Raw genomic sequence first — 72089 nt, 5'->3', positions numbered from 1 at the left:
ACCATACTCTAGCTAGGAACTCCTCACAAAGCAGAAGGGATCCATCTTGTTCTTTTTGCAACACGCACAGTCTCACCTCCATGTAGGGGATAGCGCTAAAACATATCACTGCGCAAACATTGAGTTTTACAATTGAATAAAATATTTCTTTATTCTACTCACAAAATTTCAATTAAAAAAGGCCTTTAAGATAAAACCAAGAAAACGCACATACGGTATCCTGCCCGACTCTGTGTTTCGCCTTCATGGCTTCTTCCGGGGCATACGGATGTGGGTACTTAACTCTGGATATACCTTTGCTCATGAATACTAATTGTCTTCCAAAGTTTACACCCCTTTCCCCGTCCATTTAACATGAGAAATTCATCTTCCTTTACACAGTTTTTTACATACCGTATTTTTCGGACTATAAGGCGCACAAAAAATCCTTCGACTTTCTCAGAAATCAAAGGTGCGCCTTATAGTCCAGTGCGCCTTATATATGAACCATACTTATAGACAACAGCTGCCTTGAACTGTGCACAGGTCTGCCACCTGCTGGTCATTCATCCTTATAATCAGGTGCGCCGTATAATCCGTTGCACCTTATATATGAACCTAGACATTTTAGCAGGCATTTATTGATGGTGAGCCCTATATGAGCTCACCTGAGCAATTTCTGGCTCCGGGGGCTCATAATTTATTTACGCTCTCTCTGCCCCCTTGCTCAGATTGTGTTGTAGACTTACAGACTGCCAGGCGACATCACCGGCAGTCTGAAGGATACCAGGACACGGCTACATAGGTGGCGTGAATAAGTTATAAGCCCTTGGATCCAGGGGGCGCACAGGTGATGTAAGCACCTCCGGCTCATTAGGGGAAATGTACATTCTCTTAGCCCAAAGCCCAAAGAAATTTCTTGTCCCTATTCTCACATGACACAGGTTAGATAATAATCAGAGATTGTGGGGCAGATTTACTTACCCGATCTAGTCACGATCCAGCGGCGCGTTCTCCGACGCTGATTCGGGTTCTGACGGGATTCACTAAAGTCATGCGCCCGATGTCCACTAGGTGTCGCTGCTGCACTGAAGTCCGCCGGACTTCACCTTCTCCGTCTTGGTGTATGTGAGTGCTATTTTTGTGACACAATTTTTTAAAAAAAATTCAGCAGTTTTTCCGAATCCGTCGGGTTTTCCGACGGCCAAGCCCCCGATTTCTGTCGCGTGAAAGCCGGCGTCGATGCGCCACAATCCGATCGCGTGCACCAAAATCCCGGGCAATTTGGTGCAAATCGGAAAAATTCAGGAAACCCGGCGGAAAAACGCGATTCGGACCCTTAGTAAATGTACCCTGTGACTTCCATATTCCCGGCAAGGCAACAGGCAATTTTTCACTTTTCAATGTAAAAGTAGACAAAGACATGTAGTATTAGTAATATTTGGTCTAGGATTAGGGGATCTCCACTTCCTCACATAATCGCATCCATGAATTGTGTCCAACAATATAGACCATAACCATACCATAAACCATTGACCAATATTTACGGCCTTCGTGTCATCGGTGTGAGATCCACTGACATGTTGATTACTGTAAAAAAAAAACTGCCCAAGCCACAAACAGAAGTATGAACTGCTCTGAGATTTGTGGCCCAGGCAGTTGGTCATACATGGGCCATGTGTGTGAGCCCATTGAAACACATTTGCCGACAAACTATCCATTCAATTAACAAGGAATAAGGAGCAAGGAACCTAAACAGAGTTAATATCAGACGTAAAGGTTCATAATCCATTTAAATGTTTTGATTTTTTTTGTAGTTGTGACCAGTACATGAACATTGCTGGTAAAGATGAGCTCTCATCAGAAAGAAACCTGTGAAAATGAAGACAATGGCCTGAGCAAGGAGCAGATTGAAATACTTGAATATAATTTTAATAAAGTCTGCAAGCATCCAGAACAAGCTACTCTGATGCTGATAGCAGCTGAAGCTGGACTGACAGAGCAGGAGACAGAGGTATACGATATGACTGCTGTGGTATCTTCAATCCTGCATTATGTCATAAGGCCTCTTCTAGGTCAAGCTTTATGTCAAGGGAGCTGCCTTACAAAGTAGCTTAAAGGAGGGGTTTTCCTTATCCCATCCTGGAAAACTTTGCATATTTTCCTAAAATCCCCCGAGTGCAGCATCTGTGGCTATAAGTCTCCACACACCTACACGGTGGCCTTAATTGTCAAGGGAGAACTCTTACTTCACTAACGTGGTATCTTTCAGGGAGTGTGTAAAATGCCTTTTTCCTCATAGAAAAAATAAAATTTATGCTTTGTCAGAAGTAGTCCCTCTCCTACATATTTCTTTACATGCACTCACTTGTAGCTACATGTAATTCCAGAAAATCCCTTTCTATTACATCCAACAATTGAAGGTGACATGTACTTGTATTGTAATTGTTCTTATTCCTTATCTTCTCCAGTGGGCCCACCATTAGCATGTCTCTTTGAGCTATACATCATGTCTGAGGAGTTTGCTACACAGACATCTTATATTTTTCACTTTTCCATCATCCCATCGATCCTGGTTTCCTAAAATTGTGCCACAAAATACTCTAATGGTGCCCATACAGTAATGTAAATTTTAAAATAGTCCAACACAACTCCTACTGATGGCCTTTCGCATTCAATCATGAGATTTCCATGGATATACTTGGCATTGGATGACAATATGTAAACTTATGAATGTCCATGCAATTCATAGTCCATTAGTATACACGGCCATTCAGTGCAGACACATTGCTACAGACAGACTCGAGCTTTTATAGAAGTCATTGAAGAAACTGTTTGCATTTGAAACGTTAATGCCACCCATAGAGTAATGCCCTGCATAGTATATAGCTCCAACACTTTGTAACACTTCTGACGGTAATGCCATGCTCTTCAAGTACCTCCTGTCTTGTGAGTTGGCCAATGCTTCCATTTGGCTTCACCTTTTTGCAATGCCACTGTGAGTTTATTGATGAAAGATCATCAGATAAATATTAAAAAATTTACAGATGTATATGTTACAATGTTAATCAAATTTATAACAACATGCAATTTGTCATGTTGACATTTATCATATATTCACATAATAGGGAGGTTATTTATCATAAGGCGGCTGATTGGGACAGTTCTATGTCTATTTTCAGATTGGCTGTGGCCTTTTAATAAATGTTCTTATGGTCTATTTTCTGTCTGGGATTTATTTTTCAAAATCTCAAAATGCATAAAAAGTCTCAGCACATGGACCAGCAGGGGACTTGAGTGACTGTGAGACTTCTTATGAGACTTTTTGCAAAGGAGCAGATTAGAATTGTCAAATTGCATAGGTTCTAATTTTTTTTTCTTTTTCTAATGCGGACATAGGGGGATATTTATCATACGCTGGCGCTCGTGCGCCCCGCCGCTGCAAATTCGCAGCCCGATACATGAAGAGGCTTCTGCCTCTTCATGTATCGGCCTGCCAGTTGCGCAGCGCTTAGTTGCGTTGCGCAGGGCCTGGCGTAGAAAAAACCGCAACCGGCGACTTTTCACGTATGAAAAGTCGCCGGCAGCAGCGAGTGCGCAGGCGCGGGGACAGTAACGCCCCGCGCCGGCCCACTCCCGTCCGGCCGCGCCCCCCGCTCGGCCGGCCGCGCCCCCCCTTCATGCCCCACTGCCGTGAAGGTGGCGGATTGGGGAAAATAATCGCAAAAGCTAGCAATAAGCTAGCATTTGCGATTATTTCAGGGCCTCTGCGCCACTGGCGGTGCGCAGAGGTCCTGATAAATATCCCCCATATAGTGACTTATTTTTTTGACACAGGAGATGCACTTTACTGGTACATAGCAAATCATCAATTTTGGGGAAGATTTTTTCCATTCAACATACCATAAAAATAATTTATGGTATGGTATGATTTATTGATATTATCTTTATTCTATGGGTCGCCACGATTATGAAAACACCTCATTTAAATAGATTTTTTATTTTTTTTCCCCAATTTTACTGAATAAAATATTATTTGGAGAAAATGTTGTTAATTTCAGCATCACCGTCGATTCAAAAGCATCTTTATTTCTCATTTGACAAATCTGGTAAAGGGCTTACTTTTGTGAGAAGAGTTGTTATTTTTAGTGGTCTTATTTTTCAAATCACTTTTTAGAGCATTTTTAAGGGTATAAATTAAAAATTATCTTTTTTTCGGCATGTTTTATGGGAGATTCTTTTTGTGGCGTTTGCCCTGCGGGTCTAATAACGATTATGTTTAATTATACAGATTGTTACGGATGCGTCAATGCCAAATATGTTTGGGGGGGGGGTGTTTTGTGTTTTTTTATACTTTATAAAGTGTTTGTGTGGGAAAGTGACATTTCAGGGGCTTATATTTAATTTATTTAATGTTTTAATAATGTATTAATGTTTTAACTTTCTTTACTTTATACAAACTTGAACTTGAACCAGCGATGCTTGACTGCGGCATGTAAGAGGTTAACACTCACGATCGCAAGTGTTAGAGCACGGTCTCAGCTGTACAACTTATACAGCTGACACCCGCCGTTCTGGTGCTGGCTCCATTTGTGAGCCGGTGCCAGAAGCTGGGCATAATAGAACCCCCCTAGTGTGGGAAGTATCTTTCCGCAGGGATGTACTATTACACCCTGCTGCGCATAGGGGTTAAAACATATCCATTTAAAAAGACAACATATACAGAAAAAGTCCACTAGTGATATATACACATGATACACATGATAAATCGATCACTATAAGCTATATAGAAGGTCTAGTCCTAAAACAAGTCAAGCTATTTGCTTACAAACAAGTATTGCACATTAGCCAGAATAATAACATAGGACAAGGGACACATACACAATACATGCACAGCTATATTCAGACCAAAGGTGGACCACCCTTGACCACTGCGAAGCAAGGTGAAACATGTGCCGAGTGCTGTCTGTATATTCCTGTGTATGTGTTCTTTATGCTTATGTTATTCTCCTGGATTATTCTCAGTACTTGTTTGTAAGCAAGTAACATCACTTGCTCTGAGGACAAGACGTTCTATACCTCTATACAGGTTTACTGTCATCTATTTATCATGTATATTTAGTTATTTGACCATTGTTGACATTTTGTTTTTATTGCTCTAATAAAGTATTTTACTTTATTGGTTTTGGTTATTGTTTCCTTTTTTTGTGGAGTTATTTGATTTTGGGAACAATCTATTTAATCTAGTGGGGGTGTATTGTGTCTGTGCCCCCTATTATTTGTATTGGTGTTCAAAATATCACACAAACATTTACATTTATTACTGCACTTGAGGCCTGAAACATGTATACAGTCACATATGAACTACCTGATCACTGTAATAAATATATCAATAGAATGTGAGCTCCTACGAGCAGCTGCAGAAAATGACGTTGATATATAAATAAATGTGTATTATTGTACAGACCTTAAATAATTATATTATTTCACTTTTATTAAACTTATCATTGCTGTTATGTGTAAATGTCTGTCTGACTGACAGAGTAGACAGTCATCAGGGCCGCATCTGCCGTGAGGCGAGATGAAAATCTCGCTTCAAGCGGCAGAATGCGGGTCCCTGTAAAGGGAGGCGAAATTTGCAGCTCTAAAGTGGGCGATTCGGGCGTCCATTATGCCCGAATCGCCCACCAGCTAAATAAATTTATATGCGGAGCGACGCAGCACCTTTGCGGAGCGTCATGACGTCAAGCCGCCTGTGTCACTCTGCGGAGCCGCGGCTCACAGAAGAGCCGCGTGAAGACAGGACCTGCGCGCCAAGGGAGCAGCTGCCTGCAGGTGAGTATGATTTTATGTGTATTTTTCATGTATTTTAATTAATTAAATGTGGCTAATAATTAATACTGGGGGGGGGGCGCTATATATATCATATGGGGCCAGAATTATTTTATACTGGGGGGGGGGGGATGATGGAATGCTATGTATTCTATTTGGGGCTATAATTATTTTATACTGGGGGGGGGGTGCTATATATATTTAGATTATTTGGGGCTATACCGTAATTATTTTATACTGGGGGGGGATGCTATATATATTATTTGGGGGTATGATTGTTTTATACTGGGGGGATGCTATATATATTATTTGGGGCTATAATTATTTTATACTAGGGGGGTTCTGTATACAGGCGGTCCCCTACTTAAGAACACTCGACTTACATACGACCCCTAGTTACAAACGGACCTCTGGATATTGGTAATTTATTGTACTTTAGTCCTAGGCTACAATGATCAGCTATAACAGTTATCAGAGGTGTCTGTAATGAAGCTTTAGTGTTAATATTGATTCTTATGATAACCCAACATTTTTAAAATCCAATTGTCACAGAGACCAAAAAAGTTTTGGCTGGGATTACAATGATAAAATATACAGTTCCGACTTACATACAAATTCAACTTAAGAACAAACCTACAGACCCTATCTTGTATGTAACCCGGGGACTGCCTGTATTTTATATGGGGCCATAATTATTTTATACTAGGGGGGGAGGGTGCTATATATATTATTTGGGGCTATGATTGTTTTATACTGGGGGGATTCTATAGATATTATTTGGGGCTATAATTATTTTATACTAGGGGGGCTCTGTATATTTTATATGGGGCTATAATTATTTTATACTGGGGGGGTTCTGTATATTTTATTTGGGGATTTGGGGCTATAATTATTTTATAATGGCGGGGGACGCTATATATATTATTTGGGGCTATAATTATTTTATACTAGGGGGGTTCTGTATATTTTATATGGGGCCATAATTATTTTATACTAGGGGGGGGGGTTCTGTATATTTTATTTGGGGATTTGGGGCTATAATTATTTTATACTGGGGGGGGGGCGCTATATATATTATTTGCGGCTATAATTATTTTATACTGGGGGGGATGCTATAGATATTATTTGGGGCTATAATTATTTTATTCTGGGGGGGATGCTATATATATTACATGGGACCAGAAGCATTTTATACTGGTGGGTGCTGTATATATTATATATCACTAACCTGGGGGGATGTATATTACTAAACTGGGGGGGGGGCTGTATATCGGGCACAGTATATTACTTAGCTGCAGGGGCTGTATATGGGATACAGTATATTACTAAGCTGGGGGGGGGGCTGTATATCGGGTACAGTATATTACTTAGCTGCAGGGGCTGTATATGGGGTACAGTATATTACTTAGCTGCAGGGACTGTATATGGGATACAGTATATTACTAAGCTGGGAGGGGACTGTATATGTGGGGCAAGATTTTATCCCTATATAATGAAGGGATGTTTTGTATGTGGGGAGAGTGTGGTCAGTTGTGTTGTGAGGGGTATATATTATTTAGGAGCACAGTGTTGTTATCCAGGAGACTTTATACTGTAAGCAATTGTGGTATTTTTAGGGACGCCAGGTGGAGATGTGCTGCACGGAGCTGAAGACGTCTGGCCGTGAACTCAGCTGTGATACGTCATGGATTGGAGAACCCGGAATAAAGTCCTCCTGATGGAAGAGATTGTCATCTATAAGGTACTAGATGCCACTAATGCCTCTCAGAACCTGTAGTCAGTCACACAGTGTCAGGGAGCCTGTCTGTAGGGTTGTTAATTGTTAGTAAAGTTTAAGGATTTAGTTAACAGGCAGCGGGAGGGGGGGGGGGGCGCTGCGGGGCAGCATTTTAACTTTCGCCTCAGGCAGCAAATATGCTAGAATCAGCCCTGACAGTCATAATATCATTTTACTTGTAAACTGAGTGGCTCTAGAATTCATTGCCTTTAAAAATAACTAAAAGCACTTGCCTTGGTTTGTCATCTGACCCACTTGTCCTCCACAATGAACAGAAGACTACACATAGGACATAAATAGATTACATATTGTCACAAAGAGTTCATTTGCAGGCACTGGATGCTCTTTAGTTGTATTACCAGGCTGCAGTTTGTTCCTTCTGTTTTTCCCTGGCTGACCTTGTGGGTACAGAAAGGCATCACTGTGTCTCTCCTTTCAGTAGTGAGGGAAAGTGATACTTTAATAGGTAACAGAGGACATTACACAGAGATGCTTGTTCTTATATTGGCCTGGAATCTCACTTTTAGGAAGTTGGTGTCAAGCTCTACTTTTCCAGCAATAGTGGGCCACATTTACTAAAAGTAGGGGAAACTGCATGTGCAGTTTGCATTAGTGTTGTGCAATGGGCAATTCATCTCGGTCTTCATGAACGTGGCATGCCCTGAATGCGCCCAAAGTGGATGCACTGTGTGCTCCAGTTTTTTTCTGGTGCACTCAGTTCAAGAAACGTGCGCCACATTTCTATTGGACTTGCTGACTCGCTTGCAAAGTGCAGCAGCAACAATACTAGCTCAGGCACTTCATGAATATATGTGCAACCAGTTTGCCCCATTGTGTTCACCACCATGGCTAATATAAGGACAGAATGTGAGTGGCTCATTGTACTGACCTTCCTGATGACATATTTACATTTACTGCTGGTCACTGATGACAACACAGAAAAAAGGAAAGCTTTATTGACATTTAAATGTATCTCTTAAGATATTATGTAATCATACACTTATTTATTAACCCCTTCACAACCTGGCCCTTTTTTGTTTTTTCATTTCCGTTTTTCACTCCCCACCTTCAAAGATCTATAACTTTTTTATTTTTCCATGTAAAGAGCTGTGTGATGGCTTGTTTTCTGTGCAACACTCTATATTAATGGTATTGAATATTCCATGCTGTGTACTGGGAAGCGGGAAAGAAATTCCCAATGCAGTCAAAATGGTAAAAAAAAACCCTGCTTTTGCGCCTTTTTCTTGTGGGCTTGGATTTTACGGCTTTCACTGTGCGTCCCAAATGACATGTCTACTTTATTCTTTGGGTTGGTGTGATCACATGGATAAGAAATTTGTATAGGCTTTATAATGTTTTCATACATTTACAAAAATTAAAACCTCCTGTACAAATTATTTTTTTTTTTATTTTTCCATCTTCTGGCACTAATAACTTTTTCATACTTCAGTGTACGGAGCTGTGGGTGGTGTCATTTTGCGCGACTTTTGATGTAGTTTTCAATGCTTCCATTTTTTGGACTGTACGACCTTTTGAACACTTTAAATCGATTTTTTAAATATTTTTCAAAATGGCCATATTTTACTTTGGGTGCTATTTATTTTTTCTTTCAGACCCCCTAGGGTACTTTAACCCTAGGTTGTTTGATCAATCCTACCATATACTGCCATACTACAGTATGGCAGTATATGGGGATTTTCCACCTCATTCATTAAAATGTGCAAATATTGTAATGAATGGGTTAAAATGAGACGCGAGACCCGAGGCTGTTATGGCGACCGCTTCCTGCTCCCCGATGGTGTCACGGGGATCGACGATCATCACCAGGATCGCGGGTGTTACTGGTAAGTCTTTGCTGCATTACGGCGCGCAGGGGTTAAGATATTGGGGGATATTTATCAGGACCTCTGTGCACCGCCAGTGCAGTATATAGCCAGCCAGCCCCGAGTTTGCCCAGCAAATAAAAAATTAAACTTACATACTCACCTTCCTCTTCTTTCTCCTCTCTGCTGTAACATCCGTAATATCCATCCGTAATATATGAGTTCCAAATGTCTATGGATGCTGCCACATTTTAGTGAGCCACACAGCACGGTTACATGCACTGGTTTTGGACCCCGGCTCTATAGTTACATCTCTATGCTCAGCTGCCCAGGGATACATCAGTATGTTGTCCAATGACAGGTGTTTATTTGTATAGAATAACAGTAAAAATAATCCATTGGGAATTTAAGTTTTTGCTCAGAAAAAATAATTATGATTGTTTTTTATTATTTATTGATAGAGAACCATTCCATTGTGCTGTACATTTGATAAGAGGTTCACATACATTACATTAAGCCGACCTATTAGTTGGATTAAATAATCTCCAAAAATACAATTGAAATATTCAATTATCCAACAAGATAATTATTTTTGTTCTTGTTTTAGGAATGGTTCAAAGCCCGATTAGCTAAATGGAGAAGATCTGAGGGTCTACCATCACAGTTTGGCTCAGTCATGGATTAGAAGATTTTTCATATGAACCCATTTTATTTTTTTAACTGCATTACAAAGATAAAACAGCCTTACATATTGAAAGCAGATGTAATAAATAACACTTCTCTTTATATTGTGTATATATTCTAATGTAATATATTTAAATGTATACTCTTATAATAATAATAATAATTCTTTGTTTTTGACAAATAAAGAAACTTTTATGTACTACATATTATAACAATGCTTACTGGGAAACATGACTACAGCACATCAGGCAACAATTATGAATCACAGAAATGCCCCATGCACACAACCGTAGGGGGACGTATGTATGGCCGCAAACTTGGGGCCGTACATACGTCCCCCACAGACTGGCAATGACCACACGGAACGATACGGTGCAGCACATGTGCGGCAACATACCGCTCCGTACACAGGAAAAAGATAGGATATGTCCTATCTTTCCCTGTGTTATGGGCCGTACGTAATGCATTGCAATGGAGAGGGAAGGGGTCGCCACTCCTCCTCCCCATCGCAGCCGACGTATGTCTGTCCGGCCGTAGCCATGCCGACATACGTCAGTGTGCATGTAGCCAAAGTGGATGCAAACATTCCAATGCACATAACAAGGGTCAAAAACCAAAGAACTTAACCACATCTTCACCAAAACTTTGTTATTCATAAAAAAATTAAAGGGGTATTCCAGGAATTAGCATAATTCTAATTCAAATGGGTCACTAAAAAATAAGCTTATTGTCGTTATTTCAAATTTTGCTCCCCTTAGTAGAAAAATTGTGGGCATACACTACAATGAAGAATTAAAATGCTACTGGCCCTTTAATCATTTTGTTGGTTTTGTCACGGTGGAGCAGACACAGGAGAACATGACTGTTGGTCACATCTCCACATCACATGTCCCTGGCAGGTCATGTGATCATCACTATTTTTGTCTTGCCTTTCACACTTAGGAGCCATCATCAAAAAGCAGAGAAGCCTCAGATATCTGTGCTGAGATGTCAGTTCATGGAGGAGAGAAGTACTGGTGTGTGAAGAAGGACAGGACTGGCTATGCAGGAGCAATGGACAATAGTGATGTAATTTATTGGGGCTGAAGGGAAAAGAGGGGTGTATTTACACTGGGGGGGGGGGCTGGATGGACAGGCACTGTAGTTACAGGGCACTGCAGTTAGAAAGCTGGAGGGACGGGAGGGACTTGTTTACATGAAACTGCATGTAAGGAGGCTGGGGGGAAAGGAGGGATGCATTTACAAGGGATTGCATATTAGGAGCCTGGGGGGGGGGGGGCAGAAGGGATGCATTTATATGGGACTGCATGTTAGAAGGCTGGGGTCAGGAGGGATGCATTTACATGGGACTCTGTTGGAAAGATTCAGGGAGTGCCTTAGAAGTAGCACTGAATGTTAGGCAGGTAAATATTTTTAACTTTGCTTTTAGATAGATTTAAAGGGATTGTCTTGAATTTAAAAAGCATGTCTGCTTCCATTAATAGGTTATACATAGTATAACAGCTTTGCTATATTAAAGGGAACCTTTTACAGATTCTAAAAGCCTATGACACCTGCAGTGTAAAAATGCCTCTCTGCCTTTTATAAGCATTTGCATTAAAATATAAGTGTGTGTTATAACTTACTCTTACATCCTGACAAAATCCTGGGGAAGTCACAGGGGCTGGACTTTGGTTTGGATGCATTTCAAAAAAACAACATGTGACTTGTCTGAGCTGCAGACTGCCTCCATCTTTGTGCTCCTGTATAGCTCCTCCCTCTCTCACTGATGTCAGCTCACCAGGCTCTGACCTCTGAGAAGGAGCAGGAGGAGGAGCTGTACAGGAGCACAAAGGAGGGGGGGCGGAGCTCTGAGGAGTGAGTAATACAGACAAGCCACAAGTTGTTTTTGAAATACATCCAAGCCACAGCCCCGCACAAACTGCAGCCAGGTGTGGTGCTGATTGTGGAAGAAATCAACCATATGCCTGGCAGAACCTTAAAGAGAGCAGTGTTTTTTTTTTTAACCCAAGTATGGTTTATTCAAAATACAGAGTGTTGTTTTTTATACGGGACTGTATGTTGGAGGGAAACCGACACAGTGCAACTGTGACACAATACTGGCACAAACTCTTCATAAATACATCTGAAAGCAGTTTGAATGTTCTTTTCAGTGCAAAGTCAGACAAAAAACTGGCACAAACACTTGTGGCCAAATGTGAACACAAATATGCAATGCAATGATACCACAAAATCCAAGTAAACATAAACATATATATTTTGCACATAGTACAGAATGCGTTGCTTTTAGTAAATGTGGGCCAGTTTGTGAACACCGACTCTAAATGAGCATTGAGAGATCACACTTTGAAAATGTGATGTAATCACAATGTAAATGCATTCATGATGTAAACGTGATGTAAACACAAAGTGAACGAAAAAGGAATGTTACCACGATGTAAACACACAATATGAATGCAATGTTACCGCAAAACGATGTAAACATAAAAGCATTTACATTGCACTTTTGTTTACATCACATTTGTGTTTACCTCATTTGTATGTGTTTTTTCTGGTGCAAATTCAGACCATGCACCACATTTATTATAAAGACTCAACAGAATTGGGTTGCACACTGTATTATAAAGGTGCACAAGAAAAATGTGGTGCACTTGGCCAGAGCAGTGCAGGGTGAGTCTGATTTTTGCAGATTGCATTCACACTACAGTGGCATTTACAACGCTTCTACATTTACATTGTGTTTGTGTTTACATAGCCTTTACATCACATTTTATTTATATCACATTTGTAGGGTATTTACGGTAAAATCCCGTTTACATTCACATTGCGTTGACATCACAATTACGTTTACATTGCTTCTGTTTGAATTGTGTATGAGTTTACATTATGTTTACACTAGATTTGTGTTTACATTGTGTTCGAGTTCCCATTGTGTTTCCGTTCTCATCGTGTGTACACCTCGTTTGTAAACACAGTATAAACGCAATGGTTAAATACTGGGACTAGTGCTCCTGTATCTGTGAAGCAGTCCTTACAGAACGATATGCCAGTCTCCACATGTGTGATGTGGTTAAAGGTCTTCTTTAATAATCTTGGTTCCTCTCCTCTGCTCAACTATGTCCTTTTTAAACACCGGTGCCCAAAGCTGTACACAGTATTCCATGTGTGGCCTGACCAATGATTTGTATAAGGGCAAAACTATGTCCTTATCATGAAAATGTATGCCTCTCTCAATACATCACATAATTTTATTTGCTTTAGCAGCAGAGGCCTGGTTCTGGTCACTAAAATTAAGTATACCATCCACCAGGTTTTTTCACCTTCAGTTTTAAAATGTACAATTTAAAATATAATTATAAATTTCATTTCCTCGACCCAAGTGCGTAATTTTACATTTATCTACATTAAACCTCACAACCTCAAAAGCGTCTGTATCAATTAATTTACAAGACTTAGTATATTCTGCACAAATTGAAACGCTACTGTGTAAACCGTCTATGAGGAAATTAATAAATATTTTAAAAAGAAGTGGTCCAAAAAAGAAGTAACTCCTGTGAGATCAACCGAATCTGAGTATGTACCATTCATGAAGACCCCATTACTGAGCCATTTGCTAACCAAAATACACAGATTTTCCCCTAGTCCCAGTAGTCTCATTTTATGCACCAACCTTTTATACAGCACTGTATCAAATGTCTTGAAAAAGTCCATTTATACAATATGATCAGCTTACCCAGGACCATTCTAGAACTTACCTCCTCATAGAGGCTAATCAGATCAGTCTGAAAGGACCGATCCCTCATAAACCCATGCTAATGATGGGTTATAGGATTATATACAGTGAGATACTCCAGAATAGAATCTCTAACAAACCCCTTAAAGGGAACCTGTCATGAGGAGACCCATTTTTAGCACTCCCCCAGTCCCCACAGAGCATAGTACATATGCTGCCAAAGTGTTTTTGTATAAAAAAATATGTTTTACAGAAAAAAAGATATGTTATATTGTACCTTTCATTAGCATCTGCTGTGTGACTAGGCAGTTGCCAAAAAGGAGAGTCTGGAAAGGAGCAGTCCCCCCCACCCTTGGGAAACATGTGACCTTTTCAAATATATGAATAACTCCCCACACACGGGATTGGCTGTAGAGGAGCAGGGGGCGTCGCTAAGCCAAGTGATGGGTGTTTTCATATATTTGAAAAGGTCACATGGACTAGCTGTTCCCCAAGGTGGGGGGGAACTGCTCCTTTCCAGTCCCTCTCATTTGGCAACTGCCTAGTCACACAGCAGATGCTAATGAAAGGTACAATATAACATATCTGTTTTTCTGTAAAACCAATTATTAATACAAAAACACTTTAGCAGTGTACATACTATGCTCTGTGGGGACTGGGGGGAGTGCTAAAAATGGGTCTCCTGGTGACAGGTTCCCTTTAAATATTTTCCCAACAACCAATGTTAGAGTCTTATGTCTGTAGTTTCAAGAATCGCTTTTTTGAAAATTGTCACCACATTTGCTATGCACCTAACATGCAGTACCCAGGGATGTATACCATCTGGGCCCAATGATTTTCCTATTTTAGCGGGTTTAAGGTGGTGCCGCACTTCTTTCTGGGTTAAAGAGGCAACATTTAATGAATGATTACATTGTTGGTGATAATGTAATCCACAATGGGAATTTTCTGGGTAAAGACAGCATTCAATAGACTGGTCCTTTCCTCATCTCAGGCCATCATGACCCTCAGGTTGTGTAGTTTGAAATGCGTTGGTCCTCATCGTGCATCCAGTTGATTTCTACAATTTTAATGGAACAATAAAGACTGTGTGAGTTTTAATCTAATCTTGAGTGCCAAAGAATTCAACTCTTTTCCTTGGATTTAACACTCCAGATCCGCCAGGGATTCTTTCCCCTCTCCTGTGCATCAACGGAAGCCATGCGGAAATTGAGTGAGTTTACGGGGTTAGATTTATTTGCAATTTATAATTTATTTCCTTTTTCAATGTTGTAAAAAAATGGTATAAATGGTAATAAAAAGTAGCCAAACTTAAATTTATTATCTCCTGGGCAAGTGCTGTTGTCCAGTGATGACAGGGGGGCCCTTTAATTTAAAACACAACCTATTATGTATATTCAAAGCTGAACACATAGTTTACAATCAAAGAACCTGTACTCTCTGCTTTTCTGGGCAGAGCTGTGATAGACTTTAAGTGGACTAATAATGCTCCCTACTGGCCAAATGAGTGAGTTACAACAGTGCTGCTTAACTCAGCCTTTTTTGGTTTGTTAGTTGTCGCTCTAAATAAATACATAATATTATCATACATACCAAACTTTTTAAAGGAAACCTACCACTTGTAGTGGCAGGTTTCTGATGGAAATACCGGGCACCAGCTCAGGGTGAGCTGGTGCCGGAGCTTATTTTCGTTAGTGTTTTAAACCGCGGTATAAAACACTTTTTAAACGTTATAGCCGGCGCAGGCAGGTACGCGCTGGGCGCTTACCATGCGCGCGGCTCTCATTCACTTCCTATGTAGCCGCGCGCACGGTAAGCGCCGAGCGCGTACCTGCCTGCGCCGGCTATAAAGTTTAAAAAGTGTTTTAAACCGCGATACCGCGGTTTAAAACACTAACGAAAATAAGCTCCGGCACCAGCTCACCCAAGTGGTAGGTTTCCTTTAAGTTTATATTTTAAAGAGAGCTGAATCCCATAATAAGTACATGATGTAAATAAAGAATAAAAACTAGCCATGCAAAATTTAGATGTAAGTGCAATCTGAGATTATGCATGACACTTGACCCTAAAATGAGAAATAAAAATGGGTTCCGGCCAGGAGTCCAACAATGACAGCGATGAAGAGGTGATGCATTTACTTTTTTTGCCTACCATTTTGCCCTGTTCACATTATTTCCTATCTTATATTTGTGATATATATTGTAGTATAATAATATAAATTTAGGACTATAAAGGACCCCACTGTACCCAAACAGCAATGATGCCCCCACTGTAGCTAGTATAGTAACAGTGCCCACTTCATGTAGCCAAAATAGTAATAAAGGTCCAATTCTCTCATACTTACACCCCTTGCTCCTCCATACATTATGTCCTCAGCCTCCATCCTATTATGGCTCTCCCTCACACTAGCGAGCGCTTCCAATGTAAGGCAATAAGACACTTAGTGGGCGTAAAGACATGAAGAAGCAGTTTAGTGTCAGTTATCCTAACTGTATCAGGGAACAGGTTTAGGATGTATATAGCACACTCAATAGGGATATCCACTTGCAGCAACAACCCAGCAAGCCTCCTTACCTTTTCCCAATAGGGCTTAATAAAGGTGGAAAAGGGAGCCATTCCCTACACCACATGAATGTATGCAGCTATTCCATTGTATGATACCAAGTCATCAACATTTTTTGTAGAGTGTGTAAATTGAGGACTCCCTTTTTATATGCCACTGCTCAGGGGTAAACTAACACCCCAACCAGAACTCCCAAAAAGTCATATAGGAATGCATGGGGAGGGAATTATTGGAGGCATTGTTCAGAATATCATATATAGAAGATATAAGGCCCTTAGTAGATGGACCTTAAGCACAGATCATTTCAAAAGGAGTGGGACGAGGGGTTGGCTCCGAGCCTAAAACAGAAAAACTAAAATTCACAATTCGACAATATGAGAATTTCCCTGCAACTAAGGAGGGATGCTTCTCAAGTAATGCTGAGAAAGGGAGGCGTTTCCTTGTAAACGGGTCTAGCAAATCCCTAATCTTAAAATGCCTGACTGAAACCCAGATGTTGCAATCGGTGAAAGAGGTGAACAAAGAAAGGCCAAAGGGAATTGAACCCACATCTTAGCCAGATATCTCTAAGCTCATAGGTCCCAGTAGGGACTGTGTGTGTGAAAGAGGGCCCCATATCAAGGTTTCGGGGTGAGAAGGTGCAAGCCATAAACTTTACAATTCCGTCAATCTATTATAAGCATATAATGTGGTCCAGGATGCACTTGGGGTGGGTGGAGAAATAGTGCATCTTCAATGCAAGACCTCATTGGGAGTCCCCTACTGTCATCACCGACCTGGGGATCCTAAGTCTTCCTCCATTCCAGACAAAATCAAGACTTTAACAGAAAAGGTCACAAATAAGCCTGGGAAGTATGCAGCGACTCATCTTAGAAGGTATATATGTAGAGGTGTCCATTTTTCAGTAAATTTCCCAAAACATAGGGGGGGGAAATTTGCTTCATACACAGATCCATAGGTTGGGGGTAAGATGAACACCCAGATATTTCAAGGAGGTCGCTTTTCAAGTGTAAGGGAAGGTCTCTTGCAGGGCAGCAATTTCCTTTAGCGAAATGTTAATAAGGAGAGCTCCTGTTTCAGTTTTATTTATTTTTTATTCCAATAAGGCGCCATATCGGTCTAAGATGACATGTAAAATCAGGAGGCCCACCACTAGATTAGATGGCACAACAGAACATCGTCTGTGAATAAGGAGATCTTAAAAGTCGTGCTGTGGACCTGAATTCCTGTGACATCCGAGCATAATCTAATCTCAATGCTAAATACATATAACAGGGGGGAGAGCAGGCAACCCTGGCGCGTGCCATTTAAGATTGGAAAAAATGTGGATTTGGCATGGGGGAGCCGCACTGCTGTACTACGTGAAGAATACCATCACTGTACATCCTGGATGAAGGGAATTTGAAACCCAAACCACTGAAGGGTAGCCATCATGAACATCCAATTTAAACACATCAAATACTTTTTCATCTAAACTCAAAAATATCACTATTTGTGTTGGGCACAAAGGTGTAGTGTGAGGGTTGTATTTTATACACGTGAGGGTATAGGGTGGTCCGTTTTTGTGTGGGTGGTATATGTTACGTAGGAGCATTTTCACCTCTATAAAATTACTCCCAGGTGGTGAAGAAAATCCACTGTCTGTTACTGATCTTGGAGAGACTATTTTGTTAAAGGGCTTATCATACTATTAGAAAAATTAGCCGGCAGGCTGGGGAGGGCTTTTAATAAAAAAATAAAAATAAAGCTTTACTCTCCCCCTCCAGGGCTCCCGGTCTGGCACACCTACCCGTCTCCTGTCCCAGGGCCTGATGCAGTGCTGGGACAGAGGGATGAGTGGGTGTGCCAGGTGCCCGGAAGCTGCCGGAGAAGAAATATTATTTTTCTTTTGTTTTACTGTATCAGTTATCATCCCTGATCACTGATCAGCAAGTTAGGGCCTAACTTGCTTTGTGGGAAAAAGCCCATTAAATTATTTGAACTAAAGGGGATGTCAATAGGCAATTCCACTCATACAGTGTTGGGCTGAGCACTAGTGTCCAGAGTGGTTTAGATCCTCTAATATGAATATTGTCCACAATTTACTTCCCCTATCCATCAATTGTACCAGTTTTAGATAAAAGTTTTGTTTTATTTTTATTCTGTTCATTTTATTTGGAATGGATGCATAAGAAATTACCCTAAACCTGAAAACCTAAATCGGAAAATTACATTTTATAGGCAATCTTTGACAACCAAAGTATTTGCAATGCTTTAGCAGTATGCAAATAAATTAAAAAAATATACTCTTCTAAAAAAAGACTCTGTCTAGCGCACAACACTTATGAAATTCTTTATTAAAAACAGTTAAGATTTCTTGTTACAAGAGCAATGTTAATGTGGCTTCCTGGCCGAATTCTTCTCAGAATAGCCTATTGATACTTATCTTATCAAGCCCCATAGCACTACTCTACTTCCTCAACCTGTCTCAACAAGCAAGAAAAGCAATTTACTAGAGGAGGTGGTTCACCAAGATACTACTGAAACCCAAACAAATTCAAATAATGAATTTAAAACATGAATAGCCATTTCATATCAGGTAACCAGGTTAGAACAATAAACATATGACAAAGTGCATTTGCATTATTTTCATTGCATTCATCCGTCTATTTGGTGAAGTCTCATTTCTGACCCTGAGTTATAGATGTAACAGTCTGTATTCAGAATCCACTCTTGTTGGGTGGTAATGTACTGTAACTCTAGGCATAACCAGGCAGATCTGCTCACAGTTGGTTTTGCTTTCTTGGTTGAAGCCTCCCATACCTTTGTATGTAATAGCAGTACAATGACAGTTACATATTACATATCCAAAGGCAATATTATAGAAGCAGAAAAATTAAAATCACCGCCTGCGTGACCACAGAGCAAGTACTGCAATACCAATATGGTGGGGCATCACAGACCGAAGTGTTTACATCTGATGCTAATGCCAGCCATCATATTGAGCCAACTATTTGGTTTTTTACAGACTGTTAACAGTTACCGCCAGTGTTTGCCTTTATCCTTCCACCAACCTTGAGTAGAGAAGCAACCTACCACTCAGTATTAGGCCTCCCGCACACAAACATATTTTTCCTATGACCGCAAAATACAAGTCTCCTGGCTGTTTTAAGGAGTTGTGTATCAAAAGTATCTTACCCGATTCTGAGCCATTTGGCCACAAAACCATCTGCACGTGCACAAAAAAACATTAAGGATGGCAAGTTATGTGAATAGTTTGTCCCATCGTCCCCTAGGAGTGTCACAAGATTATGTTACCTAGCAACTGACCCACAAATACAGACTGCACATGGATGACACACTGTGTGTCATCCGTATTGTTCACAGTCCTATAGACTTTTATGGAATAGCAGAGCTACAAATACAACCAGTCATAGGACTCGCTCTGAGATGTTTCTTAGAGGCACTAGGCTCAGACACAGAGCTGTGTATATTAGCCCACAGAAAGACAGGAGGATGCAGGTGATCCAAAAAAGTAAGGTTGTATCAACTATGTTTGTGTGCATGAGGGCTAAAAGTAACTGGTAAGTTTTGATCCCATAAAGTGGTGCATACCCCGTGCCCCTTCTACAAAATCCAAAACAGTATTATAAGACATAGTTGTTTTCTCCTTAGCATGACCTGCTAGAAATATGAAAGGACTTGACTCAAAACCACCTGATTGGGGAAAGGTTTGTGATCCTGGGTGGTACTAACAAGATTGGTGATTTGTGCAAATGCGTTCCTTTCCCATTCAAAGTCTATGGGCAGAGGAAGATTGCAGTGTGCAGGACAACTACTGTCTGACACAGATTGAAGCACAAATACATGCCGGTCTCTCCATTTATTACCTATCCTGTGATTACGAGTCAATCCTTACAAAGTCAAGTAAAATTATATTGTGCAAGACATCCTAAAGACCTTATAAAATAACAACCGATCTTTAGCATAAAAAACTCATGTGACACAAAAATTGTCAGTATACTATTCATTAACCTATAAAAGCCTATAATTCTCTCTAAAAAAAAAAAAAGGGACATCACTGAGGCACTGTTTGTAAAATTATTCTTTGACTGGGCCGTGATGTCCTAGCTCCAAAGGGGAACCTGCATAAACACTATTAAGACCCCAAAAATGGATTTCCCCAATTCACACAAGCTTGAGTATATACCCATCACCCCATTCATTAAAACTGTTAAAGCTTCGCAGAACGGTCCGTTATTAGAAGGAGCTGTTTGGTCAAAACCACTCTAAATGTTCTAAAAGGAAGTTATTACCCTCCTGCATTAGTCAAGATCAATATCTTTGGGTAATAACCTTATGTATCCTGTGTATTTGTATTTCACTTTAAAGCACAAATCTTAGATGCCGTTCTAGATATGAACTCTTTGGGTTATGCTCTTACTGCTACTCTTTACTGTAAAAACTAACTGGTGCTCATTCTATTGTAATACTTTATTTTCCCACCAGGATCAGTGCAGGGATAATGAAATATTTTCCCTATTATTATTACTGGCATCATCAGTGATTGATAACATCTTCACCAGGGACCTTTAAAATTAATCTCTAAGCTATCCAAAAAGGACGCCCTTGATTTTGGTAAGCAAAAATATTGATGAGTGGGAAAAAAATTATTTCATTTCGGCAGAGTTTTCTAGAAGCAGCTGTGCAAGAAATTCCTTTGTGTCTTGGATCCCAGAAGAAATCTCAGATCCGTCTTTTGTCACGTATGTTCCAATGAGAAACAGCTTCCGATTTTCACAGATCTCCGAGAGTGCAAGGGCATCATGAATCTCAGGAATATGGTGGGCATTCTGTAAGTCCTACCGAGACACCAAAAATGAATGGATATTATTCATGCTTGATATCAACAACAATGAAGGTTCAATATAGCATTATGGAGTTTTATTGGTGTATAAATATATAGTACAGTATAATAACATAATAATAATAATACAAGTTCAAACATATTTGTAGGAACATGAGTGAATACCTGTTTATTAGCAAGTACCAATAATGGAACCACAGAGTCTTGCTGGATCAGTTGATGAAGATGTCTTTTTGCGAGTGGAAGACGACCATGATCAGCAGAGTCTACAACGAAAACAACCGCAAATGCTCTAGAGAGGTACATTTTCCAATAGGGACGAAGCTGCTCACTGCCTCCAACTGTTGAAAAACATAAAAAATTGTAAAACAGTCTGAATCTACACAGTCTCAAACAAGAGTGAGCCTATGCGTTGCTAATGTTCCAACAGAAGAACATGATATTACTAGTATGAGCAAGTGATATGAGACCCTTTTGTTCTCTGAAAGATTAGTCACTTCCAGTGGTATTTGAAAGTGGTATTTTCCCCCTCTTATTCACTACATATGCATTGCTTAGCCAAGCCCAGTGTTCAAGTTCATGGGACTGGAGGAGGACTGCATCAGAGACCCACAAAATGAGTTTTAGGCTGTAAGCCATCTAAGGTTAATGGTTTTACATTCATCTTTTTGTAGGTCTTATTCACTTGAGTGTGATTTCCCCAGGGAGTTATGGTATCATGAATTAAGGTGAATAGTGCTCATAGCTCTGATGCAAATTTGGGAACTGCATATGAACAGAAACATGGATACAAAAGTTAGCTGTCAGAAGTTGGATTTGAAACCACCCTCCAGTTGAGTAACAGAATACCCATCTTTTGGGAATAATACTTTGTGGAGTCTGGCATCTTAGACCACTCCACAACTTGAAACACACTGATGGCGGCCACTGCTATTGTAGGGTATAAATTCACATATCCAGAGTCACACATATAAAATATAATGGTATAAAAGGAGAGGAAAAACGAGTGAATCACAATTAACCCAAACCCTTTATAAAAAACACTTAAAAGTACACGTCAGGCACGCTGAAGAGGAGGAGAGGTGAGCGCTGCTCACCAATTCCCTCTCCATAGAGCCACACAGCCATTCTTATGCCCAAACATAGAGCAGGTTTATCTTACTATTGGCAACAGCTTGGAAAAACCAGTGCTCACCGTAACGAGCCCAGGTGCTATAGTCACCTACGGGGCATGTATATCCAGCCGCCCCCCCCCTATACGTTCGTGTAAATGCAGCCCTTCCCAGCGCAATCGGTCTTGTGGTGCAGGGAGTAACCCACGTGTTCTGTCGCGAATAGGCGACTTCCTCAGGGCAGTATATAACGGATGCTGAACTGTGCATCAATGACCTTGATTGAGGGATGTAAAAAAAGAATAGAATGTAAGTTTCTGCAAGCAAGGCTCTCGCTCCTATCATTATATGACTATGTAATGACTGTGTAAGGTCTTATTTTATTTGTATATGTAACCCATGATATGTAAACTGTAAAAATGGCGATAATAACAGGGTAGTAGCCCTGACAAAAATGGGCTAGGAAAAGTATTTAAAATATTATTTTGAAATTGAAAATTTCCTACTTTTTCCATACATAGTCATAACAGCAAAAAAAACTTGATAACTAACATTAACCGAATGTCTGCTTTATGTATCCATGGTTTTTCATGCATTCTCTCATTTTTGTAAGATGTTATGGGGCTTTGAACTTTAGGTACGATTTCTCAAATTTTCATAAAAAACACAAAATCACGCTTTTGCAGGACCTGCTTAGATTTCAAGTCACTTTAAGAGGGCTAAATAAAAGTAAAACCCCATAAATGACCCCATTATAAAAATTACACCCCTTAATGTATGTAAAACAACTTTCATGTAGGTTGTTAACCCTTCAATTATTTTACAGGGGATAAAACAAGATCGGATGCAATTTTGAAATTTACATTTTTTTTAGCTAAATGAATGTGTTTTTAAAAATTTTTTTCAAAAAATGTACAAATTCTCAGGGGATAAAATACCAAAACTGTCCACAAAGTTTGATACCCAATCTCTCCCGAGTATAACAATACCCCATATGTGGTGGTAACCTGCTGTATGGGCACACGCCAGGGTATTAAAAGGAAGCTGCGCCATTCAGAGCAGATTATGCATTGTCACATTTTATTGGCTATACAATCTTTTTTTGGGGGGACATTTGGACAAATAAGGGTTTATTTTTTGCGACATTAGATACACTTTACAAATACTTCATTTAAGCGGGTCATTAGCTCATTGATCAGATTTTATTAACTCTTAAATGTATGTAGGAAAAAAAAATAGTTTTGGTTTCCTTTCTTCTTGTATTTTTTGGGGGTCATTTACCATACCATAAAAATATCATATTATCTTTATTCTATGGATCACTACGTTTATGGTGATACCTCATTTATATAGTTTTTTAAATATATTTTTACAATTTTACTGAATTAAAACTAATACAGAGAAAATCTCATTTATTTTTGTATCGCCATCTGTACGGAGATATAACGCTAATATTTTTTGGTTGACAGAGCTGGTTTAGGGCTTATTTTTTGCGTGTTGAGTTGTTCTTTTCAGTAATACCATCTTGGCGTACATAACGTTTTTTGATCACTTTTTAGAACAGTTTTGTGAAGCGATTTAATGAACAATGTACATTTTTGGCATGTTTTTCTGGTTTCTTTTTTACGGCGCTCACCAAGCGGGTCCAGTAATGTTACTGAGTTATTGTACAGATAGTTACAGACGCAGCGATACCAAATATGTGGATTTTTTCTGGTGATTTTGTGTTTTTTTACTTTATTAGATATGTATAGGGAATGTTTGTGTTTGGGGGAGGGCACGGGAGGGGGGGGGGGTTGAGGAGGTATGGGGGTGGTGTCGGTGTGTCCAATTTAGCGCACCAGACCAGCTGGCACCCCATGCTTCTGGCACCGTTCAGGAGCCGGCACCAGAAGCATGACGTAATAATACTGCAAATTGCGGTAACGCACCTCCCGCCATGCAGTATCATTACGTCAAATGTCGGGAAGGAGTTAATCTCAGAGCGATAAAAGAGGCAATGGGAAAACCATAAACCCTTCCTCTCACTGTGGTTAAAGGTGCTCTGCATGTTCAGACCCAATTATTCTAACATGTTGAAAGAAGCAACCACATAACCTTCCTCTCACTGCGGTTTCATTTTGGTATCCAGAAAATAGACCACACTCTCCTGGTCTATGCCAAGCCATGCAGGATCCATGACTGGTTCATCTTAAAGGGGTATTCTCGTCTGGGCATTCACATTCAGTTTGATACATCTGCCATGTATATACATTTCTTTAATTAGATGTTATTAACAAAAATGTTCCTGTGTGAAGATAATTTCTCATAAATGTCTCCATGTTGTCCCTTAGAAACTAGATAGCTTCCTCGGATATGGCCACCTCTGCTGGAGGGATTGCACAAACAAAAAGTTTTTGTACATGAAATGTCTGGGAGTTACTGTATGTCCTACAGCCGTCCACTGGTAAAGATTGCTGAATCCAGGTGGTAAGGCAGGACTCTATAGCGTGCACTCTGACAGCACACTTGCCACAGGGCAGGACAGTACCCTCAAGGCATAAAAGGCAAGCTCAGGCCACATGTTTAATGTAAACACCTAGAAATTGAACAGGGAGGACCCATCGTTCAGTAACAGTTGACATGACAACAAATAATCTTCCACCATGAGAGCCACAGTCTTCTTCCTAGTACTATGTGCCACATCTGTTGTTGGTGGAGGTTGAATACATTTGAACATATTTGAAAATAGCATTCTACATTGAGGCCATGTTAACTCTCCCTCTCAAGGCGATGCCAATTCTCATTCTGAACTGTCCACTTCTTCCCCCTCACGGCGCCTCACTGTCTGATGGGAACCCAGCCAGTTCTGGTGCCTCCACCAAAGTTTACTTGTGCTCCCTCATTTTTCTCTCACACCCTACTGATGAAATAAAGATCACTACACTATCCTTTTACGATCTGGGCAACATGTCATTGCACAGGCACTGAAGCATGTATTGGCTAATGTGGGCAATGCTGCCTAGAGCAAGGATAAGCTGCCCTTGGTGGGAGATCTCTCCTCCTCCGCATCTCCCCAACCACAATCCAGTGATTTCAATGAGTTACAATGGATGTCACCCAGTTGCAGGAAATTTTCTCCTCCTCTTTCAAAACTGTCCACTGGCTGGATAGTGCAGTACCTAACAACCTGTCCAGCAACCCACCCTGTGAGCCATGTGTGGACTGGCTTTACATGTGTTTATCTTCCTCCTGTGCCTGAAGAGCTTTTCCAAGCAGCATGAAGATGGGGCATTGGAATGAGGCAATGGGTGGGAAGGCAAAAGCTCCTCAGCGCAGATAGGCGAGCAGCAGGCTGAAAACACCAAAAATGTGCACACACACCACAAACTTTATGTAGCAGTAGGAGGCAAGGAGTGCAGTCTGGCAATCCTGGGTGGTGGCAGAATGTAAGCCAAAGTACTTCCTACCTAGGGCTCAGTCACCACTACATCAACTCAGTGAGCTGTAACGTCCCTGCCCATGTTTACTTGTTCACTTGACAGTTGTGAGGTGCCCCTCAGGACTAAGGGTGTTGCACAGCGCACACCTGATTCTTTGCATAACCTGTTGGTGCAGAGCGGAGATTGCCTACCAATAAAAGTAGTAGCGGCTGGGTCTGACTTTGGGACAGCAGCTGCCATAACATCTTTAAAGCTCTCCGTTTCTACTAGCTATTTAGAAATGCTCTTATTCAGGACCAAAGCTTGTGTATGACATGGACCAAACTTCCCCGTAGTCTCCATTATTTGTGGGTTAGAAAGCTGAAGACATGGTGTGAATAGCTTGGTGATGGTGACAGTAGTGCTGTTGGCATCACATCCTATCTTTGCGGGGAGACAGGTAGTCTGGGCTCAGGGGGTGGTGGTTCAGGTTGAGACCAATGAAACAGCAGAGGGAGCCTCTGGTGTTTGGAGGCTTTTTTGTCATATCATCCGCTGCAGCTCATGTTTACTTTGCAGGTGCCTGGTCATACACTAGGTGCTCAGATTGTTGAGACGTTGACTACATTTCCTAGACTGACAGCACAGGGTGCAAAAGACACATGTTCTGTCTTCTGCACTCTTCATGACATGTAACATACAGCTTGTGCGCTGGCCTTTGTGTGGCAAGTCCCTGGATAAGCTAGCCGTTGCGCCTTGCCACCATTTAGCATTTTCTGATGACTGACAGGGGCTTCCTTGACTACCACCTCTTCATCCGTACTATCACTGCCTTCCATGCATGTTGGGACTAGTAGCTCGACATCACCCCTGGCACCTTCTACCCGTGAGCACTTACTTTTGCCCTACTTCTCCATCTGCACATCGCAGAATGCAACAGCAGTTGGCAACTGGGTTTCATAATCATTATCATAGATATCTTGTGATGGTCCATCTTCTACACACTCAACCCCCAAAAAAGTTTTCAACTCTGTCTGCAACTGGGGCAGGTGTATGGGCCACAGAATCCATGCTAAGAAAGTCAACATACAGCATGAGTGACTGCTCCATGACTTTTGTCTGATGCGGCATTGTTGTTAAGAAGGGGGTGAGGTTGGGGCTGAGGACTTTCAAAAGAAGTGGAGCATGGTGAAGATAATCCCATGGATGGCACTCTCTGCAATGTAATTGATTAAAGCCTCAACTCTGTGTGACCTATAGGGGCCAGCAAGTATACACTGTATTGTATGTTCACTCCCTGCAGCACCAGCTGCATGACAACAAACAGCATCACCACGGCAAATACTACCAAGACTGGTAGTGTAACTGAACACTGTATAATGTGTTAAATGAAGAAGATGTGCACAAAGCAGGGGTGCAAAGTAGTCCTACAATATAGTCGCAAACAACAAGAACAAGGACACAATTGCACTTTGCATACCCAATAAACAAATTATTTTTATTAGTTCATAGCCACACAACAAAACACATTAAAATGTATATATGCAATTAAAAAAAATATTCTGGCCATGGTCCATGGATAAGATCATCTGCTATAAAGGGGTTCCCCTTCACATAGTATTATCTCATATGATAGGGCCCCTGAGGAAGCCAGACACACTGGCAATACGTGTGGGGTCTTCCCTCATCTCTTGGACCTTGTAAACTTAGTGACTTTGCAACCTATGCAATTTCTATGATACTTAGGGACTGGTATCCATTGTTTTGTGATATACAACTGTATTGTATTTATATATTTGATGCACTTATCTTGTATGTATTGGATCCTTGAGATATTACTAAGTGAAGTGGAACCCCTATATGGCAGATGATCTTGGACCAATGCATACATGCATTTGAATGTCTTTTGTTGTATAAACTATTAAAAATTTTTTAAGTTTATTAGGTGTGCAGAGTACAATTGTGCCATTGTCCTTTTTTGTGATGCGGTAAATGAAATTTTAAAACACTTAATAAAGTCTTTTTTAATAAAAATTATTAACTGAAGTAAAAGTCCCCTTAACATCAATCTACCCTATACACATTTAATAAAGTACAAATCATATAAAAAACCCCAACATATTTGGCATCGCCACATCCGTAGCAATCTGTGAACGCCGTAAAAAAAACCCTGAAAAACTATAAAGTATACATTTCTCATAAAATCCCTTTACAAGAACGTTCCAAAAATGGAATAAAAGTTATGTGCGCCAAAATGGTACCACTGAAATGGGCAACTCAACTCATTTTAAAAAATTGCACACAAATTTGTTTTAACCCCTGTAAAACAATTAAAGTTATTTTACATACAATGAGGGGTGTAGGTTCTATAATGGGATAATTCATGGGGTTTTACTATTATTTAGGCCTCTCAAAGTGACCTGAAATCTGAGCATGATTTTGAGTTTTTATGTAATGAAAAATCAAACCTAAAGTTCAAAGCCCCATAACATCCTGCATAAAAACCATGCCGACATAAAGCAGACATTCGATGAATGTTAGTTAATAAGTTTTTTTGCAGGTATGACTGTGTTGAAAAAGTAGAACATGTCAGATTTGAAAAAAATGGGCCCTGTCAGGAGGGTGAAAAGTGGCTTCGGCGGAAAGGGGTTAGTTATCTGACAAACCAAATTAAGGTTGTGGCAACTTAGGGCATTTGAATTCCAATTGGCCTGATGCCCTATGCCAGTGGTGGCGAACCTATGGCACTGGTGCCAGAGATGGCACTCAGAGGCCTCTCTGTGGGCACACAGGCTTTCTCCCAGGCACAGAGTTTACCAGACATGGCATCTTCCTCAGTCAGTCCAAGTAGTGCCCTGCTATTTTAAAGTGACCCATTCTGTGCTGCTTGGTCCTGTCCCAAGAGTGAAAAGGTGTGGACAGGGTCGGTTTTGAGCTCAAAAATTCTGGTAGCAATAAGTTTGTTACTGCCTAAATTGCTGTATTGGCACTTTGGGAAAAGCTAGTGCAACCCCGGGGCCTAGCCTTTTCTTGTGGCCTGGAGACAGCCGGGGCCCGCAGTACCTGAGTGGCTGGCGGTTGCGGCCTAGGCACGCTAGTGTCACGGTGCTTGGTATGGGGAACTGGAGGGCTGTCCTACAGCCTGGCAGGTCTCCAGCAGGGTGGTGTTGGCAACAAAATGATGAGGGAGAGGCTGCTATAGCGGTTCTCCCTGGGGCAACCCTTTGGTGTCTAGAGTATGAGTCTCTGTGTGGTGGATAGGGTGCCCGTGATGGTGACAGCCGTAGTAGCAGGGACCAGACGGAGGCAGACATTGAACAAGAATAACTTACAGTTCTTTATTGGAACCGACAGGAACAGTAGCAATGTGCCTTGACAGAATGGTAGAATGCTGGAGATGTAGTTGGAGGGAGTCACAGACCAGGGTGTTCAGACTCCCTGGTCTGACTGACTGAACTGCACTCTAGAAGTTTCCTGACCAGGGGTTTTGTTAATCCCTCTGGTCAGGTGGTGGCTACTCCTCCAATTACATATCAGCTTACATCTCAGCTCACAGAAACAAAGTATAACACCTGTGATTGGTTGCTGGAATTACATCACAGAAAACAATTAACTCCTGCCTTACCAGGCAGGCTCTACCACTGCAGTGCTCATCTGTGTTATGTAGTTGTTATGTAGTGACCTGCTATGGGGTTGAACAGACCCTTCACAGGCTGCAAGCTACATGGTGGGACGTATTCGCAACCACCACTATGCCTTGCATCGGCAAGAGTGTTGCACTAGTTTTTTGGGGGGTCTCAATTTGGGCACTCGATCTCTAAAAGGTTTGCCATCACTGCCCTATGCGTTTCCATGGAAATCAGTAATCAGCCCCCAATGTCGCGCATTTAATGCAAAACACCGAGTGATAGTTACTAATTGTTACCAAGGAAATACATATGCCTCTTTCCAAACCCTGTCCCCAGGAATTTCCATTGTTTTTCAGTTTACACTGACTGCAAACATTATGTGCTCTTTCAAAGTGACTGCTTGTCCAGATAAAGGCTAAAGGGTGACCCTATCAGCCATTGCTAGAGAACTCTACAGCTGGAATTGTTTGCCAGTTTAGCACTGAAAAGGGTAGAGATCTGTCTCGTCATGCAGACTCACCTCTGCTGAGGAGCCTGTTGTGTGAACAGAGGAGAAATGGTCCACAGTTCTTTTTAGCGATGACAGCAAGTTTAATTTATTTTGATCTGATGGGAAACATTTTGTTCGTCTGCAAACTGTGGAAAGACTGAACCCAAAGTGTGTAAAGAAGTCGGTGAAAGGTAGTGGAGGAACTGTCATGGTTTGAGGAACATTTTCTTCAACAGGAGTTGGGCCTATCATGCATCAAGTTTTTTTGAAAAATAAAGGTTTTATGTTGCTATACTTCGGTAATTTTGTAAAACACTGTTCTAGTGGCATGGTGTACCCCTTACAAAAAATCCTTCAAATGTTGATCAATGAAGATTGCTTTACATTTTTCACATGTCCCACCTAGCCAATCATAGCAGCCAAGGGGCTGCTCAACAGTCACATCCTTTGTTCGCCAATCTGACTCACCCAGGGTATTTAGTAAAAAGACTAGGGGAGGAAGGAGAACCCTTGCTGGTTGTGGTTGAAATAAACAAATCAACTTACTTTCCAAAAACTCCATTTTAGAATTTCCATTGCTGATGCACATTGCGTTCACTCCTTCCGTGGGAGTTGTAATAATTTTTCCTTTATTTGCTCCAACGGTGTTCAAGATACTTGTCTTCCCAGATCCATCCAATCCAAGGACTAAAACCTGCTTGCATGGCGCGTGTTTTTCCTATCAAAGATACAAAGCAGTCAGAAAAAAGTTAGGTCTTTTGGGTGTGAACTTGTGTAGCTTATATTTAAGTAACACAAGTCTAATGCCCTATAGAATATTCCAACGTTTATATGCATAATGTACTCATAGAACCAGGACTTGGCAGCTGCGTACATACGGTAAATGGAAAGCAAAATGTTGTCCTAGTACTGCAGTTACACTCTTAACCACTTAATACTCGCAGTATCAGGATTCTATGGCAGTCATTTAAGAGTAACAGTTATTTCAGATTATTTTTGATATTGTGGGGAAGGGGCAGCTATGAACATTTTTCTAATATACTTCCTCAACAAATTCTCCTTAGTTTGTAGAATAATATCCTACATTGCAAAATATATCAGTGTACAACTTTATTCACTATTTGTAGGTTTTGCAGACAGACACAAAGGTGTTGTTAAAGATGAGATATGACTAATAGGCTGTGCAATCTATTGTGACTTATAGCATCATGTGAATAACATTAAAATAATTGGGATTCTGGAATATATAAAATGAAAGATCATTTTTTGTACCCAAACCTAGGCACCTTAGGGCATAACACATGTTATTAGTATATATATATATATATATATATATATATATATATATATATATATATATATATATATACAGGCGGTCCCCTACTTAAGGACACCCGACTTACAGACAACCCATAGTTACAGACGGACCCCTCTGCCCCATGTGACCTCTGATAAAGCTCTCTGGATGCTTTACTATAGTCCCAGACTGCAATGATCAGCTGTAAGATGCCTGTAATGAAGCTTTATTGATAATTCTTGGTCCAATTACACCAAAAATTTTGAAACTCCAATTGTCACTGGGGCAAAAGAAAAAAAATTGTCTAGAACTTCCATTATAAAATATACAGTTTCGACTTACATACAAATTCAACTTAAGAACAAACCTCCAGACCCTATCTTGTATGTAACCCGGGGACTGCCTGTATATGCCAATCAAAGTTGCTCAGTTTCATACATGTCATTTGTGAATTATGATATATTGTTAATGTCCCATAAAAGAATCTTTAGTGAGCCACAACCATTGCAATATCCACAAATCCATGAATGAGTGGGTCCTATAATTCATGCATTTCCTTCTTTCAATAATAAAGTAAAAGTCATAATAAATATATACAGAGCATAATGCAGAATAATGTCTGAACTAAATGTAAACTACAACATTACTGAGAAACACACAAAACATTACCATCCTTTTCTTCACTGCTTCTTGTATGCATTCACAACCATATTATTTGCTCTTGTTCTTAAGACAATAACAAGTTTGGAGAAGATAGAAGAGTAGAATTTAAATGTGGTGACGTTGATAATGGGAGCTGCCATTAATAAGATTTGGCTAATGCAGTTAAATCTAATCCAGCTCTGACCTAAAAGCAAACACACCTTTACGTACCTTGATATATATACTGTGCATCATGATAGCAGAAGGAAAAGGAAAGTAAAAGCATGATTGGTGAAATTATCCATTACAAGGATAAGGATGGTTAGATAGATAGATAGATAGATAGATAGATAGATAGATAGGCCCAAGGCTTGACCAAACCCCGAATTATCAAATAAAAAAAATAAAAAAAAAATCAGACAGCAAAGTAGAATACATCAGATTTTTTCCTGTATTAGACAGAATGGTAGACAGTAAAAATGAGGTTAAATGACATATATAGAATGATAGAATGTATATAGAATGTTTAGACATTGAAAAACTGAGAATTTCTCAAACTTCCTCCCTCTGTAATATATACTATCCTTCTCTGTATTAATTACTTTATAGAGCTTAGTATCATCTGCACATATTAAAACTCTACAGTAAGCGGCTGCATTCAGACGAACATGTGCCCGCAGTACTGTAGCACGCCAGGCACATGTTGGCACACGGGAGAGGAGGAGGGGGTGAGCGTCGCTCAATCCTGCCCCTCTCCATAGAGAAACATCGCACACAGCACTGTAATATGGGACAAGCTCCCATTGCCGTATATACGTCCCCCAGCAGCCATGTGAATGTAGCCTAAAGCCTTTACTATGTCGTAAAAAAATATTTAAAAGAAAGGGGGCCCAATCCGACAATTAATGACAACCCTCAATTTCTAAGTCAAATACACAGATTTTCTCTGGGTCCCAGCAGTCTCATTTTCTGTACCAACCTTTTATGTTGTACTGTATCAAAAAAGCCAGTCATCATTTAATACAGGACTTACATTATTTCTCATTGTGTTATCCATCATAGGATTTTCGTGGGTAAAGACAGTTGAGAAAGCGACTTACAATAGATGGGCCCTGTCCTCATCTCCATTAACCATGCCCACCTCTCTGTTTTTTAATTTCTCATCATTTATATATTCAAAAAATTATTTGGGATTATTTTACATTTACTTTTAAAACACACAGTTGCCTCTGTCTCTTGGGAATCTTAAATGATGTTATAAATAGCCACTATGACAATGTCTTCTTTCGGTTTGTTCTTTATGACACCCGTAAGGGAGTGATTGTGTCATGGAAGGATCATAATCCTCCTGCTTTAAAGCGTTGGATTGTACTTTTTAATAGTTTTATCCCCCACTATCGTTCAGTATATATAAACAGGAAATGTTGTCAGAAATGTGATCATATTTGGTTGAGGTGGTGCACAAATGAGCGTGATGAGTGTATTAGCCTTGTGTGTGGTGTGTATGTCTGTCTGTATGGTTGCTTGCTGTTGACTATGGTATCACTGCTATACATACTCCCATTTTGGAGATTGATACTACTGAGGTGGGTCTATTATGCTGTTGAGGTTATGTTATGTTTCCATGTATTCCACTGCTTTCCGGCACATTATGTTATATTGTAGTCTCTGGAGTACTGTTATGGTTACTTTATAATGTTGTTCTCTATATTATGCCGTTTCTCACAATGGTCACCACAGAGCTCCTGAGCACGCGCTTTCTAATCAGAATTTTTCCAGAGGCTATGGAGGGGGATGCATGTTCCCTAGCAGTGAAGCAAAATGAGGACAAATTCCACATTAAATGAGAAAGCAAAGGCAGAATATTCCTGTCAGAAACTCACAGTGTGCACTCACCCTGGCTGCAGTTACAAAACCTCTCATTGGAGATCATAGAGATGAAGCCAAGATTTAAAACGGCTCCTAACTTGTGAAAGAAGCACAGATATGGCTATGACCGAATTGTAGAATGAAGTAGGCAGGAATGCGATGAGGAAAACTCTAGTTTCAGCGCAGAGGGAATTGAAGAGGATGACGGGGCTACCAGCTTTGCCTCCTACTTAGCTACGAACCCCTCCATTGGACATGACAATAATGTCAGTTGTGTCCATCACGGGTTGGGGAGCATATCCCACAATAGATGCTATTAGAGGTGTGAGGTCACAGGGGGAAAAACGCTTCACTTATACGCATTAGAATTAAGAGCTTCAAAACTAGCATTTCCACAGATGGTTAAAGATACAAATTCCCGTCAGTCTAATCCAAATGGCCAATAAAACACCTATAGCTTACATGAACTAAATGGTGGGTAGACAATCAAAGATATTGTACCTATAATCCTTAGAATTGTGGAAATGGGCAATAGAAAACAACACAGATTTGAGAGCACAGTACGTACCCAGTCACTTGAACGAAATTTCAGATGCAACGCCCAGACAGAGGTTATTATAAGAAACAACAGCCTTAAAAGCCCAGAGTTTTGCCAAAAACAAATAGATCTATTTGCACCAGAAACGACAACCCAACCTCAGTCGCTGGTAGCGAGAACTTTAAAGGCATGTAGGATAGATGCTCTATCCTTCCCTCGGGAGGGTCTTCAAGACCTTTATGCCCCCCCCCCCCACATGAATTTAATTCCACATATACTGCAGAAGGAGGAGATTTCAGAGTTAGTCCTAGTTTATCTGGTAGGTCTGGTAGTTTATCTTACAGGCAAGGTCGATGTATCCAAGACTTTACAAGATGAAAAACAGGTAAGAAACTTCCCCTGAGGAAGACGTCAGAGTGTATACAGGGTTGGAGGGACCTATTAAATTAACTCCCACAGTTAATGGGGATTGCAGACTCAATCAGTTATTCGCTTACCCAGAACTGACAGAACAAACCAATGAACTCCTAAAATGGTCCCGAAGACCAACAACAGGTTCCAGCAACACATCTCTAATACATGAATTCCAGTTTTGGCAAGTGCAAGATTCCCCAAATATATGGACTTTACTAGCATTCCTGGCAGCAAAATATCAAGCAGCTACTGCATCAAATACTGATTCTGAACTTAATATTGTTATTCCTTAAATGGGAGCTATTGCGACCAGCCCCATAGTTCTTAAATAAATCTATGTGGGATGTGGAATTATTGCTGAATTACTTAAAAGGGGTATTTCCACGAAGAAAAGTTTCTTAAATGTACTCAGGATAACAAAATACCATATTCTTTAATTTATTGCTTTAACAAAAATACAGCATTTTACAGATATAATTCCAATCTGTCTCTATCAGTCCTGGTTGCCCCTAATTCCCGGCTCTGTATCTGTTGACATAAGGGTCATGGCCATTTTGTTTTTCTGACTAACGCCGTGGAGCTAAGATCTCTCTCTGCTTCCTGCACTCTAGCCCCTTCTCTTGCATTCCAGGATGAAGATCGTACTGGCTCAGACACTGACTTCTGCCGGCCGGCAACAGCAGCCACCCTGCCAACCCTAAATAATGGTTGTTAGCCCTAATAGTGTTCTCAGAATTACTGAAAATTTCTATCTTTAAATAGGATCACCAAGACCACAGAAGCCAACCACGCAGCAGGACATGGCTGAAAATAAGAAATCTTACAAATAGTGACTCCAAGAAAATATAAGGATATAATATAAATATGTAGGGATAGGCACTGGTCACACATTGCACTTGGAATACTTTTGGAAACCTATTGTTGCATAGATGCATTTGGTGAAACTACTCTGCAAACACTTGTGTTTACACCAAAACATTTAATATCTAGCAACATGTTTTGTCTTTTAACAAACTCAACACAACTGAACACAAGTGTTTTCGTCTAAATGCGTACGTGTTCATGGAGGCGTTTCACATAATGCGCTTGTATTCAGCTTCAAAATGCATAGGAACAACATGTGAATGTGCTACTTACAGGGCCGTTACATGTTTTGCTAATGTTTCTTTTGCAACAGGTCAGCGAATGCCGTACATTGCAACGTCTAGGTTGCTACAAATGGGATTTGCCAAGTCCTGGCATTTTCCAGACACAACAAAGCATCTCATTGGTCATACAATGAGGGTCACAGCTAAATATTGCTGTGTACTTCCTGCTTCAGTTTCTCACCTTATGTTGTGTATCACTGATTCCTTTGTCCACAGGCGAATGGTGTGCCTCCTCTGTGGTCTGTATTGAGGTGCGGTAACATTGCTCTTGTAATGCTGAGCTTTCCACATTGTGACATTTCTCCTCATTTACAGCAACATTTGGGTTTGCATCCTTGTTCCCATGTGTAATCTTTTGTTCTTGAGTTATAGATGTGACTGGAGCTGCTGCGCTCTTCTTTTCCTCCTTTATTACAGATGTGACTGGAGCTGCTGCGCTCTTCTTTTCCTCCTCTATTACAGATGTGACTGGTGCTGCTGCGCTTTTCTTTTCCTCCTGTATTACAGAAGTGACTGGAGCTGCTGGGCTCTTCTTTTCCTCCTGGATTACAGAAGTGACTGGAGCTGCTGCGCTCTTCTTTTCCTCCTTTATTACAGAAGTGACTGGAGCTGCTGCGCTCTTCTTTTCCCCCTGGATTACAGAAGTGACTGGAGCTGCTGCACTCTTCTTTTCCTCCTTTATTACAGATGTGACTGGAGCTGCTGCGCTCTTCTTTTCCTCCTTTATTACAGATGTGACTGGAGCTGCTGCGCTCTTCTTTTCCTCCTCTATTACAGATGTGACTGGTGCTGCTGCGCTCTTCTTTTCCTCCTGGATTACTGATGTAACTGGAGCTGCTGCGCTCTTCTTTTCCTCCTCTATTACAGATGTGACTGGTGCTGCTGCGCTCTTCTTTTCCTCCTGGATTACTGATGTGACTGGAGCTGCTGCGCTCTTCTTTTCCTCACACGCTGGTGAGGCGCCTGATAGTGCATTCTTCTCATTCCCTTGTGAGCCATTTGTGCTCCCTTCATTCTCTACTGGAGACACATGTTTGCCTGCATGTAACACTTGCTTTGCTTCCTTATACTGCTCACCTATTATGGAGGCATCTGATACAACTTCCTCCTGGGCTGCCCCGTGTTTCTTAGCTTTCAGGTACCTCCAGGTCACCAGGGCCACCCCTCCAGTAGCAGCCAGCAGAGCAGCAGGGAGCCCCACGCTCCGGAGGGCAGACATCCTCCTCCTGGACCTAACTATCCCACAGAATGCACACAGCTACATAACTATGGCAGATGCTACAGCCTGGCTGGAGAAAGGACCTTCGATGATGTCATGGTCATGTGATGCGTGACATGTTTGGGCGGGTTCAGACTCCGGGCTCTGGTTATGAGAGGTGTCAGTAGTAAGACGAGTTTCTTGGTGTTCTCTTATGTTGCTGTGACTAAAATGAATTCCATTCGTGTGAATAGGTGAAGTGTGAACACTTCCATTAGTTTACAGGTACACAGTATATATGTAGAAGGTGCCTGTATCACAGCAGCGTGTGGTAGGACTGCTCTGAATTCCAGGACAGGCGGGAGTGGCAGCACTCTGACTGGGCACTGCCTTCCACAACAAGGCTGCATGTTTCCACATGTCCATTCCTCTGCGGGCTGCACAGCTACTGCTGTTTTAGGGACTTTCACATCAATCTTTATGAAGGCAAATGCTTTACAATTAACCAGGGGAGCACAAACTTTATTGGTCTACCTCTGAAGCCGGCTCATACAACGGGCACATGAGGAGCATGGCTGCTGCATTGGTGGAGTGGTGAAAGGTGAGTATTGGAGTTACCCTGACCCTATGCTGTGCTCCCAACAAGCGCAGCATATGGGCAGGGAGCTGGGCCGGATGACATAAGGATGTGAACGGGATTTGACACCAGTTCTGTAAGCAGATACAATGGGGGACATTTACTACGGCTTTTCCGCTGGTTTTGTGGCACTCTCACCATTTATTAGCTGGCGGCTTTTACATAAAATGTTGGTTTCTGCACTGGCTTAGTTACTCAGAAAGGAGATACATATATGTAATATTGTGGAGCAGTGCAGATACTGTATATTTCTGGTGCTGAGACCATTTTCTGTCTTGGAACCAAAATCTGTCCAGAGTGCTGCAGAGTTAGTCAATTAATACATTAATCATTATAAAATCATCTTTTCTTTATAATGTAAATGAGGCTGGTCACATGGTCAGAGGCATTGTAAAGCATTGCTAGTGTCTGTGCTTTATCTGCTGACATGCTCTCCCTTGTAATACACATGTGTGAGGCAGACATCAGCTACACATCCCATCCAGGTCAACATCTGCAAAGAGTTTGTATGTTTTCTCCATGTTTCCTCCCACACTCCAATAAACATACTTTTAGGTTGTTTAGATTGTGAGCCCCATGGGACAGGGACCAATTTGTCATGCTTTGTGCAGCACTGCGTAATCTGTGTGCGCTATATAAATAAAGAGTTATTATTACAAAAGTACCTGACATGTTCTGCTATAACATGGCTGCCTGGAGCGGTTGTATCTCTCCTATACACACACACTGGCTGCAGGGGGCACCAGCAAGCACATGGAGGAGCCATTACACCTCACACAGGCTGTCAGTCATGTATATAAGAGTATCTCATACACACAGGCTGCAGAGGGCGTGGCCACCAGCAAGCACATGGAGGAGCCATTACATCATTATACAGGCTGTCAGTCAAGCACTGGGGGTGTGGTTGTGCCTCCCACTCATAAATAAGCTTGATAGCTGGATAGCTTTAGAAAGCCCATAAAATTTGGTAAATCATAAAAGCAACCATTTTGTGAGGAGCTCTTTTTTTCCTCACTGAAGAAATCCGTAGACACTCTCCTGGCCTCTGTCTGGCTAATGTAACTATTTTGAAGACACCGGCGTATGATAAAGTCCCTGCACCTTGGGATACAAGTCCACATGATGAATCAAGGGTGTAGTAATGCCCCTTGCCAGCCCACTGTGCCCCCCCGCAGTCTCTTCCCACCCACTTGCCATGGAAGTGGCATAACGAGGATTATAATCATAACACCTGGCGGTTTTCAAGGCATTGAGATTATGTCAGGCCTTGTATACCAGAAAACTGCTGTACAAGCCATGATATATGTCCCCCTTGTACAGTACCGAAATTGTGATTTGGAGTTTTTATCCTTAAAATGGTGGTGGAACCTCCTTAACTCTCTCTCTTCCCCTGACTTCTATCCCTTATCAGTCAGTTAAAATGTTAATAAAATCCTTTAAAGTCTACCAAGGAGTCCATCCCATTTGGTTTCTCTATGTGGCAGAGATATGAGCTGTCTACCAGACCCCACACTCTACACCAGGGGTTCGGAACCTTTTTGGCTGAGGGAGCGATAAGCACCACATATTTGCAATATAATTCTGCTAGAGACGTACAGTATGCTTAAAGGGACACTGACAGAACAATCGCTCCAGCAGTCATTAGTACAGAAAGGAGTGTTCCTCTCTGCTGTAATAAGCCACCACTGGACCAAAACAATGGTAATTTACATTCGGTACATCCAGTAATACTAATCTACCTACAGCCACCAACAGACCAGTAATACATCTACTTACAGCCCCCTCACCCCCAGAAAAACATCTAAATACAGCCGCTAATCCCCCAGTAATACAGTTACATAAAGCTGCCAATCCCCCCAGTAATACATCTTTATATACAGCTGCCAACCCCCCTGTAATATATCTACATACAGTAACATCACCCCCCACATATTAACATCACCCCCCGCATATTAGCATCACCCCCCTACCAAGTAACATCAATCAACCCCCCAACAAGCAACATCAATCTCCCCCCCCACCTGCACATTAAATTGTCCCTCCGCCCTAGCATGCTCTATCTTTTTGCGGTGTGCGGCCCGGATCGGTGCCACACGTGTGGCACTGTATGTGCGCGGTGCCACCATTGCCGTCTATGGGGATGAACATGCAGCCGTACGTCCCCGCAGATGGCCATGTGAATAAGCCCTAACTGTGTCATGTTCCCCCCCGGCGAGCAGCAGCCTCCTTCTCTTCTCCTGCATTGTCTGTGTACTGTTGCAGACAGTGTGCTGGCCAGACGTCCTGCCCGCTACCGTGGGCTATGGCAGAGTTGGCTGCTCTGCCTCAGAGTAAAGAAAATTGGCTAAGGAAATTGTGTGTGATTCAGGGGCCATGCGATTGCCCTAGCCCCCCCCTTTAATTCAGATAGGATAGGAGCCCTGTCTGCGAGCCAGATGCGGCCATCAAAAGAGCCACGTCTGGCGAGCCATAGGTTCCGGACCCCTGCTTTACACCTCAATACTCTCAAATAGTTTCTGCTGGAAATCTGCTAATTTTATTGTTTGCACTGCAAATAAGTTGACATGCTACAGATATAAACTCTACAATGCATGGATGAGATTAGGAAAAATGTCACCCAGATTGGTGGTTTTAAATGAATTTTTGACTGGTAGCAAGCATTCACGCTGCATGTATACAGCAATATGTTTATTAGGAGCACTACTCTTGTAGTGAAGCTAAAACATATAATTTTGCTATTATACAATTGGAGGGCATTACCAAAGCCCCTCTGGACCCAGGCTGTTACACCCCTCCTCTGTCGGCAGTAATATCACAGCAGCAGGGAATAAGGGAGCAAAATTTCTTGCAGACAGGGGAAGAGCCAAAGGAACAGGCAGGCGTGTTTTTGCCAGATACAAGTCAAAATAACTGGTAGATTTCCGTTAACCGAGTATGCTGTGAGCAGAGAAACCAAATGGCTTTATACATTCGGTTTTATAGATACCAGCAACTGTGGTGAAACTCAAATAATGCAGGTTTAAAAAAAGAAATTTACAATGAAAGGTTTTTTTTTATATTGGTTTAATGCACAATTAAATTAAAGACCATAGTTTCGTAGCAACTAAAAAGACTTCCAGGTGGAAGGTGGTCCTAACAAACATGATTTAAGGAAAAACATGGGAGGTAAAATCCAAAACAATATGTTGGTTGTGTTTAGGAAAATAAAAAGGGAGCAGGAATTTTCAATTGTCAGAATTGTAAATTTAAATAAAATAAAAAATTGCTTCCAAAATCAACCTTTTACATTTCCTAAAAAATGTGAGTGCATTAAACAGCACATGGTAAGACATGGACTACAGTTGGTTGGTAAAACGTCTTGCAGACACCACACTTTAGAGAGTCATCACCAACCACTCCTTCCTCCTTTCTTTTTCTTTTGTTGCTGCTTCTTTTTTGTCCCAGCAGCACCCACTGGTTTTTGATGTCTTGGTGGCACAACATTACTATTTGCTGATGAAGGGACATTTGCTGCAACACCAGGTCTTGGAGATGTTGGAGGACTGCTTGCCGTTTTGCTTGCATCCCTATATGAAATGATAGAATAAAAATTGTGTTCAGTTTTACAGATGGGAAAAAAAACAAAAAAACTAAACCAAAACATACACCCCAAAAAAATTACAAATCTCGATAAGTTATTTCAACCTCAATAAGTTGTTATTGTGGCAGCCCTTTTCTGTTAATTACTACTACCTTCTAAAAGCCTGAGCTTTATTTTTCAGTTTACAGACCAGCACCAGCGCTTGTTATCTGCCGGACAAATTGTACTTCCGAGTGACAGCATACAAAATTCTGTGTGTCATTTACTGGGAAAATGAAAAATTGTACTATTTGGTGTGTATTGCAGTATATGGCATTTTTACACTATAAGGATTGAAGGCTGTTACAGGAAGACTGACATTGACACTTATGGTCATATAGCCCTAACGACACTTGGTGGATCTGTACATCATGGTCTTACATGGCCGTATGGGAGAGGTATGTACGGCCGCAAATACGTCCTCCGTAGATGGCCACACGGAGCGATATGGTGGCACTGTACCACTCCGTACACGGGAAAAAGGACATTCCCATCTTTTCCAGTTTGTATGGCCTGTAAGTGGTGCATTTCTATGGAAAGGGGAGGGGCTCACCCCATCTCCTCTCCAGCACGCTGGACATATGCCCGGCCGGATAGGGTCCAGCAGGCATACGTTTGTGTAAATTCAGCCTAAGGCTAAATTCACACTACAGTATGGCGGACGTATATACGGCCGACGTATATGCGGCCGATATACGTCCCCCATACACTTCTATGGGCTCACGGCCCTGTACGGGAGCGGTACGGTGCAGCACACGTGCGGCACCGTACCGCTCCGTAGCCCGGGGAAAGATAGGACATGTCCTATCTTTCCCCGTATTACGGCGCCGTGCGCCATTACTTTCTATGGAGAGGGGCGGGGGTGAGCTGCGCTCACCTCCTCCTCTCCCCGCGCTGCCGTGTGCCCGCCGTACTACGGTGCGGCGGGCTCACGGCAGTGTGAATTTAGCCTTAAGGGTGTACACAGAGGGCTCAAGGATTAAGCGCAATCACCAATTGGTGGTGGTAAAATTTATATGCTGGTGGCGCATACATGCCACTATTTTGGTCCAGACTGTAACCATATGATCCAAACCCCGTCCTCTTGAAGTTATTGGGGACCAGTGAACCCTGTAACGGTAAATAGAACCCAATTGTCCAAATAGCCACTTCTACGCCATTCCACAGCACATAAAAAGTAATTGAAATATCACATTCCCCTAAATCAGTGGTGGCAAACCTATGGCACGGGTGCCAGAGGCGGCACTCAGAGCCCTTTCTGTGGGCACCCAGGCCATCACCCCAGCACAACAGACAGGACTCGAAGAATTTTCCTCCAGTTCCAAACAACTTAAAAGATGCTGCTTTCAGTCATATTTTGCTGGCCCCTACAGGTCTACAGAGGGACACTGGAAAGAAGCTAAAATGATGCAAATTTTTCATCTTTCTACTGTGTTGCTGTCCTCAGGAGGCCAATATGCTTGTTGAAGAACAGGGAGCAGTAAGTTAATTTTTGGTTTGCACCTCGCGATAAATAAGGGGGGTTTGGGGTGTCTTTTTGGGCACTCGGCCGCTAAAAGGTTCGCCATCACTGCCCTAAATGGTAGCAAAAAAATTTTTTTAATCTCAGTCAACAAAAAAAATGTACACCCAATATAAGTCCATATACTGAAGTATGAAACAGTTACAGTCATCAGAATATGGCAAAATGAAAAAAAAATTTTTATACAAAGACGTTAAAGGCTTCATGCATTATGAGGACAATAACAGCTCACACAATCTCCACACAGGAGAGCCACTACCTTGCTTTCACTGTAAATTGATGTAAAAAGTGATAAGGGATCTGATTAGATCAGGCACAAGGATAAATGCTATATGATTGGACCCTGCCATACAAATTAAAATCCATCATGACCCTTTCTTATTTTAGCGTTTGTGTTTTTACTCCGCTCATTCCAGAAGCGACAACTTTTTGATATTTACGCTTACGTTTAACTTTACCACCGAAAACTGGGAAAAAATATTGACTCGTGTACAAGCCAAGCATGGGAAATGCATTGGTCACAGCTCCCTGTATATAGTCAGCTGGCCCCCAGTAGTATACAACCAGCCAGCCCCCAGTTTGCCCAACACTTAAAAAACAAAAAAAAACAAAACAAAAAAAACTTACATACTCCCCTTCAGGTGGTCCCGATGTTCGGCATGGCTCCTCTTCTGCTTTCTCCGCAATGCTCCAGTCCCCGCGGCTCCACTTCTGTCTGCTGTAACAGCTGGCAGAACTGCGGCCAGTGCACTCTGCCGGCCAGTGCACACTATGATGTGGGGACCGGAGCATCTCGGAGAAGGCAGAAGAGGAGCCACGCCGAGCATCAGGGGAACCAGAAGGAGAGTATGCAAGTATGTTTTTTTTATCGACTCGTGTATAAGCTGAGGTGAGGTTTTTTAGCACATTTTTTGTACTGAAAAACTCGGCTTATACACAAGTATATGCAGTAGCAATTTTCCTGATGATCTCTAATAACCTTCCATCTTCAGGATATTGGAGATCATTACTCATGGCAAGCCTACGAGTCTCCAGGAGACTTTAGGCTGCCATGGCAACCAATCGCCACCGTCCAGCGTCGTCACTTTGGGGGGCGGAGGCAGCAGCCATTGGCAGCTATGTTAGGTACTTAACAAGTTGACTGCTGCATACAGTACCAGCACCAACTGAGAGAAACAGACAGGTATCAGCTCTATTATACAGCGGACACCTGCTGTGTACAGAAAGCTCATCTTGTGAGCTCTCTCTCCATAGACCCCCGCAGCACCAGGATGTACGGTAATTGTTATTATCCCTAAATGGTTCCTTTTATGGTTGCAATGTTAAAAACTGTTTGAAAACTTATATGCAACTCATAACTTAATAATGTTGTCCTGCATATGCGCCATGTACTGCCCTGCTTCCCTTGTCCCGATTGACAAGTCTCACTGCTAGCAGTACTTTGGGGCAGTCTACCAATATTCAACTACAGACATATACAGTTCTGTAGGAAGGTGTTTTACTTATTGCCTTGCTGGAACATTGAGAGAGAGAGTTCTTACATCATACAGCACTTCATCTCATGTGACCTGGGTGATGTAATTTAAGGTCTTTTACCCCTAACATTTGCAAGATCTACCCAGTGTGTGTAACTGATCACATAATATCACTGCATGCCTTCATGAACTTCTAGTTGTCCCCATCTCTCAATGGAGGCATGCAATGATTTCATGCAAACAGATATATACATGGGGTAGATTTTGCAAATGTTAGGGGGTAAAGGACCTTAAAGGACATCACCATTGTCACAAGACATGAAGTGCTGAATAGCAAGAAGAGGCATGGGACGGATTTGCTGGAATAAGCTGTGGATGCCATGCCCCTTCAGACACACAGCAGCAAGAGAATAAAGTTGATTTTATGGGCTGTGAGGGAAGCATTTTTTTAACTAAAAGAAGGGTGTCAATAATTAGAGCTCTATGGGAACTTGGCAGTAGCTATATATGTGAAAAATGTGGTTACAGGTTCCCTTTCAGCTGTATGGATGCTGTTGCCTGGGGGTGGGGGGCAGGAAGTTAAAAACTCTCCCATAATACCATAATAAAGATGGAAGACAGGTGTTATCCAAGCCATGTTTTACTTACAATTCAGAAGTTGCAGCAGATGTGGCCCCCTGCGTTCCCTTTCCAATCTGTTCCTTCTTCTTCCCCTTCTTTTTACCACGGTAATATGATCTCTCCCGCATAGGTAACCATCGCTCTGGATCTGGAGCAACTTTGGGATCATAATTCTTGGGTAACTTGCCTGTTTTATGTTAAGAAAATTTATTGATAAAAGGGGTGAAATAAAAATCTTTTAGTAAGAGGGGACATTTACAAAAAGCAGAAAAAGTTCTATGGAACGCTCTTCAAAGAGATATTTAAATGACTGTAACAGTCATTTGAGATAATGTTTGATATTGTGTGTAGGGGGTAATGTCCACCTTTTTTTAATATACTTCATTAAGAAATTCTACTTTGACAATGAAGAAGTAAATCCTTAAAGCTTAGGATCTAAACCTATCCTACCAGTATGAACAGGGAACTCCTCTCTATTTGTTTACACTGCTCTGAACAGTGAGTGTTAACCATTTCAGCTCTTCCTGGCTGAAGTATAGTAAGAACATTATTTTGAAACATTAAGCAGAAAGTGAAGGGGTTAATCACTACTGTTTACAGCTGAACATTAGATGTAAGCTCATAGTCAGCCTCCTTAGGGATACACTATACAGGCAGGAATTTGGATCTATACAAGACTCAACCCAACACAATATTAAACATTATGGCAAATGTAGGTTACGCTTTAAAAGGCTGTTCAAGATTATAAGTTACCTCCTATTATCAAGGCAACATGCTGACCCATAAGAGTCCAACAAACATCACCTATCATGATAAGAGAGGACCCTTTAACGACCTGGCTCTGTTTCTTCATTTCCAGTCTTCACTCCCCACCTTCAAAAATCTATAACTTTATTTTTACACGTAAAGAGCTGAGTGACGGCTTGTTTTCTTTGTAACAAATTTCACTTTATAGTGATGGAATTGAATATTCCATGCTGGGAAGCGGGAAAAAACATTTCCATATGCAGTGAAAATGGTGAAAAAAACGCATTTGCGCTGTTTTCTTGTGGGCTTGGATTTTACGGCTTTCACTGTGGACCTTAATTGACATGTCTACTTTATTCTTTGAGTTGGTACGATCACGGGGATACCAAATTTGTATAGGTTTTATAATGTTTTCCTACATTTACAAGAATGTAAATCTCCTGTACAAAAATTTGTTACCGGCCGTGGAGAGGGTTCAGCCCGTGAGCCCTCTCCATCTACCCACACCCAACGGGCGTCGTTAAGGGGTAAAGCTTTACTGTACAAAGAAACAACAGCCCCTGCTATCTGAGATTTCAGGTAACCAAGGATGCTTGGGCTGGTGAGATCTGGTGCATAAGAAGAAACATAAGTCTCCGCTATTCAAGACCAAGGGTAACTAACTACACATCTTACAAAACCTCACCAGCTCGTGTGTCAGTGCACGACTACCCTTGACATTGCCATAGAGAACTAATGTATTTGCAATGCACATGCTCGAAGCATTGCCTTTTAGGGAGATCAGACCACCAATAATAACCATGTTAGACTCATTCCACAGAATAGGGATTAATATTAACTCTTAAAACAATCCCTTTAAAAGCTCTACAGCGCAAGAGAGTAAAGTGTCAAAAAATTGTAGCAGCATGGAGTCTCCAACAAAATAAGCAACCCCCCCCCCTCAAAAAAAAAAAAAAACCTGTTTCACTCACTGTACTAGTGATTTACTAGTGATATACATACTAGTGCCCTAAACCATATGTTACAAGTTAGCAGTGACACAGAAACGAAACAACAGTGAGAATACAGCAACTTGAAAATTCTTAGCTGGTTTTAGAACTATAGCAGGCAGCGGGAATTACAGTTAGGTAATAATGGTGCAAAGATGGAAAGTCATAGATCAGGATTCTTTAAATAAGCGGTCCTATACATCTCTGCCTAGTGTGGCCGTGGAACTTTAAAACTAGCGGTTTTAAACCAGAGGAAAAATGTAGTTTACACGCCGATCGTATGCCTAATATATGAAGAGACGCACGCTTTTCATGGGAATTGGTAAAGGCTGGCAAAAGCTATTTGCGCAATGGTGTAGAAACAGACAAACTGGTGGTTTTCACCTTTTTCGAAACCAAATTGGCTTTAATAAATGACCTCCATTGTGCATTACTGAATGTAGTCTCAAGAAAAATTACCTTTCTTTTTCTTCTTCTTTTTCTTAATCTCCACTTGCCTTTTTTTTTTAAAAAAAGAAATAATAAGGGAAAAAAAAAAATGTCAAAATTATTTTCAGATACCGAAAAGAATCAAATGCTAGAACATATTTATATGTGTAGATACAGATAAAGCATTCCTTTACAATAGAACCAAGTAACTTTGCTTTAATAAATAACATTTCATGACTATATATACATACATACATACATACCATGGAGCAGGAGATTTATCATGGCTTGTTCACCACTTTTCTGGCATACAGGCCAATAATGATAATTGCAATTACTAGAGAACCGCTTATTGGTTATAGTGTATAACACTACGTGGATATGTAGAATTGTATCTCTGCATAGAGTCTAGACACAAGCACATTCAGGCTACATATGTGCTTTTCTCAGGCCGACTGTTCGTAATGGATACATCTGTTTTCAGGCATTATTTTTGCAAAAACAGTCCATGTGTCATCCGGAAATAAACAGATCTTTCACAGTCCAGTTCCAGGGAAGGCCCAAGCCACAAACACAGGCAGGAATAAGACCTGCCCTGCCTCCACAAGGATCAGCAAAATACAGAGACATGGCCCCACAAAGTAATGCATAAGTGTGCCATAGCACACATGTGAAAACAACGGTTGTGTTCATGTAGCCCAAGTCCTTATGCACACGACCCCCATAGCTTTTTATGGGCTCAAACAGACGGCAGTGGTTTGCTCTGCTCCAGCGTGAGCAGACTGCCTGGGCAGTCTTTCATAATTTTCATTGGTGGGTATGAAGCGCTTACCCACAGATGACAAACAGGCAGCAAACAGGAGGTCCATGGGATAGTTGTTTGTGGCCCGTGAACTGCACACCTTTTTCCACAGATGTGCTAAAGCTGTATGGTTCCACACTTTGCTCCTTGTAGAAGCATTGTAAGTGCATGGGACCTAAAAGGTTGGTGCTAAAAGCAATTGAAGCAACATACCCGGTTACTTTGGCCTGTTCTCCAGCCACTTTAGCAGCTTTTTTCCGGATAAATGTAGCACCAGTGGAATTTTCTAGGGCATCAACATCTACTTTCAAGTGCATGGTATCAGATGAAGGCAAATGCTCGCTAAGACTGAATTTGTGATGTAAGGTAAATAAACAGTCAAAGTTAAACATAAAAGCACAACAGGAATACACATACAATCGGAACAAAAGGCCATTTTAAAAAGGATACACTTTTGCCTTATTAGCATCCACAAGTGAGTAGGCCGAGATTAGCTGTGCCAACGTATGAATGTCTTTGCGGTTCTGTCTGTAATAAAAAGGAAAGATTGACTGCACTGTTCATTCAGCTGGTAGGAAATCCTTCAAAGAAACTCTAAAAGTTACTTACTTCCATAGCTGTTCCAGGTCATCGATGGCCTCTTTCTTTCGGCCATGTTTTAACTTGAAGTTTGAAGCTTCTCTTATTAGGGATAAGTGGGCTGGAGAGTTTGGCTGTCAGAAAAGAAAATTAAATGGTTTTCAGGAAAAAAAGTCAACAATTCATAATTGCTTTCAAATCAACAAATCTAATCCTAAAATCCACAATTTGCTGGAACTAAGCCTTGTTTTGGATCCTACAAACTTTTCATAGGTAGGTGTGGCCAATAATGAATAAGGCAGTATTCAAAGTTTACTTTTTTGCAAACATGAAAGTGGCTGCTGCAACTCTATTACTGGTATACTAGAAGTTCATTATAGAAGTCGTAAAACTAACTTACTTGATTTTCTTGATACCAAGCAATTGCCTGGTTGAATACTTCTATAGCACTGTCAATATCTTCATCGTGGCTGTGCATAGTAACTAGTGCCGATACCTAGAGAAGGAGAAAAACAGCAAAAAAAAAATATAAAATTTTTGTTACTAAACGTTCCAGGAAAATTATAAAAAAAACAAAAACAAAAAAAAAACGAACAAAAATAACTACAGATTTTTGAAAAACTAGACACAGTCTTGTATTACTCTCTTTAATTTCAAATCTAAAATATAACACCTCTAGAGATTTTAACATCTGTGAATAGGGATGCAATTAAAATAATGGAGCCTTACCTTTATACGTCTTTCCATTTTAAGCACATTACAGCAAGTAATAGTAATAAAAAAATAATACAAAATGATTTAATTTTCCAATATACTTTCTGTAACCAATCTTCACCGTTTTCTAGATCTCTGCTAGCCGTCATGCAACAGGATGCTTCATTGTTGATTTCCTGTTGATAAACACCGAGCCATTGTCATGTGAGGCCACAGTGGTGTGCAGCTTGTTATAGCACACAGCTCCGATTACTCTGATATAACGACCCTGCACCTGTGTGGCATCACATGACCATGGACCAGTGTTTAGCTACAGGAAGTAAACAATGAAGCTTCCTGTTGCATGACAGCAATAAGACAGCAAGCAGAGATCTAGTAAACTGAAGAACTGATACAAAAAGAACATTAGAAAATGTTTGATGTTGTTTGTGTTAGAAAAAAATTCTATTATTTTCTGGAATGTGCTTAAAGTTTGAATAACTAAAATGTTAACCACAATTAAATAAAATCTAATGCAGCCAAACCTTTTAATGCGAGTTGTGAATCAGTATAATCCTCTAACCATGTGTATTTCACAAATCCATCACCGCAGTGTGTAGTAGATGTGTAGTCTAACTATGGTAATGTATCTTTGGATAGCTGCTATTATTGCCTGCCACTCAAAGGCGGTTTTTCACCACAGTTGGTACAAATGGTTTGTGGTGTTGATAGGAAGACCGTTCCATACACTTTGCTTTACTAGGTCTGAATTAGTGTTAGCATAATTAGACGATAGAGGTTGGTTTTTTTAATCACAGACCGTCTCGTGTCCTGCTCATAATACATCAGAGCTTCACCTCAGAAAAATGGTGCTGAACTGTCATCGTAACCGTTTAGCACAGATTTTTTTTTTGGATCATGAAAATGGGCATCAGTTTTTGCATAATCTGGACCATCTGTCCATATATGGCATCTCCCAGGGCTTCCCCAGACACAAGACGCTATATTATTCAATTAGATAATTTTTGGCCATCCTGGTCAAAACTTGCAACCTCCACACACTACCTGCCATAAATATAAAGCCTCTATCCCCTAGACTATTGTCTTACTGGTTGTTAATGGGAGTATTTTATGTTTTTCTTTATTGTAGCATACATAAACACTCACAAGAACAAGGTACGAGGGAGGCAGTGATGAGGACATGCCCCACAGAAGGCAACGGCCGTTTTGCGCAGCACAGCGATGCTTCCGGCCTACGTTGATACATAGGCCGGAAGAATTGATGTGCTCCGTGAAATGGCCTCATTTCTTATTGGCTTTATATTTATGGCAGGTGGTGTGTGGAGGTTGCTAGTTTTGACCAGGATGGCCAAAAATTATCTAATTGAATAATATAGCGTAATAATATATTATATATTATATATATTATATAATATATATAATAATATAGCCCTGGGAGATACCATATATGGACAGATGGTGATATTACCCTGATGATGTGGTCCCTGCTCTGTCGCTAACCCGAACACATCTATACAAAGGATTCCCTGCCCGATGTGTCCTCTGGGGAATCCTCTGCAGACAGCTACTAGGAGTCTGTAGTCTTTCAGTACTGCAAGTGACAGAAACCCAGTATTGAACTTCTGAAAGTATCACACAAGTAACGATGTATGGTACAACTCTACATGTAAATCTACAAACCAGAAGTAGATAAGAACTTACCATGCCAGGTCTGTGCTCCAGGTCCTTAATAGTTTTCATGATCATGCATGCCTTTGTTACATTACCTGGAGAAAAAAAAAATATCATTTGGGATTTCTACAGAATTTGAATATTTCTTTTTTTTGTGTATAGAAACAACATACCTTGTGCGAGTTTTAACTGTGCCATTGTTAGCTTAATCTGGGATGCCTGGTTTGGATTCTGGTCAGCAAATTCCTATGGAAATATAAAAATGATTTCATAATTAATAGTTTCACTGTGACAAATGGGATCAAATACACTTATTAAAACATGCCAACGTGTCACTCTTTAGTATGGATGGAATATCCACAAATTTTCAAAATCCTTTTCATACAGGTACATCTTAGTCGTGGACTATAATTTTTTTTTTTATTATTCCTTTTAACCATTTAGTAGCAGAGCCAAATGCTACCTACACCCAGAAATAACATCTGAACAGTGTAAATTGGCTGATACTGAATGATCAATTTTGTGCATCTTTGGTCTATCTTTACAACTGCTTGTTGTCAGACTTTGTGCCTGTATATTTTTGTTATTGAAGTATGTCAAGCCACACACAATTTGACAGTAGAAATGGTCATCTGACGGTAACATTTCATACATTTACTGAAGCAGCCTATTAAAGGTCTCATTGTTAACCTGAAAACAAATGGTATATAAAAACTGAGGCCAGTAAGTGAAGTTTCATTAGTGTAAAGGTCACTTCCAAGGAGAACCATTAGATGGTGTTTTGACTGGGAAACTACTGCCAAACACATGAACAGGAGACCTAAAAAATAAGGCATATTATGTCCCCCCCCCCTTTATTTTTTTTGGCGTCAGGACACCCCTTTATAGTGGTCAACTGCACAACTAAAATAACATTGGCAGGATTAAAAAAAAAATGCAGTAAACTCCTTTCCACTGCAGATTTTCAATTCACAGCATATAAAAGTGACAGGTTGTGCTCCCCCTGCCGTTATTATAAGCATCAACCGATGCCCCATGGGGCAACTCTAGGAGCTGCTTACTAAAGAAACCAGCTCCTAGCGCTACCCCATTTTTAGCAGAGTTAAACTGCTAGTTGTTTCAGAACCTTCCCCGTACCCTGAGAACGCTGGACCAAGCTTACAGCGGGGGTGGCCCCTCACACGCCATAAGCCGGAGGTGACTGCCAGGCTTCATGCCCCTAACTTTATAAATACGCCAGACCGCTCTAAGCTCGGGCCAGCGTTCTGAGGGTATGGTAGTGCAGTGTTCACTAGTTTTATCGGAAGGTTCCGATAAAGCTAGCAGTTTAACACTGCTACATCTGGGGTAGTGCTAGGAGCTGCTTGCTTACCTAGAGCGTGACAAGTCCTCTTTAAGGACAATCGTTCCAGTGACCAATGCAAGAAGGTATAGCTGAGAGATAATGTGGATTTCTCACAATTCTTACTTTCCAATGTTTTTTTACTGTCTTACATAACCATGTACATATCCTAATATGAAGTTGCTTCATATGAATACATACCTGTAGCAGGTCTATAGCTTTTGCATGCTGTTTTTCCCGACAAAGCTGGGCAGCCTGAATGAGGACAGGAAGAAGGTTCTCAGGATTTTGAGCCTGTAAACTGCTGGACAACTTTCGACACTGCTCTGCCTAAAACAAAGCATTCAGGTTAATAACATCTCTTTACAAGGCATTGGAAATACACAGCGGAAACCTTACATTTCGTGAACAAAAAGTCATAAGTAAAATAAAGTTGCTTACCTGATTTGTATACATAGAAAGGAGAGCCTTGTTAAATTCTATTGCCTGCAGTTGTCTCTTTGCCAACTTATGTTCTACTCCTTCAGCATTTGACAGCTTTACTTTCTTCTTTGAATCAAATACATTTTGGTCCTAACAAAAGCAAAACATGACTGACAGTGAGTGGGACCGTTGTTTCGTTTAAAAAAAAAAAAAAAAAATCTATATAAAATAAATACAAACCTTATTAATAGTTATGATGTTATTTGCCACGACAGCCAACAAACCAACATCAGTGGGCCTGTAACAGAGGAAAGCTTTTAGCAGGCCATTTGTGTGAACCTAAAGTTGGAGATTTGATGTTTTCATTAAACCCTTACTTTAATTTTATAATTTGATTGTAAAGCTGGAGTGCATCCTCTATTGAGCCTTGAAGCTGCATGACATATGCCATCTGACCATGGATTATGGCTAGTTCTGCATTTATATCTTCTTCTGTCAAATCCTGGGAACATTTTAGAAAGGTGATTCATTTTGTGAGAAAGGACACATCATACAAAACTGCAAGGCTTTGCAGTGATTTTCTTAAACAGGCCACAGAATATAGTTGTTTATACTCACAGTGTCTTCTGAAAAAGATTGCCGGCAGAGGTCTAAAATAGACAAAAAAGAAAAACAAACAGCGATCAAACAATACAATGGAAACTATAAATGAACACAGCTCTTAAAGCTTTCCTGATATTGTTCTATTGAGTTTGGTAATGTCATGATTTATCACTGTTGGCAACAGTTATGAGCTGGGAATCCCAAGTAGAGTAAGCTGCAGGACTTTGTCATGTTCTGTGAACTGCAGGCTTCCAGCAAATGAAGGGGACCATGCAGTCATTACTGTATGCAGGCCCTCTGTGTAATAAACACTCCAATGTCAGTAGTTGAAGGGGTGTGGAAAATACATTAATATGGGAGTTGTGTTCAGACATCATGAGGACTCTAGACTCTCAGGTGGGCTGTACACTTTGTTTATTTTCCGGACTATAAGGCGCACCTAAAAGCCTTGGATTTCCTTGGAAATCCAAAGTGCGCCTTATAGTCCGGTGCGCCCTATAGGAGGGCAGCGGACCCTACTTACATAGGTCCCCGCTACCGGAGACAGCAGATCTCCAGCGGGAACTGCAGACCACGCGGCACGAACAACTTCTGCCGCGTCGGTCTGCAGTTCCCGTTGGAGATCTGCTGTCTCCGGTAGCGGGGACCTATATAAGTATGCCATTCTCCACCTCACCTTCCCCGCGTTCCGCGTCTCGTCGTCGCGTCTTGTCCCGCTGGGTCCGCCCCCGGACCTCCGCCACACCCCCGGACCCTGCGCCTTATAGTCCAATGCGCCTTATATATGGAATTATTACATATATAAGGCGCATCGGACTGATGCGGCCTTATATTCCGGTGCGCCTAATGGCCCGGAAAATACGGTAGTGTAGTGAATGGGATTTATGAAATTCCCATATAAACATTGCTGAAATTCCTTTAAGCTATAATAGCTTTCCATATCATGCTATCCTGCGGAAAAGAAACCTGTGCTATGCAAAGGTCCTCTGCTGCAGCAAAATCACAGCATAGATAATAAGAAGCCAGCTGATGCTTTAGGAATGGCTATATGCTACTAGTGTAGGTAGCCACACAATCTCCACTGAACTTCTTGGATGTCTTGCAAGACCACGTGAAATAATTAGGAAGAGGCCAATAATCCCTTTCACTCTCACAAAGTCATGACAAAAAAATTCTCGAGGAGGAAGACCATGACAGGTAACACATAAGAAGAGCAAAACACAGAACTTACTTTCAGCTTCTCTCAACTTTTTCATTGCTTCACTCAATCTTCCCTGTCCGATTAAGCTACAGGCAGCATTGTAGCAAAGTTCATAAGTTGTTTCCTGCAAACCAAGGTCTTCCTATAAAGAAAATGCAAGAGATTATCGATTAGAGATTTTAACTATTACATTTAAAAACCAAAGACCTGCAAATCATAAAAATTACCCTTCAAGAGAAACAGATATGTGACCTGCAAAAGGAAGACACTTACAGGTTTAGTCTTTGACCAAAGACTCATAGCCGCCACCACTGCAGACAGATTTGTTTGCCTTTCCTCATCATAATCATCCTGAGAGTTGCGAATGAGATCTCGATATACAGACAAGCATTCTTCATATCGTTCCAACCTATAAAGCTTAAGCCCATAAGAAACAGATTAAAACAGTTACAGATCTAGACTGACACCACTAATACCCTCAGAAAACACATTTCTTATTATGACTGCGAGTTGCAAAATTAAAGGAACAACCTTTATTTGTAGGCTTAAAGGAAATCTACAACTACCACTGGTTTATAGTCTGTATTCACCCCAAATGCTGCTGGGTAGCTCCCTGAAAGGCTAATACAGCTATAGGTTTATTGGGATCTGTACTCCTGTGGAAAAGCTCTGGCTCCCACTGCCAGCTGAAGTCGCAGCAGAACAGGGTACTCTATGAATAGTATGATAGAATTGAATTCAGCAGTGGTCAACCAACTCCACCACCACTACTTTTAAGAGGTTGTCAGGGATTGTGTTAGGTCACTGCTGAGCCTATGTATACCAAAAGAAGCCGGCAGTGACAGACTAAAGGGAAGAAAGTATTGGTTAGTTTTACCACTATCTGGGACCAATAGTAACAAATTCTCAATCCCGACCATGCCAGGTTCTCGCACAGTCTGTTTGGGGCATTTCAAAAGAAATGTATTTTTGTGTTATTAGGAGTCATTTCTTTTTATTTATCCTTAGTTATGGAAATATTTAGCATTAAACCATGAAAAATAAAACTTAAGGACTTACCACTTGTCCCTGAAGTTCATTAAGTTTCTCGGTTTTCTGCGGCGCAGTTTCAATGGTTTTCAAAGCACTCTCAATTTTATTGAGTCTATACTCACAATATGCCTTTTCAAACGCAATGACATCACTATAAATTAAAAAAAAAAAAAGTATACATTTCAAACAGTCTAATGGATTGTGGAGTAGTCTATCAAGATTCAATGGTAGGGCTGTGCTATAGAGGAACTTGCTTTGGAGAATTAGGAATGGAATGAGGGCATCATGAAAGCCCTTACTCTAGTAATAAGAGAGGGTCAAAACCTACACAGAAAGAACCAGAATTTCATGTATGTAAAAAATCTAAGTTTTATTGAAGTCAATCAATTAAAATACAATGTTATTTTAATTGATTGACTTCAATAAAACTTTGATTTTTTAAATACATTCTCTATGAAATTCTGGCTCTTTCTGTGTAGGTTTTGATTTATGCATTGATTTATGATTTACGAGTTTTCATTGAGAGGATTATTCTGTCCGGTACTTTGATCCCTCTCTGATAACGATGTTCAAATAACATGCTAATAAGAGAGGGTACCAAGTATTTGAATAAGCCTGAATGGAGTATGGGAAGATGGAATAGCTGTGCACACAGTAAATGCTATGTGCGACTTCACAACCAGTTTACAATCAATATTCCAATAAGAATAATCAAATTTCCAAAAAGGCTTAACCACTGTACCTAATGGCAAAGATTATATAAATCAAAATAGCTGGAAAGACGGCGCAGGGGAAAGAAATGTGAAAAAGTCCAACAGGAAACAGGCAATAACAGTAATAATCACCGCATCTACGTCCTTGCCAGATCTACATTCAATCCCAAGTGCATGGAGTGCACAGGAATAAAACCAGGTTCCACAGTACCTTTCACCGATGAAAAATATATAGTTAGCGTCCTCTCGAAGTTGGCGTTTCTCCGGCTCTGCTGGATGAGACACTCGGATAGCGGCTGATTCCAGGTGCGTGGGTTCAGTCTTCTGACTGGAAACTCGTACCACCTTGCTGTTGGTTCCGCTGGTCTCGGGGTTATTGCAGTTCCATCGCCAAAGGAGAAAACAAGACGCAATAGTGCAGACAGGTTGTTCTATTGGATATTTGAATAATTTAATCGATATACTCACAAAACATGAAATAAAACGGGCCTTCAATAAGATTAAAACGCACTTTCGGTCCTCCTTGCTCGACTGCGTCGGCTTCTTCCGGGGCTTACCGACGTGCGTGCATTATTAACTATTTATAGTAATTGATCTATCCCAGATTTATCCATATTGTCATGTTGTTACAACTTATTTGGATGGAACATGTTAAATAGTAAAACATATACAATAGTAAAATGTTATAATCCTAAAAACTCTGTTGTCCCGTATAAATGTTCTCCAACAATAATTTCCATAAAATATTTCAAGATTAATATAGATAATGACAGAATATTATATTCTAAAAAAGGTTTCTATATGTAAATAAATTCAATCTAAAAGTGTAAGACAGAATGTATACTTAATGCTAATGTGAAAAATTAATAAATGAATAATTAAAGTGCTAAGTGTTAAATGTAAACCTACTATCAAAGTGCTGTGTTCAATTACAGAGGTAAGTTACAGGAAACATTTAATCTCAAAGTTTTTAGTTGATAAATCTAAAAGGATTCTCGTTGGCTCATTTTCTTTTCCAGATCTTCTCCTCTCCAGCGTGGGGATACCTGTTCTAAACTAAAGAACTTTGTACCCTTAGGGGTTTTTTTGTGAAATCTAACATAATGGGCAGACAAAGAGTGATCCAATTTCCCATTCTTAACATTTCTAAAATGTTCTCCAATCCTAACTTTCAGTTTTCTTATAGTTCTCCCAATGTATTTCAAACCACGAGGGCAAATAATCATATATATGACTCTGATAGAGTCACACGTGGCAAAATGCTTTCTATTAAAAACTTATGAATTATCAGATGAAGTGAAATTATGAATGCCTCCTGTGAATGATTCTCCCGTGCTCCTACATACTTTGCAATGTGTGCACCTATGAAAACCTTTGTGTGCTGTGTCCTCATGATGGTCATCCTGATTTATACTACTCTGTACTATAAAGTCCTTCACATTCTTTAATTTTCTAAGGAAAATTTTTGGTTCTGTTTTTAATATAAAGCATTTTGCATTACTTCCCTCTGTAATTAAACACAGCACTTTGATAGTAGGTTTACATTTAACACTTAGCACTTTAATTATTCATTTATTAATTAATCATTTATTAATCACATTAGCATTAAGTATACATTCTGTCTTACACTTTTAGATTGAATTTATTTACATATAGAAACCTTTTTTAGAATATAATAATATTCTGTCATTATCTATATTAATCTTGAAAAAGATTTTATGGAAATTATTGTTGGAGAACATTTATACGGGACAACAGAGTTTTTAGGATTATAACATTTTACTATTGTATATGTTTTACTATTTAACATGTTCCATCCAAATAAGTTGTAACAACATGACAATATGGATAAATCTGGGATAGATCAATTACTATAAATAGTTAATAATGCACGCACGTCGGTAAGCCCCGGAAGAAGCCGTGGAGGCGAAACTCTGAGTCGAGCAAGGAGGACCGAAAGTGCGTTTTAATCTTATTGAAGGCCCGTTTTATTTCATGTTTTGTGAGTATATCGATTAAATTATTCAAATATCCAATAGAACAACCTGTCTGCACTATTGCGTCTTGTTTTCTCCTTTGGCGATGGAACTGCAATAACCCCGAGACCAGCGGAACCAACAGCAAGGTGGTACGAGTTTCCAGTCAGAAGACTGAACCCACGCACCTGGAATCAGCCGCTATCCGAGTGTCTCATCCAGCAGAGCCGGAGAAACGCCAACTTCGAGAGGACGCTAACTATATATTTTTCATCGGTGAAAGGTACTGTGGAACCTGGTTTTATTCCTGTGCACTCCATGCACTTGGGATTGAATGTAGATCTGGCAAGGACGTAGATGTGGTGATTATTACTATTATTGCCAATATTCCAATAGTAATATAACATATGGAAATTATATAGCAAATAGTCTTAACTATAAACAGCTGCAGGTTCTATGTAAACATATCCCTACAGAAAAATACCTGCACTTGTATTAATTTACCACTATTGACCTGCATACAGAACATCATTCAAGTGCAGGATACAAGTCCCACAGTGGGTCTGGAAAGCCAATATGGCCATGGTTCAGCCACTCTTAGACTACTATCAGATCTAGTGTTTGGCACTTGTTCAGGTCATACAACAGGAAAGTTCCTGGTGTATATGTTGAACGTATCCAAAGACATATAATGGAGACATCCTTTTTACCTCTGTCTACACAGTTTATGTTACATCCAGTAGGAAACACTGGATAAAAAGTGCATCAGGCTGCACTATATCATCCTGCTGCCTGGAGTATATGCACAGGGGAAGGTTTGGGGGGAATGGATGCACAAGTAGCATTAAAGGGACTCACAGGCCCACATTTTAGAATCACAAGGGTTGGACACAAATGATCAAACATTGATCCTATTCTGTGGCGAGTGTGTATCGTGGAGAAAAAAAAATTACCTTGTCAGCAGTTTAGAATGGTTGTTAATCAATGTCAGGGCTTCCTTAAAGCTTCCATTCTGAATGAGACAAACCACTTTACAATGTAGGGCTTTAACATCATCCTTTGCCACCTGCAATACTAAAAACAACATAGGAATGAGAAGTGTGAAAAATAACTAAAAATAGAAATAGTATATAGAGATGGAAGAGGTTTTCAAAATCATCATATACGACTTTCTTTAGGGCTCAGCTTCTATGCAACCCTTGATGGGTGAAACCGTTGACCAATCTACCACAAAGGTAGATGGGCTCCAGCTGTGGAGCTGCCGCTGATAAAATTATCAGGATGGGGAGAAGTGTCTGATGACTGGAGATCTGATGGCTGGTAACCCTGATGATCATAAGAGAGACCTGCAATTCTTCCCACTCTATATGAATAGAATGACAGGGTGCTTTACCATCCACAACATCATTCACATTTACGCCTATTGCTCACAGTTTCATAGAAATTAAAGGCAGTCTGATCAAGCAAGTTTAGTGACATTAATTATATTACCATCAATAAGCAGTTTGAATTAAAAAATGCATTTTTAAAAAAAAGATTTTTCTCCCCACAGCACAACTTGTTATGCAAGCTCTTCCTAAAACAAACCTGTCATGACAAATAACAGAACCTCTATATTGCATCATGACAACATTACAATTCAGATAACACAATTAAACGCATATAAGAAAGAGGAGATTTGTAACAAAAGTCTAACCAGGTTTACACCAAGTGATCCTGTAAAATAGGGATGAGATGAGAAAAGAGATGGTCTCCAGCAAAGTCACTCTCCACATGTGGTAAGTGAAAGGGTGGTCCAGTCACTGCAGGCAGAGGTCGCACTAACATTTTTACCGAAGGGTAATAATACTCCTCTTACCATTTTTGAGGAGTATTTTTAGCCGATGAGGAGTATGAAAATTTTGGTAATACATATACACATCTCATAGGTGTTTATAATGTTAATAGACGCTATTTAAACAAAAAGAATCATCTGTCTGCTCGGTGCACACACACTGGCACAACACAGCGCACACACACACACACACACTGGCACAACACAGCGCACACACACACACACACTGGCACAACACAGCGCACACACACACACACACTGGCACAACACAGCGCACACACACACACACACTGGCACAACACAGCGCACACACACACACACACTGGCACAACACAGCGCACACACACACACACTGGCACAACACAGCGCACACACACACACACTGGCACAACACAGCGCACACACACACACACTGGCACAACACAGCGCGCACACACACTGGCACAACACAGCGCACACACACTGGCACAACACAGCGCACACACACTGGCACAACACAGCGCACACACACTGGCACAACACAGCGCACACACACTGGCACAACACAGCGCACACACACTGGCACAACACAGCGCACACACACTGGCACAACACAGCGCACACACACTGGCACAACACAGCGCACACACACTGGCACAACACAGCGCACACACACTGGCACAACACAGCGCACACACACTGGCACAACACAGCGCACACACACTGGCACAACACAGCGCACACACACTGGCACAACACAGCGCACACACACTGGCACAACACAGCGCACACACACTGGCACAACACAGCGCACACACACTGGCACAACACAGCTGCCGTGACACAAATCTGTCGCAGACACTTCATAAATACATGTACAAGCAGTTTGCACCTTCTTTTCAGTGCAAACTCAGACAGAAAACTGTTGCAGACACTTTAATAAATGTGCCTTGTGTGAATGCACCGTCAGGGTTAATGTAAGAATGGCAGCAGGGACATAATTTGGAGGCAAGGTGACCTGGCAAATATAGTTAGGTGGTTGTACATGGGAAGGAGATAGGAGGTCAAGAGGAAGGGAGTGGTGGAACAGGTGGCACACAGGTAACATTGCAGGGGGCAGAAAGTGGGCATAAAAAAACACAACTGACTGTCAGAGTCAAGACTGAAAGGGTTAATTGCACACACAGGGCTGTCCTCCTCAGCGAGGTCACAGGGTCACCATACATCAAACAGGAGTGGGCTTTGCTTCCTGTCTGTTTCTGTCTGAACGCTGATAATGCTGAGGCCGATCGGAGCAGCGCTGGTGGCTGGAGGCACTGAGTGCTCACAGTGGGAGGCTCGGCCATGGCCCGTACGGGAGTGCAGTGCACGGCTGTAACACAGACACTGAGGATGCAGAGAGTAACCGCTCTCTGTATCATTATTATATCCCTGTCACACACCTCCCCCGCCTTAAGTGGGCCCTGCACTGGCACAACACAGCACTCACTCACATACACATAGAGTGCAGTGTACCGCGGCTCACACTCACCCGGGATCACATAACTGCTGGCCGCTGCTGCAGGCAGAGAGAATTGGAGCAGGACGAGTAGCAGCGGCTCACATGTCTCCCCTGGGTCCGGCGCTCACAGATCCCAGAGATCGCTGCATCCTGCTGAGCGGTCCCGCGCACGATGCGATCACTCTACTGCCATTCCCCTCCTATGCAGTGCGCGCCGGGCCGCTCAGCCTGCGCGCTACACGGAATAATTGCCAAGCGTATCTTTACGCATGGCAATTATTTTGGGGGGTAATGGCGCCTCATCACGCGTCTATGACGCGTGGTGAGGCGTTAATGCGATCTCTGACTGCAGGAATCTTCTTATATTAGTTATCCATGGCCTCCATCCTTCTAAAACCCACTTTTAAAATTATGCTACTGACCATAAGAGTGCAGGGAGTGTTATCAGAGCCCCTCTGTGCTGTAGATTTACAGTCTGTTAGACTATCTCACCCACCCCCCCTACTCTGTGCAGTAAATATATAAAAGCCACAACATCGACTCTGAAGATAGAAGCTTTTACAATGATAAAGTCAATGTCAAAGTTATAAATGGGGTTGTCTGAAGCCCCTAAACAGACCAGGAATTGGAAAACAAACCACCTTTCACAGGTTCCTTGTCCAAGCACTGGCAGTCCGATCACTAACACTTTCAGGCCTGAAAAAGAAATTCTTGACCTGTTGCTTATTGCAACAAATTATGGGGTGGAAATCAACTTTTGCCATGTAAATATTGACATCCGCCCCTTGCCACAGTAGATCTTTATGAGAAAACAGACATTTTTTTGGTGGATTTCTGAACAGTTGTGTAATGGCTGCATTCAAAACGCTAGCTCAGTGTGGGTTGGGCCTTGGTCTCATCGTATATGCGTTTCCAGGGAATTGCATGCCATTGGTAACCAGACCCGGGTGTCTTGTTTCACTCCCCACCTTCCAAAATCTAACTTTTGTATTTTTACACATAAAGAGCTGTGCGATGGCTTGTTTTCTGCGTAACAAATTCCACTTCATAGTGATGGTATTTAATATTCCATGCCGTGTACTGGGAAGCGGGAAATAATTTCCCAATGCAGTCAAAATGGTATAAAACCGCATTTGCGCCGTTTTCTTGTGGGCTTGGATTTTACAGTTTTCACTGTGCTCCACAAATGACATGTCTATTTTATTCTGTGGGTCGGTACGATTACGGGGATAGCAAATTTGTATAGGTTTTATAATGTTTTCATACATTTACAATTTATTTTTTTATTTTGCGCTAATAACTTTTTCATACTTCAGTGTACGGAGCTGTGGGTGGTGTCATTTTTGAGACTTTTGATGTAGTTTTCAATGCTTTAATTTTTAGGACTGTATGACCTTTTGGTCACTTTTTATTGAATTTTTTTTATGGTTTTCAAAATGGCAAAAAAGGTCAATTTTTGACTTTGGGCCACTATTTTACGTTAAGGAGTGAAGCGCAGTGTATTTTGATAGACTGGGCATTTTCAGATGGATAATGAGTTTATGATTTTTACTGTTAATTTATATTTATATGACTTCTAGGGAAAGGGGGGTGATTTGAATTTTTATGTTTTTAATTATAAAATTTTATTTTAATTTTATTATAAACTTTTATTTTTACTATTTTTCAGACCCCCTAGGGTACTTTAACTCTAGGTTGCCTGAACAATCCTTCGTATGGCAGTATATGGGGATTTCCTCCTCATTCATTACAATGTGCAATACAGCGTGTGTTGGGAAGGGGTTAGATAGACATTGGAGGCTGGTTACCAATCACATGCATTTCCCTGTAAACATATATACAATGTTGCCGAGTTCCACCCCCTGTGCACTGGCATTATGAAATGAAAAGCTAACGGCATGTGTGAGTACAGCCTAAGGGTAGGGTATCATTGTGATATTAACTGCTCATTTATAAGCAGTCTTCTATGGAAGCCTACAAGTGGATTAGCCTCACACAATGAAACTTACCAGTATGTGGCCACCCACCACAGTACCACTGAAAATGAGGCAAAGTAGGGCACTCCAAATGTAACATTTATGAGAAAGTTTGAATGGAATAGACACACAATTTTCATCTGGAATACATTTTTGAGGCGGTGAAGAGCAGTGTGTAACTAATACACATAGACCTATGGGGCTGACCACTGTGATCAGCAGCATGTAACTAATACACATAGACCTATGGGGCTGACCACTGTGATCAGCAGCATGTAACTATACACATAGACCTATGGGGCTGACCACTGTGATCAGCAGCATGTAACTATACACATAGACCTATGGGGCTGACCACTGTGATCAGCAGCATGTAACTAATACACATAGACCTATGGGGCTGACCACTGTGATCAGCAGCGTGTAACTAATACACATAGACCTATGGGGCTGACCACTGTGATCAGCAGCGTGTAACTAATACACATAGACCTATGGGGCTGACCACTGTGATCAGCAGCGTGTAACTAATACACATAGACCTATGGGGCTGATCACTGTGATCAGCAGCGTGTAACTAATACACATAGACCTATGGGGCTGATCACTGTGATCAGCAGCGTGTAACTAATACACATAGACCTATGGGGCTGATCACTGTGATCAGCAGCGTGTAACTAATACACATAGACCTATGGGGCTGATCACTGTGATCAGCAGCATGTAACTATACACCTAGACCTATGGGGCTGACCACTGTGATCAGCAGCGTGTAACTATACACATAGACCTATGGGGCTGACCACTGTGATCAGCAGCATGTAACTATACACATAGACCTATGGGGCTGACCACTGTGATCAGCAGCATGTAACTATACACATAGACCTATGGGGCTGACCACTGTGATCAGCAGCATGTAACTATACACATAGACCTATGGGGCTGACCACTGTGATCAGCAGCATGTAACATATAGACCTAAGGGGTTGACCACTGTGGGGGAGCAGTATGTAATCCTACATATAGACCTATGGGGCTGACCACTGTGATCAGCAGCGTGTAACTATACACATAGACCTATGGGGCTGACCACTGTGATCAGCAGCATGTAACTATACACATAGACCTATGGGGCTGACCACTGTGATCAGCAGCATGTAACTAATACACATAGACCTATGGGGGCTGACCACTGTGATCAACAGCATGTAACTATACACATAGACCTATGGGGCTGACCACTGTGATCAGCAGCATGTAACTAATACACATAGACCTATGGGGCTGACCACTGTGATCAGCAACGTGTAACTAATACACATAGACCTATGGGGCTGACCACTGTGATCAGCAGCGTATAACTATACACATAGACCTATGGGGCTGACCACTGTGATCAGCAGCATGTAACTAATACACATAGACCTATGGGGCTGACCACTGTGATCAGCAGCATGTAACTATACACATAGACCTATGGGGCTGACCACTGATCAGCAGCATGTAACTATACACATAGACCTATGGGGCTGACCACTGTGATCAGCAGCGTGTAACTATATACATAGACCTATGGGGCTGACACTGTGACCAGCAGTATGTAATCTTACATAAAGACCTATGGGGCTGACCACTGTGACCAGCATTATGTAACATATAGACCTAAGGGGCTGACCACTGTGGGGGAGCAGTATGTAATCCTACATATAGACCTATGGGGCTGACCACTGTGACCAGCAGTATGTAATCCTACATATACACCTATGGGGCTGACCACTGTGGGGAGCAGTATGTAATCCTACATAAAGACCTATGGGGCTGACAAGCTCATGGGAAACTTCAAGTGACCGTACACAGCCCGCCGTGCTAATAATAGGAGCAGTAGTAGGAGGTACTCGAGGACATATACCGAGTTAGTAATCCGCACTCACTTTTATTCAGCACCTTCAGAGCTCTGGTGAAGTCTCCATTCTGCCCGGCTTTGTTGACATCGCTCCACAGGGAAGCCAGGGAAGAAGTACCAGCTGCGCCCCCCGAACTCGCCATCTTCAGCCCGCAGTATACTACGGGCAGACTCAATAAGGAAAATCAGCAGTAGAGATGAATGACGTTATAAAATCGCGACGCCCCTCAAGGCTCCATTTTTATTGCTGGAATATTTGCTTCTTTGCTGACGGCAGACCTAAAGAAAGTACGACTAATAGATGTTATTCTATTATAATATGAGCTTTCATACGGTAACAAAGCAAAATTTAGCAAATTTGTAACGTTTTCAAAGTTTTCTATCTATAGAGGATACTGACATTTCCCTTAACAAAGATGGCGGAATCCCTACGCGAATGAGTATTACTGACACGTTTCATGAGCGGCTCACAGTCCCGTCCGGTTCTAGCGTCTAGCTCCTCCCTTTCCTGTAGCGGGCATGTGCTCAATGCTTGACTTCATTTTGGGGCAAGCAGTCAGTGGGCTTAGCTGCTGCGGGTCGTTTCATGGATACAGGGCTGAGAGAAAATGTGACGAGACCGGTCCCTGCTTTTAGGTTTAGTTGAGGGAATGCTAGTGGAGAGTATAATAGTGGGCCGTACCTGTGTCTGACCCAGTTTTTTTATTTATGTATTTTATACACGTTTTGAGTTGGAACATTTTCTATAATTATACCACATGGGTGACTGTAGCCAAAACTAAACACATCGTTATGTGGGTTTTTTAGCCCATGAATGCATGTAGATTATCTTCGTTTTCCCTCAAAAATTCCACCATTGCAGATGGAGCTCATGGTCTCTGTGTTTAAGATGTGAACCAAACAACCAACAAGCAGCTGCATTGTAATGTTCCATAGCTGGCCTAATATCTTGCAAGGGGAGCAATCATGCCAGAAATTATGGATAAAATATGGAGTGTATATGTCAGTATTAAAGGTTTTTTTTTGTCATCTTGCCTTCTATAATGGATCAAAAAAGTTACCTAACTGTAAAATGGCATTAATAATACAAATAATGACTTGCAGCAAACAATGAGGGCAGGCCTTCTGAAGATTTGACCCAACCGGCTTGTCATTCAGATCAATAAAATACAACAAACAAGCGCTTCCATTAGCCTGTCTGAACAGTGGTGGAGTAAAAAACACATTGCTTCAGGAGTGCTGCTTCATCTGTATTTTTTTGATCTGGATGGCATTAATAGTAGCTAGAGCTGGCCATGTTGAAAACAGCACTGTTAACACTAAAGTAGTTTTGGGTACTGAAAAGAATGAAGAAAAGGAATGGATAGTAAAACTAATTAATAAAGATTAAAAGAGAGGTAAAGGGAGTTTCCTATACATTTGGGATGAACTAAAGAAAACAAGAATCTCCTTTTCATATAAAATGTACACCCTTTATTAATGTATTCTTAGAAATTACAATATATGTCATTAGATGACTGACCACAATGATAAACGCTCACAGAGACATCCAATAAATAACAATAAATGGGCCATCTGATATATACAGAGCAAAAAATAGCGATACTGCCGCTCACCCTCGTGGTTAATCCCGCAATCCTCCTGGTGCACGGAAATTTTCAGTGTGCAAGCCCTCCACGCAACAGCAAAACGAACCGTTAAAAATCCAATTTCTTTATTCCATCTTTTTTTAAAATGCAAGGCAAAACATACAGCAACACATGGATAGCATAGCAGTAGCTATGCTATCCATAGTAGCAGAGCATGCACCAGTATTCAGTAATCTGCTGCACCCTGCATTTTAGTGAGGTAAAATGCACTAAGGTCGTTTGCATCACTTTTGATGAATCTGGGCCATTGTGTTGTGGAAATTATGACTGTGTGAGATCCAGTGGAAATGCATGGGGATGTGAGCTAGCCGTTATTACGATGGCCAGTGCAGGTTCCAAAACAATGTTCTTGTATAGGAGACCTTATAGCAGTGGTGGTGAACCTTTTAGCGGCCGAGTGCCCAAAAAGACACCCAAATCCCCCCCTTATTTATCGCGAGGTGCCAACCAAAAATTAGCTTACTGCTCCCTGTTCTTCAACAATCATATTGGCCTCCTGAGGACAGCAACAAAGTAGAAAGATGGAAAATTTGCATCATTTTAGCTCATTTCCAGTGTCCCTCTGTAGACCTGTAGGGGCCAGCAGGAGGTCCTCCAAAGATAATTTGGCCATGTCTATTTATTCTCCCTCTTCCTAAAGTCAGCATCTTTTAAGTTGCTTGGAACTGCAGGAAGATTCTTCGAGTCCTGTCTGGTGTGCTGGGGTGATGGCCCGGGTGACCACAGAAAGGGCTCAGAGTGCCACCTCTGGCACCCGTGCCATAGGTTTGCCACCACTGCCTTATAGTGTTAAATTAGGAATGAATCATATACTGTACATGCAATAAGTACTATATATTAGTCAATTACATTTTAACTTTAACTTGAGTACTGTATATTAAAACAGACATAAATGGACGATGTAATTACAATTTATAAACACATTATAGATATTTATAACAAATGACTAAGAAAGAAACTAAGAAATCAAAATATTGTAAACCAAGTCCAGTTTTCAGAATTATATACATTTTTTAAAACATTTTATTACGTTTTTTTAATGACTGTAATTTTTATTAAAATCAGTTGTGACAGGACATCAGAGACAAAGGAGTATAAAGCATCCAAGGGTAGATGGAACTGCAGACTAGCACTATAGCAGGTGGTGCTAGGAAGAAAACAGCCCAGGGAGGCTTACATACCAACCTGAGCACAAAAGGAGTGCCATGGCTCCAACACTGTAAAAAAAGAGTCCATGGTATTATTAAGGAAGTCAATCATTCTCTCTAAGAAGGTATGGCAAGGGGTTTAACGGGACACAGATCAGGGGCACGCGCAGATCAATGCAGACACCTTGCGTCCAGCACAGCTTCATCTGCACGCGTCCGTGCGCACAGCACGAGCGATGCTGACTGCGCAGGTGCGAGAATGCCTGAAGGGGTCAGCGCGAGCTCCGGACAGCGGACGGGACGTGGGTAGGTGACGGCTCCAGGAGGGGGGGGGGCGAGCCAAGGGGGTTGTAAAAATGAAGGCGAAGGGCTGGTGAGGGACTAATATTGGTATGAAAATCGCACACGGAGGAGAGGTTTCCTGAGGATGGGGGGACGAATATACTCCTCTCCAGCCCAGGGGCGACTTGAGTAGTCACACAGCTAATGTCTTTCAAAGGTAATATATTAGTTATCTTTTTTTTGTAAAAGCGATTTTTCAAACAAAAAATGTTTAGTAGTGTACATGCAATGTTCTATGGGGAAGGAGGGAGGGCTAAAAAGGGGTCTCCTGTTTTCAACTTTATCTGGGTTAACAGGCGACATGAAATGCCTAAATCTGTCATGCTTGCACCCAAAGCCCAGGGAGGCCTTTCGGTCCCACATATTGTCAACTATTATTGGGCAATTCAACTACTATACCTACCGTATTGGACAGCTTCTGCAGTCTATACTAAATGGGTAGAAATAGAAAAACTATGGGTAGCACCCCCACCCCCCTAATCTACGCATTCTTTACTAGGTCCTATTGCTTTTTCACTATTGGTAGGGTAGGATTTAAGATATCCTCTTTTAGTGTGCATTGGTTGTGTTTCTAATCAATAAGCATCTTTTCTAATCAAAAGAAATGACTCCGGCTACTGCTGATTCAACTCTCACTTATAAATCAGCACTGCACAACCTTTATTTGTTCTATCTGTCTATATAGAAAAATAGGGAAGAAGGAGGAGAGTTCCCAGCTTATGAAGTCTGTTGATTGGAGAACTTCCCTGCTGTCGCACATTGACATCACGTCCGCATTACTTAGCTTCAAAACTTTGAGGTGCGGTCTAAGATCTCGGCGCCATCTTGAGTTCATTGTTTCTATTACAGTATATTTTAGGAAAATAAGACAAGTAGAAATGGCAGGATTTGATCTATCACCTAGGTTTCTCTTAACACTATCAGTATGGCGGATATGTCAGAAACGGTTCAACGTCTCCTCTCGATGCTCCCCAATGATGTTGGTTTTATATAACCCTGATATACCTGACGGCATCCAAGGTGGGACAATGGTCTAGACACAACCGAGTCGCGCTAGATACGTAGTAGCTCACTGCCCCTCTCGGTCTAGTCTCCCTGTTCCCGCTCAGTTAGCGATTGTGCGTGACAGGTTTTGGCTGCAGATACAAACCTATGGGCGGCTGCCTGTATTATTATAGTGAGATTCAGACTGGCACATATTATACTGGTGAGTTGGCTCGCATCTATTATATTGGGAGGTGGCTGGCATATATTATACTTGGGGATTGCTGGCAAATAACTTAGTGGGAGGTGGTTGTCATATAATAGGGGCATGTTGCTGGCATATAACAGTTGCATGTGGTTGGGATATAACAGGGGCATGTAGCTGGCATATACTGGTTGCATGTGGTTGGCATATAACAGTTGAATGTGGTTGGCATATAAATGTGGCCTGTGGTGGTTGTCATATAATAGGGGCATGTTGCCGGCATATAACAGTTGCATGTGGTTGGGATATAACAGGGGCATGTAGCTGGCATATACTGGTTGCATGTGGTTGGGATATAACAGGGGCATGTAGCTGGCATATACTGGTTGCATGTGGTTGGCATATAACAGTTGGATGTGGTTGGCATATAAATGTGGCCTGTGGTGGTTGTCATATGGCATCTTATGGGTCATTATGCTAGCCTAACTCTTAGCATGATTATTTTTGTCTTTATTTATTTATTTTTTTTAGATAGATAATTTATTTTATCGGCAATATTTGCATACTTGGTCTCATACAGGTTTGCCATGATTGCTCTTTGAATTTGAATGAATTTATGGAGGCCTTACTTGGTTGATTAGATCCCAAGTATAAAAAAGAATTGTGTGATAAACACAAGTAAGGATATAATAACTGCCTACATTTAATGATCAGTCTACATTCAATCTTTTCAAAATAGTAGAAGCTGTGAAAATTTACTTTAATTTTAGCAGATTCCATTCATTTAATTGAGCTCTATAAAATTTCAAAAATTCAAAATAATGAATTCATGGCTGATAAGTTTACATTTATTGTCTGAATATTTTAAAATCTCAAAAAGTGTAATTTTTTTTATTGTAAAAAATACAAAATGCCATTTACTGATGTTGATGAATAAAGGATTTAGCATAAAGGATTTTGGAACAGAATAAAAATAAAAAATATAGATTGTGCTCTGAGCATTTTGCCTCAGATTGCTACATTTACAATGCAGGTTCAAGAACCCTAAGACCAGAGGCAGTGCCAACGATTTTTCCAACATGCAAAGATGGAGATGTACTCATGAAAGAAATCCTGAAAAACAATTACCGTATATACTCGAGTATAAGCCGACCCGAGTATAAGCCGAGGCCCCTAATTTTACCACAAAAAACTGGGAAAACCTATTGACTCGAGTATAAGCCGAGGGTGGGAAATGCATTGGTCACAGCCCCCCCCAGTATGTAGCCACCAAGCCCCCAATAGTATATAGCCAGCAGCCCCCTTTAGTATATAGCTGCCAGCCAGCCCCCAGTAGTACATAGCCTGCCAGCCGCTGCCCCAGTATAGTCTGCCAGCCCCTGCCTCAATATATAGACTGTCAGCCCCTGCCCCCAATATGTAGCCTGTCAGCCCCTGCCACAATATGTAGCCTGTCAGCCCCTGCCACAATATGTAGCCACCAGCCCCTGTGCCCTCTTAAAGAGCCGGATCCCCGGCCCGTTATGGAGCCGGATCCCCGGCCCGTTATGGAGCCGGATCCCCGGCCCGTTATGGAGCCGGATCCCCGGCCCGTTATGGAGCCGAACAGTTAATTTAGAAAAATTACAAATTTAGTAATTAAACATTTAGTAGACTATAATCTGTCTGAGTTGATATGTCACAGACGTTATGTGATGTTGCTTCCTCAAGGTTAGGTTCAGTAAATGATGAAAGGTTTTTAGTATAGACACTTCTTTTCCGCTTACCGTATATACTCGAGTATAAGCCGAGTTTTTCAGCACAAAAAATGTGCTGAAAAACACTAACTCGGCTTATACTCGAGTCAAAAAGCTAAAAAAAAGACTAAAAAAAAAAAATCTAAACTCACCTTTCCGGCGGCCGCGCGAGTCTTCTATGCGATCCCTCTGGCTGCGGCGCCAGGTCCGTGCGGCGCGCAGCTCTGACATCAGCCGCAGCGCTGACCTCACGGTGTGTACCGGCACACACAATACGATCGCGGTGGCGGCTGAAGTCAGTGACTCTGACATTGCACTGACCTGGTGCTGCAGCCAGAGGGATCGCATAGAAGAATTGCGCGGCCGCCGGAAAAGTGAGTTTAGATTTTTTTTTTTTTTTTTAGCTTTTTGACTCGAGTATAAGCCGAGTTAGTGTTTTTCAGCACATTTTTTGTGCTGAAAAACTCGTCTTATACTCGAGTATATATGGTAAGCGGAAAAGATGTGTCTATACTAAAAACCTTTCATCATTTACTGAACCTAATCTTGAGGAAGCAACATCACATAACGTCTGTGACATATCAACTCAGACAGATAATAGTTTACTAAATGTTCTAGACTTACAAACTCTACCTACCCATGCTTCACATACTGTTGGTTCGTCTTTTACATATCAATTTTCCACTCCTAATTCTAAGGAAACTGAATCCCTACTGAAGAAAAAGCAATACCTACAATATGGACAATCAGAACAAATTG

At 41.2% G+C, this 72089-nt stretch overlaps 3 protein-coding genes across 5 annotated transcripts in view; 1 reads left to right on the top strand and 2 right to left on the bottom strand.

Moving 5' to 3' along the window:
• Nucleotides 1–10299, top strand: part of HOPX (HOP homeobox) — an 18865-nt gene extending 8566 nt beyond the window's left edge. For both annotated transcript variants that reach the window (XM_072155489.1, XM_072155484.1), the window contains exons 2-3: nucleotides 1797–1993; nucleotides 10019–10299. In XM_072155489.1, the coding sequence (XP_072011590.1) occupies nucleotides 1829–1993; nucleotides 10019–10096 (243 nt within the window). In that variant the 5' untranslated portion in view covers nucleotides 1797–1828 and the 3' untranslated portion in view covers nucleotides 10097–10299. The remainder of the gene's footprint in view (nucleotides 1–1796; nucleotides 1994–10018) is intronic.
• Nucleotides 10300–18699: 8400 nt separating this feature from the next.
• Nucleotides 18700–37103, bottom strand: ARL9 (ARF like GTPase 9). Of its 2 annotated transcripts, none has more exons than XM_072155461.1 (4): nucleotides 35959–37103; nucleotides 30416–30587; nucleotides 21403–21578; nucleotides 18700–21232 (listed from the first exon to the last, which is right to left on the bottom strand). In XM_072155461.1, the coding sequence occupies exons 1-4, from the start codon at nucleotides 36994–36996 to the stop codon at nucleotides 21041–21043; spliced, it is 1578 nt and encodes a 525-aa protein (XP_072011562.1). In that variant the 5' UTR covers nucleotides 36997–37103; the 3' UTR covers nucleotides 18700–21040. The 2 variants fall into 2 exon arrangements, with proteins under 2 accessions (XP_072011562.1, XP_072011571.1); XM_072155470.1 differs by lacking the exon at nucleotides 35959–37103 and adding an exon at nucleotides 31836–31951.
• A 3551-nt stretch (nucleotides 37104–40654) lies between these two features.
• Nucleotides 40655–65485, bottom strand: SRP72 (signal recognition particle 72). The gene is made up of 19 exons (XM_072155448.1): nucleotides 65295–65485; nucleotides 59024–59144; nucleotides 55409–55532; nucleotides 54623–54766; nucleotides 54380–54491; nucleotides 53164–53195; nucleotides 52923–53047; nucleotides 52786–52843; nucleotides 52564–52695; nucleotides 52324–52452; nucleotides 50954–51026; nucleotides 50811–50875; nucleotides 48796–48891; nucleotides 48426–48529; nucleotides 48267–48344; nucleotides 48030–48164; nucleotides 47045–47082; nucleotides 44877–45036; nucleotides 40655–41178 (listed from the first exon to the last, which is right to left on the bottom strand). The coding sequence occupies exons 1-19, from the start codon at nucleotides 65407–65409 to the stop codon at nucleotides 40998–41000; spliced, it is 2022 nt and encodes a 673-aa protein (XP_072011549.1). The 5' UTR covers nucleotides 65410–65485; the 3' UTR covers nucleotides 40655–40997.
• Between the last annotated feature and the right edge of the window lie 6604 nt (nucleotides 65486–72089).

The sequence above is a fragment of the Engystomops pustulosus genome, chromosome 1 (genome assembly GCF_040894005.1).
Source record: "Engystomops pustulosus chromosome 1, aEngPut4.maternal, whole genome shotgun sequence".
NCBI lineage: Eukaryota > Metazoa > Chordata > Amphibia > Anura > Leptodactylidae > Engystomops > Engystomops pustulosus.
This window is presented reverse-complemented; position numbering and strand designations above follow the sequence as displayed.

What these genes read in the sequence shown, in the direction of transcription:
- ARL9 (XM_072155461.1), bottom strand. Translation starts at nt 36,996, where the DNA reads ATGTCTGCCCTCCGGAGCGTGGGGCTCCCTGCTGCTCTGCTGGCTGCT. An exon ending in TCAGTGATACACAACATAAG is followed by an intron (nt 30,588 to 35,958) that starts GTGAGAAACTGA and finishes TATCTTTGATAG; the next exon opens with GAAAAACACGCGCCATGCAA. An exon ending in TAAAATGGAGTTTTTGGAAA is followed by an intron (nt 21,579 to 30,415) that starts GTAAGTTGATTT and finishes GTTTTTCAACAG; the next exon opens with TTGGAGGCAGTGAGCAGCTT.
- SRP72 (XM_072155448.1), bottom strand. Translation starts at nt 65,409, where the DNA reads ATGGCGAGTTCGGGGGGCGCAGCTGGTACTTCTTCCCTGGCTTCCCTG. An exon ending in AAGCTATAGACCTGCTACAG is followed by an intron (nt 51,027 to 52,323) that starts GTATGTATTCAT and finishes ATATTTCCATAG; the next exon opens with GAATTTGCTGACCAGAATCC. An exon ending in CTTGGTATCAAGAAAATCAA is followed by an intron (nt 48,530 to 48,795) that starts GTAAGTTAGTTT and finishes CTTTTCTGACAG; the next exon opens with CCAAACTCTCCAGCCCACTT.